Source organism: Nicotiana tabacum, chromosome 11 (genome assembly GCF_000715075.1).
Source record: "Nicotiana tabacum cultivar K326 chromosome 11, ASM71507v2, whole genome shotgun sequence".
In the NCBI taxonomy this organism is placed as follows: Eukaryota; Viridiplantae; Streptophyta; class Magnoliopsida; order Solanales; family Solanaceae; genus Nicotiana; species Nicotiana tabacum.
Window position 1 is genome coordinate 114,678,868 of NC_134090.1, and position 72,089 is coordinate 114,750,956.

The 72,089-nt window shown below is 40.8% G+C and overlaps 1 protein-coding gene across 2 annotated transcripts; it reads left to right on the plus strand.

Annotated features, from left to right (window-relative positions):
* Window positions 1-41,445: 41,445 nt before the first annotated feature.
* Window positions 41,446-45,271, plus strand: LOC107790235 (protein NDL1). 2 transcript variants are annotated; one of them, XM_075225410.1, is made up of 11 exons: window positions 41,446-41,768; window positions 42,742-42,841; window positions 43,027-43,167; window positions 43,256-43,355; window positions 43,583-43,643; window positions 43,729-43,815; window positions 43,898-43,975; window positions 44,077-44,133; window positions 44,252-44,307; window positions 44,405-44,540; window positions 44,774-45,271. In XM_075225410.1, the coding sequence occupies exons 1-11, from the start codon at window positions 41,706-41,708 to the stop codon at window positions 44,990-44,992; spliced, it is 1,098 nt and encodes a 365-aa protein (XP_075081511.1). In that variant the 5' UTR covers window positions 41,446-41,705; the 3' UTR covers window positions 44,993-45,271. The 2 variants fall into 2 exon arrangements, with proteins under 2 accessions (XP_075081511.1, XP_075081512.1); XM_075225411.1 differs by having other exon boundaries at window positions 41,451-41,768; window positions 43,027-43,124; window positions 43,267-43,355.
* The last annotated feature ends 26,818 nt before the right edge of the window (window positions 45,272-72,089 follow it).

The window sequence follows — 72,089 nt, forward strand, 5'->3', positions numbered from 1 at the left end:
AATCACCCTAATAAATGTGCAGAATGAGCACGAGTCCAAGTTTGCCGATAACAGTCATGAACAAGATCCCTTTGGAGTTGCATATGTGGTGGGAGGATCTGGGAAAATCGGAGCAAGATAAAGTCAATCTACATTTGGGAGGTCTCACCGGGTTGTTGAAAATCAGACCTAGAGGAGATGTCATAAAGGCTTTGGTTACGTTTTGGGACCCGGCCCATAACGTATTTCACTTTTCGGATTCTGAACTCACCCCAACCTTGGAAGAAATAGCAGGTTATATGGGAAGTACTGAAGGCTGAGGCATAAGTACCTGATCGCTCCAAGAGCCGTTAACTCTCACAAGTTCATGGATTTGCTAAAGATAAGCAAGGGAGTCCCGTATTCCGAGTTGGAGGATGGTTTTTCTACTCTACATTTTATATATCAGAGGTACGAGCATGTAGGAAGGTTCAACGATCCGGCAAGCGGGGTTTGTAGCAGAGGAAACCGAACAAAATGGGATGAGCATAGGCGTTTCGCCTTCATGGTAGCTTTCCTAGGCCTTGTAGTGTTTCCCTGAAAAGAGGGGAATATCGATTTGCGAGTGGCTGGAGTCGTCAAGGTCCTGATTACCAACGCCAAGAGCATTCTTGCCCCTATGATAGTGTCTGAGATATACCGAGCTCTCACAGCTTGTAAAGCTGGTGCAAATTTCTTCGAGAGATGCAATTTGCTATTACAGATGTAGATGGTCGAGCACCTGTGTCATCGCCCTCAGTATATAAGTTAAGAGTCCATAGAGAAAAGTTGCATTGAAGAGTTTGACACAAGGACTTCGGGGTTCAAGCTGCCAGAGGGGTTCGGAGATTGGGTATTCTGCCTTCGTTCCATTACTGCGGGACAAATAGAATGGACATTGGGTTGGCGTCCTATTGAAGAAATTGTGTATATGCCCACCACTGGTCCTTACTTCCTCCTAATGGGTCTGCGAGGTATCCATCCTTACGCTCCTTACCGGGTGATGAGACAGTTGGGAAGGTGTCAGGTGATGCACCCAGATGAAGATCTTAGCGTTTATGCGGTCGAGGTTAGTTCCGATGGCCAATTTCATGAAGAAACAGTTCGTTCTATTTGGAATGAATGCCAGTATTTGACGGTGAACACTCGAGTGCGTGATCTATCTAGAGGCGAAGTCTCACCCGCCTATCGTGCCTGGTATAGAAAGAAGAACACTGCAAGGGATAAAACAGAAAGACCAGCCAAAAAGCCTCACATTCAGGGATTCGTTGAGGCGTCGCAAGAATAGTGGGCTTGGTTGGCTAAGGAGAATGAGTACAGGGCCACAATAGAAAATTTGGAAAAACAAGTCAGAGAGCTTCAATTCGAGAGTGGCTTGCAAGTCGCGATGGACGAAGGAGAAAAGAATAGGCTAGCCAAAGAAAATGAGGTCCTTCGAGCCCAAATTCAGAAAATGAAAATAGCAGCAGAAACCCCGCCCGAAGTGCCAAAGATGAAAAGCTCATAAATAAACTGAGGCAGAAAGTGAATGACTATAGTTTCGATTTGAACAAAGCAGAAAGTGAACTAGCCAGGGCTCGAAAGCAATTGGTTAAAAACGTAGATGAACTAGCGCACCTGGTTAAGCAGTTGAAAGAAAAGTACGACAATGAGGTCGCAGGACTAAAGAAAAGGGTCATCACCACGGAGAATAAAACAATCAGACAGGCGAAAGACTTCAAGGCTGAAAGGGAACAGTGTTATACGACAATGGCACGACTAGAAAGAGACTTGCAACAACTCCAAGAGCAGAACCAGGTAGCCGAACAAACTTTGGAAGCTAGAACCGAACAGATTGGGCGTTTGTTACAAGAGAAGGGTTTCATAAGAGAGCGAGTCAAAAGGGTCGCCAACTACATCGCGATGAAGTGCAGTAGCTGTGAGGATATGACTAGATCTATGTTCTTCGCTACTGTGATGATTTGTGTTCGCCGGGTAATGGAATATCTCTACCACCTCCAAGGGGATTTAGCGAGTCAGGCCGCGGCGAGGCCGAATGATGCCTCGCGGGTCCTGGGGGAAATTGAGGCATTGATGTATTTGTGATTTCTTGAGTTTGTATTTTCTTTCTGTTAAAGGCTGCCAGTTTGTCTTGGAGTCTGTATTTCTTTTATTAGAGTATGTGGGTTGTTTGTTTTTCGAGTTTGTATTTCGTCTTTCATCAGAGTTTGTTAGTTTTTGTTTAAGTCTATTTCCGAGTCTTATTATGAAAAATTTGAAAATTCCAAAAAATGTTTTTTTATTTTTATCTTCAAGAACTACGTTTGGTTTGATTCATGCGGGGTCATGATACGTAGGCAATATCCATAGGATTCGACCGTAACCAAATGAAAAAGAGAGAAAGAAAATAAGAGGAAAAACAAGAGAGTAAAGAAAAGAAAAAGAGCGAAAAAAACAAGAAAGAAACGAGAGAAAATAAGAAATCAAGAGAGAATAAAAACAAAAAGAGAACAGAGGCAAGAGTGAAAGGAAGGAAAAGAAAAAGAAAGAAAAAGGGAGAAGTTTGCAATTGAAAGTAAGAAAAGGCCGGAATGACGCATGCAACCGATCAAATACATAATAGAGACGGTTAACTATTTAGGTGCATTCATGCCCAATGTGCGGTTACCAATCTGTTAAAGCCTAATCGCTAACAAGGTTGTTGTTTGATGTGTTGAGTCCAGGCAGGTGGTTAGTTGATTGGCATTCTGGCAACTCACTCATATAACACCCGATCAAAAGACAGGCTGAATATGGCCAACCAAAAACCGGAGACAAGTATTGTTGACCCGTCAAAAGAGGTGGAGGAACTGGATGTTAATGTAATGAAGGAAGAGATGTATAAGTTAAAGCAACAGATGGCTGAAATATACCAAGCCTGGGCAAAAGGGCATCTACCACCGGTTTATCCCGCCAACCCTGCTTATATCCCACCATCGGCCCAACCTTAGGAGCCTCCCACTGTGAACTCATCTCCAGCCTTTCCCCTCTACCAACAATGCTATGGCGCCACTTACCATACTTCTCAAGCTCCACCACCCAAACAAGTCCCATACCCTCCCCCACCAATTACACCTATTTTTGTGGCACCTCCACCTGCTACATTACACCGATCTTCCAGTGAACCTCTGTTCCAAACTCACGACAACCAGTACTATCCCCCTGAACACACCTTCAAAGTTTCAGAACCATATTCTTACACCCCTCATCTTGATCTCCCGGCAGAGACCGAGAAGCCACCCAAAAATCCCAAGCATGAAGAGATGATCAGAAAGATCAAAAACTTAGAACAATCATTCCGAGATATGAGGGGGTTGGGAGGTCAAGTAAGTGTGGCCTATAAGGATTTATGTCTGTTCCCAGATGTTTAGTTACCAGCAGGGTTCAAAATGCCCAAGTTTGATCGGTACGACGGGCATGGTGACCCAGTAGCACACTTAAGAGGATTTTGTAGCAAGATGAGAGGAGCAGGTGGAAGAGATGAATTGCTGATGGCATATTTCAGCCAAAGTTTGAGTGGATCAGCATTATAATGGTATACCAAACAAGATCACAGCAGGTAGTACACATGTGACGATTTGGCCCAAGCCTTCGCCTGCCATTTTCAGTAGAACCTCGAAATTATCCCAGACCGTCTGTCATCAACAAAGATTGAGAAGAAGCCCGGTGAGAGCTTTAGGGAATATGGATTCCGTTGGAGAGAGCAAGCATCGAGGGTTGACCCTCCGATGAAAGAAAGTGAGATGGTTGATTATTTCTTGCAGGCTTTGGAACCCACTTATTTTGGTCACTTGATGTCAGCAGTGGGCAAGTCCTTTAATGAAGTTGTAAAAATGGGAGGCATGGTTGAGGAGAGACTCAAGTCCAACAAGATCATGAGTTATTCAGCAATCAAAGTGACCACCCAGGCCATTCAAAATGGTACTGGGGGTGTACTCGGGAAGAAGAAGAAAGAGGATATTGCTACAATTGAGTCGGGAGCTTGGGTTGGATCCAGGAACCTTCCACGTTACTACAACCCGCCTCGACCCTACCACAAAACTTACCCCCACACTCCTAATAGTCCACCACAACACTACTACTCACCGCCCGATCCCCATTTTTCCGTCCATCACGCACAAACCTATACCCAACCTCCCGCTCACGCACAATGGCATGTGCCGACTCCAAAAAGTCCATACCTAGCTCCATTAAATGCCCATCCACCCCCAAGAGCCTACAGAAATCCCCTTGGAACAGGTTTCCAGCCAAATCAAGCCTTTAAGAATGAGAGGTTGCAGAAATAGAAGACCTTCACTCCTTTGGGAGAATCATATGCTAGTCTATTCCATCGACTGAGACAGTTGGGTATGTTGAATCTAATCAAGGCTAAACTGTCGAATCCCCCTCCCAGAAATCTTGACCGCTCGTTGAGTTGTGAGTATTGTTCAGGGACCCCGGTTCACGACATAGAGAAATGCTGGAAGTTGAAAACAGTTATTCAAGAGCTCATTGATACTAATCGGATTGAGGTCCAAGCCCCGGAGGCACCCAACATCAACCAGAACCCGTTGCCGGCCCATCATGAGACTAATATGATTGAGATAGTGCATAAGGGAGGGGAGCCTAAGAAGCCTTCACAAACCTTCATGATGATTCGGGCTAGTGAAGCCAAGCCGTTTGTAAAGTCAACAAATGAGAAGTCTGTGATCAAGTTGAACGGGGCAAATAATGAACCATCTGTGGAGGTCAAGAAGGGGTCCTCCAGTGACGTTGCAGGAAAACATGAAAGAGCAAAAGTGGTTCTGCCAGGAGTGACGAACAAGCCTGTAGTAATTGTGAAGGGTGCCCGCACAGATCCTGTCATTATCAAATCGGTAACTCAGTTACCCGTAGTCAACAGCAAGGCAGTCCCATGGAATTATAAATGAGTGACAATGACTTACAAGGGGAAAGAGGTTAAAGAAGAAGTGTGTGAAACCCATGGTTTGACTCGATCGGGGAGATGCTTTGCCCCCGAAGAGTTGAGAAAAGCTAAGACCTCAAAAGATAACCCAGTGTTGGTGAAGAAAGCTGTGACCGAGGAAGAAACAGAAGAGTTTCTGAGAAAGATGAAAGTACAGGACTATTCCATTGTGGATCAGTTAAGGAAGACACCAGCTCAGATCTCGCTCTTGTCATTATTGATCCATTCAGACGAACACCGTCGGGCTTTGATGAAGATCTTGAACGAAGCCCACGTTCCTGACAAAATCTCAGTAAACCACTTGGAAAAGATAGCTAACAAGATATTTAAGGTAAATCGAAGTCACTTTTTCTGATGATGAGTTGCCCATGGAGGGTACCGAGCACAATAGAGCCCTCTATCTGACGGTGAAATGTGAAGATTTCGTGGTTACTCGGGTATTAGTTGACAATGGTTCCAGTGCAAATATTTGCCCTCTTTCCACTCTGAACAAGTTGAAGGTGGATGATAAAAGAATTCACAAGAATAGTATCTGCGTTCGGGGATTCGACGGTGGAGGAAAAGATTCGGTCGGGGACGTAGTGGTCGAGCTTACAATAGGGCCAGTTGAATTTACTATGGAATTCCAAGTGCTAGATGTGGATGTTTCTTAAAATCTGCTGTTAGGACGACCCTGGATTCATGCTGCCAAAGTGGTCCCGTCTACTCTGTATCAAATGGTCAAGTTTGAATGGGATTGACAGGAAATTGTTGTGCATGTCGAAGATAATTTGTGTGTTCCTAGTGATGCCATTGTTCCGTTCAAAGAGTTTGAAGACGACAAGGGGCCATGGGTTTATCAGGTTGGTGACACGGTATCGGTAGAGAAAATTCCTGAAGGGAAGTGCATGCCAACTCCAAGGGTAGCTGCTGCATCAGTCATGGTAGCCGTTGAAATATTAAAAAATGGTTTTGTGCCGGGCAAGGGTTTGGGTGCATCTCTGCAATGTGTCGTACAACCGGTTTCTCTCACTAAGAACTTGGATACATTTGGTTTAGGGTTCAAGCCCACAGGCAAAGACGTGAGAAGAGCTAGAAAAATGAAATAGAGAGCATGGGCCCTTCCAAATCCAGTCCCGCGTCTTTCCCGATCATTTGTCAGGCCTGGTACCAGAAAGCGCCCAGTGACATCGGTTCCCATTTCGGTGGATGATGTGGATGGAGATTTGATGGAAAGGTTCGAGAGGATATTCACTGATGTGAACGTGCTGGAAGCTGGAGAGGGTTCTAGCAAGGCGGATGTGCAATTTATTGGGCCTAGTGCGAAGATTAACAATTGGGAAGATACACCTCTCCCCACCAGGAGGGAGTTTTGTTCTTTTTATGTTGGCCTTAATGATATGACATGCATGCGGAATCTCCGGCCCAGTCTTAAAAGCCAATCTAGTTCTGAAATAGTAATTCAAGAAATAGAATATGATGTTGAATCTGAATATGAAGAGAATGAAGCCTTTGAAGAGATTAGTAAAGAATTAAGCCATTTTGAAGAAAAACCCAAGCCTAACCTGAGTGATACAGAAGCAATCAATTTAAAGGACCAAGATAATGTCCGGGAAACTAAAATAAGTGTCCATCTTGAACCACAACTCAGAGAGGAGATAATTAAAACACTGTTCAAGTATAACGATGTTTTTGCATGGTCCTATGATGACATGCCAGGTCTAAGCACCAGCTTGGTGGTTCACAAATTGCCCACTGATCCGGCATTTCCCCCTGTCAAGCAGAAGCTGAGGAAATTTAAAACTGATATGAGTGTGAAAATTAAGGAAGAGGTCACCAAACATTTTGAGGCCAAGGTCATTCGGGTCACTCGGTATCTCACTTGGTTAGCCAATGTAGTGCCTGTGCCGAAGAAGGATGGCAAGACCAGGGTGTGTGTTGATTATCGAAACCTCAACAAGGCGAGTCCTAAGGATAACTTCCCACTGCCGAACATCCATATATTAATCGATAATTGTGCCAAACATGAGGTTGGTTCTTTTGTGGATTGTTATGCGAGCTACCACCAGATCTTAATGGATGAGGAGGACGTAGAAAAGACAGCATTCATCATGCCCTGGGGAACATACTGTTATCGGGTCATGCCGTTTGGTTTGAAAAATGCTGGGCCAACCTACATGAGGGCAATGACGACCATATTCCACTACATGATACACATGGAGATCGAGGTTTATGTGGATGCTGTGATTGTAAAGTCTAGAAAGCAATCTGACCATGTCAGAGATCTGAGAAAGTTCTTCCAAAGGCTTCGCAGGTACAATCTCAAGCTCAATCCTGCAAAATGCGCGTTCAGTGTTCCGTCTGGAAAGTTGTTGGGATTCATAGTCAGCCACCGAGGTATTGAATTAGATCCGTCAAAAATCAAAGCCATCCAGGAATTGCCACCTCCGAAGAACAAGACTGAGGTGATGAGTCTGTTGGGAAGATTGAATTACATCAGCAGGTTTATTGCTCAGCTCACGACAACTTGTGAGCCTATCTTCAAATTGTTAAAGAAAGATGATGCAGTCAAGTGGACATGTGAATGTCAGGAAGCATTTGATAAGATAAAGGGGTACTTGTCAAACCCACCTGTGTTGGTCCCGCCAGAACCAGGGAGACATTTAATTCTGTATTTGACAGTCTTGGACAATTCATTTGGATGTGTGTTGGGATAGCATGACATCACTGGCAGGAAGGAGTAGGCCATAGATTATCTCAGCAAGAAGTTCATGTCTTACGAGGTTAAGTACACTCAGCTTGAGAGGACGTGTTGCGCCCTAACTCCGGTAGCCCAGAAGCTGAAACATTATTTGTCCTCTTATACTACTTACCTCATCTCTCGCTTGAATCCGTTGAAGTATATCTTCTAGAAGCCTATGCCCACGGGAAGGCTCGAAAAGTGGTAGATCTTGCTCATAGAATTTGACATTATCTATGTGACTAGGACCGCAATGAAAGCACAAGCATTGACCGACCATTTGGCTGAGAATCCTGTGGATGAAGAATACAAACCTTTGAAGACTTACTTCCCTGATGAAGAGGTAATGTACATTGATGAGTCGGAACAGATTGAAAGGCCAGGATGGAAGCTTTTCTTTGATGGTGTTGCTAACATGAAAGGCGTTGGAATAGGAGCGGTACTGGTTTCTGAAACATGGCATCATTATCCTGTTATGGCACAGCTTCGGTTCTACTGTACTAACAACATGGCAGAATACGAGGCATGCATTTTGGGTTTGAGGATGGCTGTGGACATGGGTGTCTAGGAAGTCTTAGTCTTGGGTGACTCGGACCTTCTGGTACACCAGATTCAGGGAGAATGGGAAACACGAAATTTAAAACTCATACCATACTGGAAATGTTTGCATGATCTTTGTCAACAGTTTCAATCAATAGAGTTCAAGCATATTCCGAGGATCCACAATGAGGTCGCCTATGCGTTGGATACTCTGGCATCGATGTTACATCATCCAGATAAGGCTTATGTTGACCCGTTGCATATTCAGGTCCATGATCAGCATGCTTATTGTAACATGGTAGAGGAAGAGCTCGATGGGGAGCCTTGGTTTCACGACATCAAGGAATACATCCGAAGGGGAGTATATCCGGTACAAGCCATAGGTGATCAAAAGAGAACAATTCGTCACTTGACAAGTGGGTTTTTCTTCAGTGGAGGAGTTTTGTACAAAAAAACTCCAGATCTCGAGTTATTAAGATGTGTAGATGCCAGACAGGCCGCGATTATCATGACCAAAGTACATTCTGGAGTCTGTGGACCGCACATGAGTGGGTATGTGCTGGCAAAGAAGATTCTCCGGGCAAGTTATTATTGGCTCACTATGGAGCAATATTGTATCAGTTTCGTGTGTAAATGTCATCAGTGCCAAGTGCATGGAGATTTGATTCATTCTCCACCATCTGAATTACATACAATGTCTGCACCATGGCCTTTTGTTGTTTGGGGAAGGATGTCATTGGAACAATCGAGTCAACAACGTCCAACGGGCACAAGTTTATTCTGGTGGCCATTGATTATTTCACCAAGTGGGTAGAGGCTAAAACATTCAAGTCTGTAACTAAGAAGGCGGTGGTTGATTTTGTGCATTCAAATATCATTTGTCGGTTCGTGATACCGAAGGTGATCATTACAGACAATAGGGCTAATCTCAATAGTCATCTGATGAAAGAGATATGTCAGCAGTTCAAGATTACACATCGCAATTCTACCCCATACCGCCCTAAGGTAAACGGAGCAGTTGAGACGACCAACAAGAACATAAAGAAAATACTTCAGAAAATGGTGGAAGGTTCTAGGCAGTGGCATGAAAAACTGCTGTTTGCATTGCTGGGTTACCGCACTACTGTCCGTATATCAGTAGGAGCGACTCCTTATTTGTTGGTGTATGGCACTGAAGCAGTGATACCCGCAGAAGTGGAAATTCCATCCTTTCAAATTATCGCGAAAGTTGAGATCGATGATGAGGAGTGGGTCAAAACCCACTTGGAACAATTGAGTTTGATCGATGAGAAGAGACTGGCAGCAGTGTGTCATGGCCAGTTGTATCAACAGAGAATGGCAAGAGCATACAACAAGAAGGTGTGTCCACAGAAGTTTGAACTGGGGCAATTAGTATTGAAACGCATTCTTCCTCATCAGGTTGAAGCAAAAGGAAAATTCGCCCCAAATTGGCAGGGGCCGTTCGTTGTGACTAGAGTGTTGTCCAATGGTGCATTGTATTTTACAGATGTAGAAGGCCAATGTGTAGAAATGGCTATCAATTATGATGTAGTCAAGATATATTATGTATGATTTCTTTCTTTGATTGTATTTGTTCGTATTTGGCATGTTTTGAATATTGAAATGACGAAGGCATTTAGTTCTGCTATCTAAACACTTTATCCCTCGTTACCCCTTTGAGCCTCATTTATTTTCTTTCATACCCCTCTTTCGAAATTAATAGCAAATATCGGAAACACAAGCGTAAAGATAAGTAAAGAAAGGAAAAAGAAAAGAGAAAGAAAGAATGAAAAGAGAAAGAAAGAATGGAAAAACAAAAAAGAATGAAAAGAAAAAAGAAAAAAAAGAAAAAAAACAAAACAAAAGGAAAAACAAAAGAGGAAAAGAAGAGAAAGAAAAAGAGAAGAAAAATCACAACAAATAAAGTAATTCCTATGTCATGAACTACGTTCGACTTGATTCCTTTTAAGGATACGTAGGCAGCCTCACGGTTCGGTCCCAGCAAAGTAAAAATCCAAAAGTCCCCAAACAAGAAACTGGGGTAAAAGTTGTGGTTGTTATCAGAAATCTGATTCCGCAGGTTGTAAATTTGAACCCAATCAAATTGTTTTGAGCTTTTTATACCCTTTCTTTCTAAACCCATCTGAAAGCCACATTACGGTCCAAAGAAAGACCTTTCGATCAGTTTTCGGGAAATGCCAAGTCAAGCATGTAGCGGTGATTCACCTCAGGGGCAACACTCTGGTCCAAAGAGGGAAAAGAAGTCAAAAATGAGAGAGTCTTATTGGTGAAAACCCTCACGGGCACCGTAAGGCGACGAGAGCTGAGAGAAATCAAAATGAGAGAGTCTTATTGGGAAAAACCCTCACGGGCACCTTAAGGCGAAAGTGATTTGACAGATGAAGGAATGAGAGAGGTCTGCTGGTGAAAACCTTTCAAGGCACCGTAGGATTAACAAGGTCGGGATTTGAGGTGAAGAAATCAGGTTATGGAAATTCTGGGGCAACAAAGTATGGCAACTGAAAGTTTATTGGTTGGACAGATTGGGCCGATTAATCCAAATTGCATGTCATGATCATTGGTGCCAGCTGTTCCACTCAGATAAGTTTCTTTTCGTTTTCTCTTCAGATAGTCTTCCAGTTTTGGACTTCCTTATCCTTAACTCTGAAAGTCATTGCATTTCATTTCTTTGGGTTTATTTCTCTAAGATGTTCCCGATGTCAGTTCTATTTAAGCAAATAAGAAGGAATTTCAAAGCTCACTACCAGCTTCAAAATGGCAAAGCACAGTGCGGCCAGAGCATACCAAAGATGACATGATGTAAAGTGGGGTAAGTGCCAACACAAGTTTCATCGGCTAAATGAGTTAGTAATTTCAAGGGAGATGCAGAGTTTCAGTTAAAGGGGTCAGAGGTGTGAAACTACGGTGTGGGTATAGAACACTCAGGTCATCCAAAGTCATGGGGTTTTGAAAGTCAGTCAGAAAATCAAGCGGACCAGGGTCAGTGCGGGAAGCCAGTCAAAACAAAACAATGCATAAGAGAGACCTTCAGCAAAGAATGCCATCAACTAACCACTACATTTTAAACTGAAAAAAATTTCTTTGACTAAAACAGGGGCAGGAAATTTTGGTTGTTTTGAAGAAACCCTCCGCAGAGAAAGGCGGTCACCAAACAAGTTTGATTTTTGATTTTCAGGACCCTCCTGGAAAATGGGACCTAGTTTAAAGTTCAGAAATAGCATAATCTAGCATAAATATACCCCAAAAGGAATATAAGTTAGCTTATGAGTTTGCATGTCTGAGATAGGATTCAATTAGGAGTTTCCAGGACCCTCATGAATAATGGGACTTAGTTTTAAGATTTCTATTAGATCACAAGGTGTATCGTAAGCTCTACCGCAGGGTAATATAATTCAGTCGTAAAAGCGTTTTTTTAGGACAAGATTTGATTTTGAGTTTCAGGACCCTCCTAGATAATGAGATGTAGCTTTAAGGCCCCCTTAGATAACAAGATTTAGCGGAGGTCACACCTTTAGAAGATATAACTGTGAGCACGTGATTTTTGCCCTGTACGAATTACTCCCAAAGAATTCAAAATAAAATAATTTTTATTTTTGTATGCAATTTTGTGAATTTTCATGATATTTTCTGTTATTGTTTGCATTTCTTTGTGCATGTTTATTTGTAAAATTAATGAAAAATACAAAAAAAATATATTGTAGTTAATTTTAGGATTTACTTTGACATTTTGGAATTAATTAATAAATATATGAAAATTTTAAAAAATAGGTATTTTGCATTTTTAATGTTTAAGTTAAATTGTGTGATTTTCTTTTAATTCGATATTTAGTTATTTGTGATAATGACTACTTAGAGTCAATTAATATTTTTAGGATAATTTGGTCAAGGTTAAATTAGGTTTGTATTTATTTTAATTAGAAAGAAAATTGAAAAGAAAAGAAAATAAGAAGAGGAAAATTTGGTTTGGGCCAGTTTGGTCAAAATCCCAGGCCCCAAAGCAAAAACCTCACCCCAAACCCAATCCAAATCAGCCCCTACCCGGCCCAACACCGTTCCCACACCCGGTCCACCAAACCCATAACCAAAGGACCCCCCCTTTCCAATCTTCAATCCCTAGTTGCAATACACAAGGAGCAGTTGCTGCTGCTTCTTCTCAAAACGACCACCTTCTCCATAGCCCTCAGCCGCCGCCGTCCCCTCTCTAGCAGCCATATCAATGCCTACCCCACCTGGACAACACCATAGACCAGCTGCCGGACCACCTCAAAACCACCGTTGCTCAGCCTCGAAAACCAGCCGCTGCCCGTTTGTCAGCTCGCCGGAACCAGCCCGTCCCTCACCCTACAACCGCGACAAAACCTACCCCAAACGACCCCTGAGCTTCAACGAGCAGCCCCCCCACTCCCGCCTCTCAAGAGCCGCTGCAACCAAAGCTCGCCGGAACTAGTAGCAATGGCATGCAAGAACATCAGCAAACGGAAAACGGGGATGAAAAAATGAAAGATATTTTGTAGTTTGCAAATTCAGATTTTAGTTTACTTGAAATTACAGAAAATATATATAATAGAGCTTCTATTCCTTCATTTTTGATTTCGGTTTTGGTATTAAAAATCATGGTATTCGCTTGAGGTTCGGAAGATTGTTGATTTTGGTTGCCGGTTTAAGGGTCGTTGTGGTCGAATTTGAGTTCGTTGAGGTCGTCGTTCGGGTTTCCGTTGCCGCGCATGATTTCTGATCCGGTCAGTGGTTTAATCCTGGTTTCTTCTGATCGTGTTTGTATTCGATTCTTACTTGAATTTACTTTTTCACTTAGTAAGTATGTCTATCATATTACTGTTTGTGTTTGCTTCTACTATTAGAATTTGTGTCTCATAAGCATATGATTTTCAATTAAGTCTTATTGGGTTGGTTTAACAAAAGTAAAAATTGAACTCTTATAAGAACTTGAATTGAAACTGTGTTGATCGATTGTTTGGACTACACTTCCGTTAAAAATTCTTGGGACACAATAATATTAGTTAATAAATACTAAGTTAGTGGGATTGTAAAAAAGGAAAGACAACTAGTAGTGAAGAAAACACTTGCTGATTTTAAGGGTTAAAGATAGTATAGTTAATTGTCCACTAAGGCTTAAAATCAGGAGAAAAGAGATTTGAAAGCTTATAAGACACAGAGATATATATTGAAAGAAAAAAAAGAGTCAAAGGATACTGAGAGCAACAGGGAGGAAGTCTTAAGCAATCTAAAGCCGAAAGACACATTTTGGATAACGAGAGTATGAGAAATCAGATTTCTGAAATATAAAGGGCAAAAAAGAAAAACAATTATTGTTATTCTGATTGCATTTTTCTTGGCTTCTTCATTCTGAAAACAATTCTGAACCATCCTGGGAACCTGAAATGTGTTTATCTTGGGTTAGAGAAGGTTTTTAATTTGAGCTTTTAAAAGGTTTACTGCTCCATTGATTTGGAATTGAATTCCTTGGTTTTAATCACTGAATCTGGGCTGTTTGTTGCTGTGTGCTGCTGCTTTTATTGTTGATCTTCCTCTCCTTTTTCTTTTCCAATTCCAGGTATTCCTCTATCTACGAGCAACAATGTGAATGTGATTGTGTAATTCAAGTAGAAATCTTATGGAATGCAAGCTGTATTTGCCTTAGCTTTTCTTTGTCCGATTTCGTGAGAGGCCAAGATAAGGTCCTTCTATTACTTTATTCTCGATTAATATATAAGTCTGAATTCTTTATAAGGGGTATTTGTATAATTGTTTGGCTCATACGTACTGATTGGTTGAACAATTTTATTTTTCCGTTCATTTTTGGCATAAACTAGTTTGTCATCTTTTGTTGGTTTTTGTTGGTTTAAAGTTTCAGTAAGAAAATGTTTGTTCCCTTTTAATCCCTGAATGATAGTAGTTTTTTGATCTTGGCTAGTTTTCTCAAAATAATTTTGTTATCTTTAGTAGTTAACTTTATAGGAAGGTCGATTCTGTGAATAGTTAAGGTTTGAATTTTTGTTCATCTTCTAATCTTTTTTTTTGTCAATTTGGTTTAATATGTATACTACACTTTTCGTAGCAGTTTGTGCTACTGTTTTGTTGCTAAACGTAAATTAGCTTGCCATATCTGTCTCTCTATATAGAAAGTAATTGCCAATTATGTTATTTAGATTTTAATTTGTGCACATAAGACACTGACTGGTGAACTTGGATACTATATATATACACATTGATTTCTTTTAAAAAAAGAACATGTATATATGTTATAGTCACATTTGTGGTCTTTAAGCTTGGGACACTTTGTGCTTGGCTGGGAGGCAAGTTATAAGTAAAGAAGCTAGGTAATTTGGCTTTAAAGTTTTAATCATTCCAATATGTAGTATTGATGTTTACGATAGTTGATCCTTGGGTTGATTCGGGCTGTGTTATTGTGTATGATATTCTATACTATCACTTGTTATGAGAATGAAAAATGTTTGATAATATCTGTGATTACTTACTACAAAGGTTTGACATTGTCTTTTCCAGCAAAGTTATGCTATTAAAACATGATAGGATACTTCGTGTTGGCATATAAATTACATATTGATTTGAGTTGCATTTGTGTCTGTCACTTGATATACTGCCAAAGCTATGGGGGTTTCATTTATATCTTTAGAAAAACAAGTATTCCGGTAATGGATACGGTTCATAAATGTCATAGTTTTCTTTAGGCACGTAATTAATTTACTACAACTACGGGTATGGTTCCCATGGCATGGTTGTGATACTTAATCTTAAACTAGTTTTAAATATGAATATCCATAGTTCACCTAGTTGAGTGTTTTTCCTCTAATAAAATTGAGGTGTGCCATGTCAAATAAAATCTCAAATGCATGGCCCTCGGATAATTAACTTCGACTCTTTAGAAATCGAGGCGTGTCATTTAGCAAACTCCTTGGCCCTCGCAAAGTTGCAAACGCGAAAAGCTTTAAGCGCGTATTTTAATAATTTTACCTTCCTAAACTCGGGTGCGCATTTATGTGACCCAAATCCAAATTCCAACGATGTTAAAGTATGTCCAAAAAACACGGGGGTATTTATGTGACGTGGTTCAAGACTTGTTTTAATGACGTTGCAATTTGCGCATAGGTTCATAATTGTTAAAAATTAGATAATTTAAGCCAAATATAACAGTTGAGCGACCGTGCTAGAATCACGGAACTCGGGAATGCCTAACACCTTCCCCGGGTTAACAGAATTCCTTACTCAGATTTTTGGTTCGCGGACTGTAATACAGAGTCAATCTTTTCCTCAATTTGGGATTCAACCGGTGACTTGGGACACCATAAATTTCCCAAGTGGCGACTCTAAATCTTTAATAATAAATCTCGTTTCGATTGTCCTTTAATTGGAAAAACTCCCTTATGCCCTTGCGGGTGTAGGTAAAAAGGAGGTGTGACAGCTCTGGCGACTCTGCTGGGGACAAGAACCCAGAACTTCTGGTTCAGGGTTTCAGAATTCGAGCTTAGAATAATTGTTATAATTGGCTTTATTTATTATCTGATTTTATTACTTGTTTGGGCCTAATGTGCTAAATGTTGCTTTTACCGCTTTGATATTATTTGAACTGTATATATAAACTGCTACGTAACCCCTCTCTTCTCTTTCCTGAGGAGTGCACGCTGGTCGTGACTTCTTTCTGTTAGTGTCATATCCCAAAATAGAACGAGGATTCGGAGGAGTTGCAAAACCGGATGATCTTTTGGTTATCGGTACGCAGTTCCCATCCTCGGCTCGAGTGGTCCGCTCGGGCAAGCCAGGTCTAGAACAATACACCCAGGCATTAAACCTAGTATAACAAAACCTCATGCCGGATCCCTAGTAGGAACGTTTGTGTGCATCATATGCATTTTTTGACTTAGGGGACTCAACACAGGGGTTGGATCCGTCTAGGACAAGCAACCTAAAATGAAATGATCATCCTGCTGCATCCTATTTGTTTTACGCATTTATTTGCTTCAAATTTGCATGCTGACCGGCTTCTAAAGATATGGGAATATCGGAAAAAGTGGGAAAAAGAGAAAAAGAAAAATAGCAGTATAGAGAGATAATTACCTATTTTTAGAAAAAATCAGTGCCCAAATAGCGTTGAAACTCTGCCAAAATTTTGAGAAAATGAAAAAAAATGTTTTTAGTGTGATTTACTTGAAAAAAACAAAAGAAAGAAGTCTTGTTTTCCAAATTAGTTTATTTTCTTTGCCCGAATTATGCCAGTTTGATTCTCACAGGGTGTGAGATACGTAGGCAACCCTCATCGGGTCTAACTTCCTTTTCGCAAAAATATCCAAAAGAACAAAATTTTATTTTTATTTGAAAAATAGTTAAGAGTGATGCCATTCTTGTCAAAAATAGCCGAATGTCCTTAAAAAGGGCGCCGGAAGGCCGTTTTTGCAAGAACAGCCACCTGTGGTCATTTTTTTGCAAGGCTTTCACCAGTGAGCCAACACAGCCTTAAAATCTTCGTTCTCGAAGTGCTGAAAGACCGTATTTGCGAAATCGGGTTTTTATTTTATTTTTGGAAAAAATGTGTGTTAATTTTATTTTGAGTCAAATAAGTCTTAAATTTTAAACACCCCAATAAACATGCAGAATGAGCACGAGTCAGAATTTGCCGGTAACAGTTATGAACAAAATCCCTTTGGAGTTGCGTATGTGGTGGGAAGATCTGGGCAAGTTAGAGCAGGATAAGGTCAATCTACATTTGGGGGGTCTCACCGGGTTATTAAAGATCAGACCTAGAGGAGACATCATAAAGGCTTTGGTTACGTTCTGGGACCCGACCCATAACGTATTTCACTTCTCGGATTTTGAACTCACCCCGACCTTGGAAGAGATAGCAGGTTATATAAAAAGTACTGCAGGTTTGAGGCATAAGTATCTGATCGCTCCAAGGGCCGTTAAATCTCACAAATTCATGGATTTGCTAAAGATAAGCAAGGGAATCCCATATTCCAAGTTGGAAGGGGGTTTTTCCACTCTATGTTTTATATACCAGAAGTACGGGCATGTAGGAGGGTTCAATGATCCAGAAAGCGGGGTTTGCAGTAAAGGGAACCGAACAAAATGGGATGAGCATAGGCATTTCGCTTTCATGGTAGCATTCTTAGGCCTTGTGGTGTTTCCCCGAAAAGACGGGAATATCGATTTGCGGGTGGCTGGAGTCGTCAAGGTCCTGGTTACCAACGCCAAGAGCACTCTCGCCACTGTGATAGTGTCTGAGATATACCGAGCTCTCACAGCTTGTAAAGCTGGGGCAGACTTCTTCGAGGGATGCAATTTGCTATTACAAATGTGGATGATCGAGCACTTGTGCCACCACCCTCAGTATATGAGTTATGGATCCGCAGAGAAAAGCTGCATTGAAGAATTCAACACAAGGGTTTCAGGGTTCAAGTTACCGGAGGGGTTTGGAGAATAGATAGCCCGCCTTCGCGCCATCACTACGGGACAAATAGAATGGACACTAGGTTGGCTTCCTGTTGAAGAAATTATGTATATACCCGCCACAGGTCCTTACTTCCTCCTAATGGGTCTTCGAGGTATTCAGCCTTACGCTCCCTACCGAGTGATGAGACAATTAGGAAGGTGTCAGATGATGCATCCAGATGAAGATCTCAGTATCCACGCGGTTGAATTAGTTTTGACGACCAATTTCACGAAGAAACAGTTCGTTCTATTTGGAACGAGTGCCAGTATTTGACGGCAAGCACCCGAGTGCGGAACCTATCTAAAGGCGAGGTCTCACCCGCCTACCTTGCCTGGTATAGAAAGAAGAACGCTGCAAGGGCCGAATCAGAAAGACCGGTAAAAAAATCACACATTCAGGAATTTGTCGAGGCATCGCAAGAACCGTGGGCTTGGTTGGCCAAAGAAAACAAGTACAGGGCCGCAATAGGAAAGCTGGAAAAGCAAGTCAAAGACCTTCAATTCGAGAATGGCTTACAAGCAGCGGCGGATGAGGGTGAAAAGAAAAGGCTAGCCAAAGAAAATGAGGCCCTCCGAGCTCAAATTCAGAAACTGAAAGTAGCGGCAGAAAATCCAGTCCGAAGTAACAGTGATGAAAAGCTCGTAGCTAACCTAAGGCAGAAAGTGAGTAACTATAGTTTCTATTTGAACAAAGCAGAAAGTGAACTGGCCGGGGCTAAAAAACAATTGGCTAAAAATGTAGACGAACGGGTATGCCTGGTTAAGTAGTTGAGAGAAAGGTACGACGATGAGGTCGTGGGGTTGAAGAAAAGGGTTATCGCCATGAGAAACAAAAAGATCAAGCATGCAAAAGACTTCAAGGTTGAAAGGGAACACTGTTACACGACGTTGGCGCAGTTAGAAATAAACTTGCAACAACTTCAGGAACATAACTATGCAGCCAAGTAAACTTTGGAGGCCAGGGCCCAGCAGATTGGGCGTTTGTTACAAGAAAAGGGCGTCATAAGAGAGAGAATTAGAAAAATCGCTGACTACATCGTTATGAAGTACCACATTTGTGAGGATATGACTCGCACTACATTCTTTGCAACGGTGATGACCTTTGTTAAACAAATAATGAACAACTTGGACTGACTTCAAAGGGATCTTGCACATAGGCCCGTGGCGAGACCGAATGATGTCCCACGGACACCAGGAGCATTGATGTACTCATGATTTTCCGTTTGAATTTGTATTTCCTTTTCTGTTAGAGTCTGTGAGTCATGTTAGGTTTGTATTTTCTTTCTATTTTGAGTCTGTATTTCTTTAGAGTATGATAGCTTAATTTCGGAGTCTGTTTGTCGTCTTTGCGCTAGAGTCTGTTAGTCTTTTGAAATTTGTTGATATTGAGTCTTTGTAATCGAAACATCTGTTTTTATAAAAGCTAAAAAACCCAAAAATGTTTTATTTACTTGCACGCTTATCTGACAGAATTACGCATGGTCTGATTCATGCGGGGACGTGATACGTAGGCAATCTCTATAGGATTCGACCACCACTAAAAAAGAAAAAGGGGAAAATGAAAAATAAATAAAGAAGGATAGAAGAAGGGGCACAATTATGAGAGGCCGGAATGAAGCACACAACCGAAGCAAATGCATGATAGAAATGGTTAATTGCCTAGGTGCATTGCATCCCAACGTGTAATTACATATGTGTTAAACTCTAAAAACTAACAAGTTTGTTGTTTTTCCAGAGAATTCAAGCAGTTAGTTTATTTAGAAGATACTGGCACATTATCATTACCAAACCAGATCGAAGGGACCAATACCGGAAATCATGTCTATCCCGGATGTCGACACTAGTGTTGAGGTAGAGGAGTTGGACGTCAATAAAATGAAAGAGGAGATGCTCAAGCTTAAGCAACAGATGGCCGAAATGTATCATACCTGGTCCAAAGGGCAATCACCGCCATCTTACCCAGCCAACCCGGCTTTTACCCCACCATTAGCTCAGTCTCAGGATCATCCCACCACCGATCCAGGTTTTCCCATTTATCAACACTACCATGGCACTACTTCTTATACGCCACAAGGTCCACCACCAAAATCAATTCCATACCCTCCTCCGCCAATCACCCCTGTCTTTGTGGCATCTCCACCAGCTGCACTCCATAAATCCCCGAGTGAACCTATGTTCCAAGCGCAGGACAACCAGTATTATCCCTCGGAGATTACCTTCAAAGCGCCTGAAGCCTATCCACATGATCCACATTCTGACCTACCGGGGAAAGCAGAAAAACCGTCCAGAAATCCTGAACAGGAAGAGATGTTCAAAAAAATGAAAAGCATAGAACAATCCTTCAGGGATATGAGAGGGTTAGGATGTCAGGTGAGTGTAGCTTACAAAGACCTGTGTTTGTTCCCAAATGTACAACTACCGGCAGGGTTTAAAATGCCCAAATTCGACTTGTACAACGGACACGGTGATCTGGTGGCTCATCTGAGAGGTTTTTGTAGCAAGATGAGGGGAGCAGGCGGAAGAGATGAATTACAGATGGCGTATTTCAGCCAAAGTTTAAGTGGATCGGCGTTAGAATGGTACACCAGACAAGATCATAGCAGGTGGTACACATGGGACGATTTGGCCCAAGCATTCGCTTGTCACTTTCAATATAATCTTGAGATCATTCCAGACCGACTATCCCTGACCAAACTGGAAAAGAAGCACAGTGAAAGCTTTAGAGAATATGGTTTCCGGTGGAGGGAGCAAGCAGCAAGGGTAGATCCCCCAATGAAAGAGAGCGAGATGGTTGATTACTTTTTGCAGGCTTTGGAGCCGACGTACTTTGGTCATCTAGTGTCCGCAATTGGCAAATCTTTTAATGAGGTTGTAAAAATGAGAGGCATGGTCGAGGAGGGGCTTAAGTCCAACAAGATCATGAGTTATTCAGCGATCAAGGCAACCACCCAGGCCATTCAAAGCGGCACTGGGGGTGTACTTGGGAAAAAGAAGAAAGAAGATGTCACGAGTTGAGTCCGGAGCCTGGTTCGGATCTAGAGGCCCATCACCTACTATAGCCAATCACGACCCTACCACCAAAATTACCCCCACACTTTATATAGCCCTCCACAACATTACTACCCACCGCCGGATCCTCATTTTTCCGTCCATCATGCACAAACCTATACCAAAACTCCGGCACACGCACAATGGCGTGCGCCGGCTCCACAAAATCCATACCCAGCTCCACAAAACACATATCCACCCCCAAGGGCCTATAGAAATCCCCCCGGGACAGGTTTCTGACCAAACCAAGCCCTCAAGAATGAGAGGTCACAGAAGCAAAAGACTTTCACTCCACTAGGGGAATCATATACCAGTCTTTTCCACAGATTGAGACAGTTGGGCATGTTGAATCCAATTGAGCCTAAAATGCCAAATCCTCCCCCTAGAAATCTTGACAACTCGGTGAGTTGTGAGTACTGTTCAGGGGCCCCTGGGCATGATATAGAGAAGTGTTGGAAACTAAAAACAGTTGTGCAAGAGCTTATTGATACACATCAGATCGAGGTTCAAGCCCCAGAAGCACCAAATATCAATCAGAATCCACTGCCAACTCACCATGAAACACACATGATTGAGTTGCTACACAAAGAGGGGGAGCCCAGGAAGCCCTCACAGACGGTAATGATGATCCGTTCCAGCGAAACCAACTCAAAGGAAAAAGTAACCAGTGGGAAATTAGTGGTCCAGTTGAGAGGGGTAGATGATAAGCCAACTGTGGTAGCCGAGAGAGGGTCGTCAAGCATTATTGCAGTGAAACCGGAGAAAGTTAAAGTGGTAGTGCCAGGGGTCGCAAGTAAACCTGTTGTGGTCGTGAAGGGTGCTCACACAGAGCCAGTTATTATAAAACCAGTAACTCAGCTTCTAGTAATCAACAGCAAGGCTGTTCCTTGGAATTATGAACGGGTGACGGTAATTTACAAGGGGAAAGAAATCAAAGAAGAAGTTTGTGAAGCGCAAGGTTTGACTCACTCAGGAAGGTGTTTTACTCCCGAAGAGTTAAGAAGAGCTAAAGATAATTCAACGCCGGTAAAGAAAGCTATAACTAAAGAAGAGGCAGAGGAATTTTTGAGGAAAATGAAAGTGCATGACTATTCTGTTGTAGAACAGTTAAGGAAAACGCCCGCTCAGATCTCATTACTCTCGTTGCTAATCCATTCAGATGAACACCGCCAATCCCTGATAAAAATCTTGAATGAAGCCCATGTTCCCGACAAGATCTCGGTAAACCATCTGGAAAAGATAGCCAACAAGATTTTCGAAGTAAATAGAGTCACTTTTTTCGATGATGAATTGCTGGTAGAGGGTACTGAGCATAACAAAGCCCTTTACCTGACAGTGAAATGTGAGGATGCCGTGGTTACCCGGGTATTGGTTGACAATGGTTCAAGTGCGAATATCTGTCCTCTCTCCACTCTAATCAAGCTGAAAGTAGAAGATGAGAGGATCCATAAGAACAATATATGTGTGCGGGGATTTGACGGCGGAGGCAAAGACTCAGTCGGGGACATATTATTGGAGCTGACCATAGGTCCAGTAGAATTCACAATGGAATTCCAAGTGCTGGATATAGCTGTTTCCTACAATTTTCTATTAGGGCGATCGTGGATTCACGCCGCTAAAGCAGTACCATCAACACTCCATCAGATGGTCAAGTTTGAATGGGACAGACAAGAAATAGTGGTGCACGACGAAGATAATTTGTGCGCTCACAACAACACCATTGTGCCATTCATTGAAGTGGAAGATGACAAGGGACCATGGGTCTACCAAGTTTCTGACGCAATGTTAGTCGAGAAAGTTCCAGAAGGGAAGTGTATCCCGAATCCGAAGATAAACGCCGCATCAGTCATGGTAGCGTATGAAATGTTGAAGAATGGTTTTGTACTAGGAAAGAGTTTGGGATCAGCGTTGCAAGGCATCATACAACCCGTGTCTCTTCCTGAAAACTTGGGAACATTTGGTCTGGGATTCAAGCCCACAGCCGCAGACATAAAAAGAGCCAGGAAATTGAAACAGAGGACATGGGTCCTTCCAAAGCCGGTCCCACGTCTTTCCAGATCATTTGTCAAGTCCGGTACAAGGAGTCGCCCAGTGACAACAATTCCTAGTTCTGTGATTAATCCTGACAAGGAGTTGATTGAAAGATTTGAGAAGTTGTTCGACAATATGAACATGGTGGAGATTGGAGAAGGTTCTAGCAACGCAGAAGTGCAATTTGTTGGGCCAAAAACAAAGCTTAATAATTGGAAGGCTACTCCTCTCCCTACTCGGAAGGAGTCTTGTTCTTTTTACGCTGGTTCTAATGACATGGCGTGCATAAGGAATCCTCAGCCCAGTCTTAAAAATCAATCTGATTCTGAAATGTTAGTTCAAGGAGTAGATGTGATTACGAATCAGAATATGATGATGAGGATGAAGCCTTCGAAGAGATTAGTAAGGAGTTAATTCACTTCGAAGAAAAACCCAAACCCAATTTGAATGACACAGAAGCCGTCAATTTAGGGGACACAAACAATGTCCAAGAGACTAAAATAAGTGTCCACCTCGAGCCAAAAATCTTGGAGGAGTTAATCAAAGCACTCATCGAGTATAAAGATGTTTTTGCGTGGTCATATGACGACATGCCGGGTTTAAGCACTAATTTAGTGGTTCACAAACTGCCCACTGATCCGGTGTTCCCTCCCGTCAAGCAAAAGTTGAGGAAATTCAAAACTGATATGAGTGTGAAGATCAAAGAAGAAGTTACCAAACAGTTGGATGCAAAGGTTATTTTGGTCACCCGATATCCTGTTTGGTTGGCTAATGTCGTGCCCGTACCGAAGAAGGATGGCAAGATCAGAATGTGCGTCGATTACCGCAATCTCAACAAAGCAAGTCCGAAGGATAACTTCCCGTTACCCAATATCCACATTTTGATCGATAATTGTGCCAAGCGTGAGATTGGATCTTTTGTGGATTGCTATGCCGGGTATCATCAGATTCTAATGGATGAAGAAGATGCAGAAAAGACGACGTTCATCACGCCATGGGGAACTTATTGCTACCGGGTAATGCCATTTGGTTTGAATAATGTTGGGGGAACTTATATGAGGGCGATGACTACTGTATTTCATGATATGATACACAAGGAGATTGAGGTATACGTAGATGATGTGATCATAAAATCAAAGCATCAGGCCGACCACGTCGGGGATTTGAGGAAATTCTTCCAGAGGCTTCGCAGGTACAACCTCAAGCTTAACCCCGCCAAGTGTGCATTTGGTGTTCCATCCAGAAAACTGTTGGGATTCATAGTTAGCCGGCGAGGCATCGAGTTGGACCCGTCAAAGATCAAAGCCATACAAGAATTGCCACCTCCGAGGAATAAGACTGAAGTAATGAGTCTGTTAGGAAGGTTGAACTATATCAGCAGGTTTATCGCTCAGCTCACGACGACTTGCGAGCCTATTTTCAAGTTGCTGAAGAAGGACGCTGCGGTCAAGTGGACTAATGAGTGTCAGGAAGCATTCGACGAGATAAAGGGATACTTGTCTAACTCGCCTGTGCTAGTACCACCAGAACTAGGGAGACCTTTGATTATTTACTTGACTGTCCTGAAAAATTCATTTGGCTGTGTACTGGGGCAGCATGACGCCACCGGCAGAAAAGAACAGGCCATCTACTATCTTAGCAAGAAGTTCACAGCTTATGAGGTCAAGTACACTCACTTGGAAAAAACATGTTGCGCCCTAACTTGGGTGGCACAGAAGTTGAAACATTATTTGTCATCCTACACTACTTACCTCATTTCACGCTTGAATCCATTGAAATATATCTTTCAAAAGCCTATGCCGACAGGAAGACTTGCAAAATGGCAGATTTTGCTCACAGAGTTTGACATAATCTATGTGACTCGGACTGCGATGAAAGCCCAAGAATTGGCCGATCATTTGGCCGAGAACCCGGTCGATGAAGAGTATGAGCCACTGAGGACTTATTTTCCCGATGAAGAGGTGATGCATATTGATGAACTAGAACAAGCTGAAAAACCAAGTTGGAAACTTTTCTTTGATGGGGCTGCTAATATGAAAGGAGTCGGAATAGGAGCTGTGCTTATTTCTGAAACAGGATATAACTATCCTGTTACAGCTCAACTTCATTTTTATTGTACCAACAATATGGCTGAATACGAAGCATGCATTTTGGGTTTAAGGCTAGCTGCAGACATGGATGTCCAGGAAGTCTTGGTCTTGGGAGACTCGGACCTTCTGGTACATCAAATTCAAGGAGAATGGGAAACGCGAGATCTGAAGCTCATACCATACCGAAAATGGTTGCATGATCTTTGTCAACGGTTTAGATCAGTGGAGTTCAGGCATATTCCAAGGGTCCATAATGAGGTCGCCGATGCTTTGGCTACCCTAGCGTCAATGCTGCACCAACCGGACAAAGCCTATGTCGATCCTTTGCATATTCAAGTACGAGATCAGCATGCTTACTGCAACATGATTGAAGAAGAATTTGATGGCGAACCATGGTTCCATGATATCAAGGAATACATCAGAATAGGGATATACCCAGTACAAGCCACGGGGTATCAAAAGAGAATAATTTGACGGTTGGCAAGCGGATTTTTCTTGAGTGGGGGAGTTTTATATAAAAGAACACCAGACCTGGGATTGTTAAGATGCATAGATGCTAGACAAGCTACGTTTGTCATGTCCGAAGCACATTCAGAAGTCTGCGGACCACATATGAGTGGATATGTGCTGGCAAAGAATATTCTCCGAGCAGGTTATTATTGGCTCACCATGGAGCGAGATTGTATTAGTTTTGTGCGCAAATGTCATCAGTGCCAGATACACGGAGATTTGATTCATTCTCTGCCATTGGAATTGCACACAATGTCAGCGCCATGGCCCTTCGTCACTTGGGGCATAGATATCATTGGACCAATTGAGCCGGCAACATCCAACAGGCATAGGTTCATTCTGGTAGCCATTGATTATTTCACCAAATAGGTTGAGGCCAAAACTTTCAAGTCTGTGACCAAGAAAGCAGTGGTCGATTTTGTTCACTCAAATATCGTCTGTCGATTTGGAATCCCAAAGGTGATCATCACGGATAATGGTGCTAATCTTAACAGCAATTTGATGAAAGAGGTATGTCAACAGTTTAAGATTACACACCGCAATTCCACCCTATATCGTCCCAAGGCGAATGGAGCAGTTGAGGCAGCCAACAAAAACATAAAGAAAATACTTCGGAAAATGGTGGAAGGTTCTAGGCAATGGCACGAAAAATTACCATTTGCGTTGTTGGGTTATCGCACTACTGTCCGTACTTCGGTAGGTGCATCTCCTTATTTGTTGGTATATGGAACTGAAGCAGTAATACCGGCGGAAGTTGAAATCCCGTCCCTTCGGATTGTCGCTGAGGCTGAGATTGATGATGATGAGTGGGTCAAAACCCGTTTGGAGCAGTTGAACTTGATTGATGAAAAGAGATTGGCAGCTGTGTGCCATGGCCAGTTATATCAAAAGAGAATGGCAAGAGCATACAACAAAAAGGTGCGTCCCCGGAAATTTGAAGTGGGTCAGCAAGTGCTGAAACGCATCCTTCCACATCAGGTTGAAGCAAAAGGCAAGTTCGCCCCAAATTGGCAAGGGCCATTCATTGTAACCAGAGTATTGTCCAATGGTGCTTTATGTTTAACAGATATCGAAGGAAAATGCATAGACATGGCTATCAATTCTGATGCAGTAAAAAGATATTATGTATGATTTCTTTGGTATAATTGTTGATTGTTTGTATTTGACATTATTTTGAAGATTGAAATGACGAAGGCAATTTGTTCTACTATCTAAACACTTTACCCTTTGTTTCCCTTTTTGAGCCTTATTTATTTCTTTCATACCCCTTTTTTGGAATCAATAACGAAAAAGAGAGAAAAAGAAAGAAAAGAAAAAGAGAAAAGAAAAGAAGTGAAAAAAATATAACAACCAGGAAATTCAGGTGTGAGCTACGTTTGACCTGATCCCTGTTAAGGGTACGTAGGCAGCTTTATGGCTCGGTCAAAGTGATATAAAATATCCAAAGATCCTCAAACAAGAAACTGGGGCAGAAGTTGTATTTGTAATAAGAAATGTGATTCCAAAAGTTGTAATTTTAAACCCATGTCAAATTATTTTGAGCCTTTGATACCCTTTCTTTCTAATCCCATCCAAAAGCCCACATTACGGTCCAAATAAAGACCTTCTGATCAGTTTTTCGAGAGATGACAAGTCGAGCAAACAGAAGTGATTCATATCAGGGTAATACTCCGTTCTAAGCAAGGAAATTAATGAAGATGAGAGAGTCTTATCGGTGAAAACCTTCACAGGAACCATAAGGCGACGGGAGTTGAGAGAAACGAGAGAGTCTTATTAGTGAAAACCCCTCGAAGGGCATTATAATGCGACAAGGAATTAAAAGGGGGAAAACTAGATAAGCTTGATGGAAAGGATCCGTCGAGACATCAAGCAGAATAAAGATGTTGTTTCATCAAAAGAAGATGGGTTGCGGGACCTTTGAAATGCAAAGTAGGGACAACAGAAAGATTGATTGATGTAAATAGACTGGGTTGATTAATCCAAAAATGCACGACATGACCATTGGGATCGGTTATACCATTCAGATAAGTTATTTTCTCTTCAAACAATTGTTCAGAAAGATTTTTCTTGTTCTATCTTTCGAAAGTCATCATTTTCCATTTCTTTTTGATCAATAGTAGTTTGTTTTTAAGAAGGATTTTCAGAGCTAACTACCAGTTTCCAACATGGTGCAAGGTAAATGGGGATAAGACATGCGAGGATAATGTGATGGGATGGGAAAGACGTCATTGTAAGACCAAATGATGGATTGGTCTAAGATTTCGGGACAGTATGGAGCAAAGGTGGAAAACAACGGTGGAGAAGTTGGTGAATACAGAATCATCAAGAAGGTCGGAAGTTATCAGCCAAGTTTCAAGATGGTCGAACAACGCAGAACATGGAAAAGAGCGAAAGGGAAAACCGTCCCCAGCAGGAGCATCCCCACGTTTTAAACTAACAAATTCTCTTTGATTTTAAGCAGGGACAGGAAAAGTTATTGATGACAGAAAGACATGCCACAAGAAAGATTGTCAAACTGGGGCAGAAAATTTTCTTTCATTTTGAAAATTTTCTAGAAGTCAAGTACCCACTAGGAGAAGAAGGAAGATAACACAAGTTTGGAGAAAAGTGGTATCCCCAGTAGTTTTCGGAAGAAGGCAAAACAAGTTTTAAAGAAAGCAATTTCGGGAGGAAGATAACACAAGTCTTAAGGGAAGTAGTTCCAAAGGAAGGAAAACACCGGTTTTGAGGGAAGCAGTTCTGAAAGAAGATAATTCAAGCTAGAAGGAAAATGGTTCAGGAGGCAGGAAGGAACAACGGTAGTAGAGTGTATATTTTAAGAAGTTGTTGAAGTCAGGGGCCCGCCTGGACAATGGAGGTTGTTATATTTTTGAGTTGTAGCCGAAGTCAGGAGCCCGCCTGGAGAATGGAGGTGTTATATTTTTAAGAAATAGTTGAAGTCAGGAGCCCGCCTGGAGAATGGAGGTGTTATATTTTCAAGTTGTTGACGAAGTCAGGAGCCCGCCTGGAGAATGGAGGTGTTATATTTCTAAGAAGTTGTTGAAGTCAGGAGCCCGCCTGGAGAATGGAGGTTGTTATATTTTCAAGTTGTTGACGAAGTCAGAAGCCCGCCTGGAGAATGGAGGTATTATATTTAAATTGTTTATTGAAGTCAGGAGCCCGCTTGGAGAATGGAGGTTGTTATATTTTTAAGTCATTGATGAAGTCAGGAGCCCGCCTGGAGAATGGAGGTGTTATATTTTTAAGAAGTTGTTGAAGTCAGGAGCCCGCCTGGAGAATGGAGTCTTTACACTTCAAGTCTTGAAGTTGGGAGCCCGCCCATATAACAGAGGAATACATTGAAGTTTGAAGTCAGTAAAGCGGAGGGTTACAACAAATATCCCCAGCATAAATTCAAGTCAGAAGTCAGAAGGAAGGCAACGCTAGTCAGAAGGAAGGCAACACTAGTCAGAAGAAGGCAGTTCAAGCTTCGAAGGAAAAATAATTTGAAGCTCGCAAGAAGGGAATAAGCAGTTCGAGTTCGGCAATCAAGAGAAGACTACACGAGCAAGTCTTGAAGATCTGGATAAGATTTTGTAATTCATAGGCTATAGTTTAGTCTAGCTTCTTATTTTCATTTGTAGCATGGTGTAATAAGGAGGTCAGTAAGCAGTAGTAGCAGCAGTAACAACAAAATCACAGTTCCATGGTAGTCCTAGTTACCAAAACTTCCCGAACTACATTGACCTAATTCCCTTTTAGCCAGGGATATGTAGGAAACCTTTGAAGCAGAGGTTCGGTCAAAACTTTAAAAAAAAATGCTTCACACGGAGTATTCAAACGGGCGAAAATCGCTCGTATCCGCTCACTTTATCTTTGCACGAAAACTCTTCGTGTTTCCGGACAAAGAGGGGCAGCTGTGAGCACGTGATTTTTGCCCTGTACGAATTACACCCAAAGAATTCAAAATAAAATAATTTTTATTTTTGTGTGCAATTTTGTGAATTTTCATGATATTTTCTGTTATTGTTTGCATTTCTTTGTGCATGTTTATTTGTAAAGTTAATGAAAAATACAAAAAATATATTGTAGTTAATTTTAGGATTTACTTTGACATTTTGGAATTAATTAATAAATATATAAAATTTTAAAAAAAATAGGTATTTTGCATTTTTAATGTTTAAGTTAAATTGTGTGATTTTCTTTTAATTCGATATTTAGTTATTTGTGATAATGACTACTTAGAGTCAATTAATATTTTTAGGATAATTAGGTCAAGGTTAAATTTAGGTTTATATTTATTTTAATTAGAAAGAAAATTGAAAAGAACCCCCCCTTTCCAATCTCCAATCCCTAGTTGCAAATCAGCCCCTACCCGGCCCAACACCGTTCCCACACCCGGTCCACCAAACCCATAACCAAAGGACCCCCCCTTTCCAATCTCCAATCCCTAGTTGCAATACACAAGGAGCAGCTGCTGCTGCTTCTTCTCAAAACGACCACCTTCTCCACAGCCCTCAGTCGCCGCCGTCCCCTCTCTAGCAGCCATAACAACGCCTACCCCACCTGGACAACACCAACGACCAGCTGCCGGACCACCTCAAAACCACCGTTGCTCAGCCTCGAAAACCATCCGCTGCCCGTTTGTCAGCTCGCCGGAACCAGCCCGTCCCTCACCCTACAGCCGCGACAAAACCTACCCCAAACGACCCCTGAGCTTCAACGAGCAGCCCCCCCACTCCCGCCTCTCAAGAGCCGCTGCAACCAAAGCTCGCCGGAACTAGTAGCAATGGCATGCAAGAACATCAGCAAACGGAAAACGGGGATGAAAAAATGAAAGATATTTTGTAGTTTGCAAATTCAGATTTTAGTTTACTTGAAATTACAGAAAATATATATAATAGAGCTTCTATTCCTTCATTTTTGATTTCGGTTTTGGTATTAAAAATCATGGTATTCGCTTGAGGTTCGGAAGATTGTTGATTTTGGTTGCCGGTTTAAGGTTCGTTGTGGTCGAATTTGAGTTCGTTGAGGTCGTCGTTCGGGTTTCCATTGCCGCGCGTGATTTCTGATCCGGTCAGTGGTTTAATCCTGGTTTCTTCTGATCGTGTTTGTATTCGATTCTTACTTGAATTTACTTTTTCACTTAGTAAGTATGTCTATCATATTACTGTTTGTGTTTGCTTCTACTATTAGAATTTGTGTCTCATAAGCATATGATTTTCAATTAAGTCTTATTGGGTTGGTTTAACAAAAGTAAAAATTGAACTCTTATAAGAACTTGAATTGAAACTGTGTTGATCGATTGTTTGGACTACACTTCCGTTAAAAATGCTTGGGACACAATAATATTAGTTAATAAATACTAAGTTAGTGGGATTGTAAAAAAGGAAAGACAACTAGTAGTGAAGACAACACTTGCTGATTTTAAGGGTTAAAGATAGTATAGTTAATTGTCCACTAAGGCTTAAAATCAGGAGAAAAGAGATTTGAAAACTTATAAGACACAGAGATATATATTGAAAGAAAAAAAAGAGTCGAAGGATACTAAGAGCAACATGGAGGAAGTCTTAAGCAATCTAAAGCCGAAAGACACATTTTGGATAACGAGAGTATGAGAAATCAGATTTCTGAAATATAAAGGGCAAAAAAGAAAAACAATTATTGTTATTCCGATTGCATTTTTCTTGGCTTCTTCATTCTGAAAATAATTCTGAACCATCCTGGGAACCTGAAATGTGTTTATCTTGGGTTAGAGAAGGTTTTTAATCTGAGCTTTTAAAAGGTTTACTGCTCCATTGATTTGGAATTGAATTCTTTGGTTTTAATCACTGAATCTGGGCTGTTTGTTGCTGTGTGCTGCTGCTTTTATTGCTGATCTTCCTCTCCTTTTTCTTTTCCAATTCCAGGTATTCCTCTATCTACGAGCAACAATGTGAATGTGATTGTGTAATTCAAGTAGAAATCTTATGGAATGCAAGCTGTATTTGCCTTAGCTTTTCTTTGTCCGATTTCGTAAGAGGCCAAGATAAGGTCCTTCCATTACTTTATTCTCGATTAATATATAAGTTTGAATTCTTTATAAGGGGTATTTGTATAAATGTTTGGCTCATACGTACTGATTGGTTGAACATTTTTATTTTTCTGTTCATTTTTGGCATAAACTAGTTTGTCATCTTTTGTTGGTTTTTGTTGGTTTAAAGTTTCAGCAAGAAAATGTTTGTTCCCTTTTAATCCATGAATGATAGTAGTTTTTTTATCTTGGCTAGTTTTCTCAAAATAATTTTGTTATCTTTAGTAGTTAACTTTATAGGAAGGTCGATTCTGTGAATAGTTAAGGTTTGAATTTTTGTTCATCTTCTAATCTTTTTTTTTTTGTCAATTTGGTTTAATATGTATACTACACTTTTCGTAGCAGTTTGGGCTACTGTTTTGTTGCTAAACGTAAATTAGCTTGCCTTATTTGTCTCTCTATATAGAAAGTAATTGCCAATTATGCTAATTAAATTTTAATTTGTGCACATAAGGCACTGATTGGTGAACTTGGATACTATGTATATACACATTGATTTCTTTTTAAAAAGGAGCATGTATATATGTTATAGTCGCATTTGTGGTGTTTAAGCTTGTGACACTTTGTGCTTGGCTGGGAGGTAAGTTATAAGTAAAGAAGCTAGGTAATTTGGCTTTAAAGTTTTAATCATTCCAAGATGTAGTATTGATGTTTACGATAGTTGATCCGTGGGTTGATTCGGGTTGTGTTACTGTATATGATATTCTATACTATCACTTGTTATGAGAATGAAAAATGTTTGATAATATCTGTGATCACTTACTACAAAGGTTTGACATTGTCTTTTCCGGCAAAGTTATGCTATTAAAACATGACAGGATACTTCGTGTTGGAATATAAATTACATGTTGATTTGAATTGCATTTGTGTCTGTCACTTGATATACTGCCAAAGCTATGGGGGGTTTATTTATATCTTTAGAAAAACAAGTATTCCGGTAATGGATACGGTTCATAAATATCGTAGTTTGCTTTAGGCACGTAATTAATTTACTACAACTACGGGTATGGTTCCCATGGCATGGTTGTGGTACTTAATCTTAAACTAGTTTTAAATATGAATATCCATAGTTCACCTAGTTGAGTGTTTTTCCTCTAATAAAATTGAGGTGTTCCATGTCAAATAAAATCTCAAATGCATGGCCCTCGGATAATTAACTTCGACTTTTTAGAAATCGAGGCATGTCGTTTAGCAAATTCCTTAGCCCTCGCAAAGTTGCAAACGCGAAAAGCTTTAAGCACGTATTTTAATAATTTTACCTCCCTAAACTCGGGTGCGCATTTATGTGACCCAAATCCAAATCCCAACGATGTTAAAGCATGTCCAAAAACCACGGGGGCATTTATGTGACGTGGTTCAAGACTTGTTTTAATGACGTTGCAATTTTCTTTAAAAATGAATAAAAGCGGTTAAGGTTAAAATTTGCACATAGGTTCATAATTGTTAAAAATTAGATAATTTAAGCCAAATATAACAGTTGAGCGACCGTGCTAGAACCACGGAACTCGGGAATGTCTAACACCTTCTCCCGGGTTAACAGAATTCCTTAGATTTCTGGTTCGCGGACAGTAATACAAAGTCAATCTTTTCCTCGATTCGGGATTCAACTGGTGACTTGGGACACCATAAATCTCCCAAGTGGCGACTCTAAATCTTTAATAATAAATCCCGTTTCGATTGTCCTTTAATTGAAAAAACTCCCTTATGCCCTTGCGGGTGTAGGTAAAAAGGAGGTGTGACAATAACTTAGATCTAAAATTGTTGTTTAGGTAAGAATTGTCAGGACCCCCCCCCGGATAATGGGACCTAGCTTTCAAATTCTTAGTAATATTTGGTAATATGATTCAGTTTAACACTCACATCTGTGCCCACCCTCCAAATTGGGGCAGAATATTTTCTTTGTTTTATCTATTTTATTGAAGTCAGGAGCCCGCTTGGAGAGCAGGGAATACTTTCAAGCGTAGCAGTCAGGAGCCCGCCTGGAGAACAAGGGAGTATAATTTAAGTTTAGCCTTCAAGTCCTCTGTTTCGTCTATTTTGAAATCAAGAGCCCTCCTGGAGAGCAGGGAATGCATTCAAATTTAGCAATCAGGAGCCCGCCTGGAGAGCAGGGAACACGTTTCAAGTTGAAGTCAAAAGCCCGTATGGAGAACAAGGGAGTACAGTTTAAGTTTAACCTTCAAATCCTCTGTTTTGTCTATTTTAAAATCAGGAGCCCGCCTGGAGAGCAGGGAATACATTCAAGTTAGCAATCAGGAGCCTGCCTGGAGAGAAGGGAATACATTCAAGTTTAGCAACCAGGAGCCCGCCTGGAGAGCAGGGAATACGTTTCAAGTTGAAGTCAGGAGCCCGCCTCAAGAGCACGGAATACATTCAAGTTAGCAATCAGGAGCCCGCCTGGAGAGAAGGAAATACATTCAAGTTTAGCAATCAGGAGCCCTCCTGGAGAGCAGGGAATACGTTTCAAGTTGAAGTCAGGAGCTCGCCTGGACAACAGGGAATACGTTTCAAATTAAAGTCAGGAGCCCGCCTGGAGAGCAGGGAATACTTTCAAATTTAGCAGTTAAGAGCCCGCCTGAACAAGGGAGTATAATTCAAGTCTTGGTCTTCAAACTTCTTTGATATTCGGTAATGTGATTCGTTTTACACTTACACATGGGCCCACATACCCAAACTGGGGCAGAAAATTTTCTTTGTTTTTATCTATTTTGCTGAAGTCAGGAGCCCGCCTGGATAGCATGGGAATACATTCACGTTTTAAAGTCAGGAGCCCGCCTGGAGAGCATGGGAATACATATCAAGTTCAGCAGTCAGGCACCCACTTGAAGAAGGGGAAAACATCTCAGCTTACAATTCAAGGTGGCACAAATGAATGTCATCGAGAGAATAGAGGACAACAAGGCAACAAGAAACACAAAAGCAAGTTTGAAGATCCAAATAGGATTTTGTAAAGCGTAGATCATAGTCTAGTTTAGCTTCTTTTATTTTTGACATGGTGTAATAAGGGGTTCAGTAAGCAGTAGCAGCAGCAACAACAACAGTGAAATCACAACTTCATGGTAGTCTCAGCTACCAAACATTCCTGAACTACACTGACCTGATTCCTTTTTAGCCAAGGATATGTAGGCAACCTCGGAAGCAGGGTGCGGTCAATTCTTTCAAAAATGCTTCTCACGGAGTATTCAGACGGACAAAAATCGCTCGTATCCGCTCACTTTATCTTTGCACGAAAACTCTTCGTGTTTCCGGGCAAAGAGGGGCAGCTGTGAGCACATAATTTTTTCCCTATATGAATTACTCCCAGAAATTCAAAATAAAATAATTTCTTTCGGTGTTTTCAATTTTGTGGATTTTCGTGGCATTTTATTTTATTTAATTAATGGAAAATACAAAAATATATTCCATTTGCATTTAGAATTTAATTCTACATTTTAGTATTAATTAGCAAATTAGTTTGTTTTATAAAACTGGGAAAAATTACAAAAATATAGTTTATTTTGCACTTTTAATTTTTAATTTCGAATTTTGGTAGTTTTTCTTTGAATTTGGTTGTTAATTATTTGTGGTAAATGTTATTTAGAGTTAATTAATGTAATAGGATAATTTGATTAGTGATTAATTTAGGATTATTTTTAATTTTGATTTAAAAGGAAACTAAAAGAAAATTGAAAAAAAAGGAAAAAAAAAAGAAAGAAAAGAAAAGAAAAGAAAACAAATAAAGAGGCTGGCTTGTGCTGCAAACCCCAGGCCCAAACATTCTTGCCCTGAAACCCGCCCAATTTCTTGGCCCAGACCCGCCCCAATCCGGTCCGCCCCCGTCCAGAGACCAAACGACACCGTTTCATCCATTTTGATATGTACCATTGATCTCAGTTGATCAAACGGTCCGGAACTGACTCAATTGTAATATTTAAGTGTCGAAAACCTACCCCTATCTCATTCGTCTCTCTCAACCCTTTACCTCTCAGAAACTAAACGAAACCCTAAGTCACCGCCCTAAAATCCTCTCCCTTTCCGGTGGCGGCGCCACCACCAAACCACCCCAAATCAACACCCCAAACTCCCCTTCCTCCCATCATACCTAGTCCATCGTTGTTTTCCTTCGAATCTGCCCCGAGCTCCTCGAATCTTAAATCCGAGTTCAACCCCTAAAAGTTCAAAATCATTTTTATCGAACCTGGTAGCGTGCATGATCATGGAGGGACTATTCTTTCGAGCTTTGAAGTTTGGATTCAATAAAACTGAAATCGTTCAGTTGTTCTTGACAAAGAACAAGGGATCGACATTAGTTTTGTTAGGTCATTTGTCTTCAGTAGGTTTCGAGTCCTGATTTGGTAAGTTACCTTCCCCTCTTTTGTCTGTTCTTTCTTCTCCTTCCCTTTTCTTTGGTTTAATTTTCTTCTACTAGTCTGGTTGAAACTCGACCAATCCGCCAGGTTTAAACTATCTTCTGTTCGTTGTTTTTTTTGTTTTCCTTTGTGAAAGTTTGTTCTCTGTTTCCTTAGTTGTGTTATCAGCCCCGTTTAAAGTTCTGATTTCATATCTTGTTTAGTCACCTAGTTAATTTAATTAGGGTTATGTTAATAACTTGGTTAATTTCTTGCTTATTTGTAATCAGTTGATTAGTGTAGGTTTTAATTCTCGAAATCATTCAAGTGTTTGCCCTTTGTTTGTTGACTGATTTGATTTAGTTTATCTAGTTGTTTGGGATTTGAAGCCATTTCAGACCTCACCCCAAGGGGGTTGATTTAGGTCATTGGGTCAGAATTAAGCCCAAATTTTGGTTTAGTTATCGGGTCAATTTGACCCATTTGGGTTCCTAGAGTAAAAAACAGGGGTGTGAGGGGTAGTATAGGAAATTGGCCTAGGGAATCTTTTGTAACTGACTGAGGGAAGCTTCCTGGAAGCTGGGGTGGGGACTAATGTGAAAATCTGATTTTTGGCTAGGGGTTTTTAAGCTAAAACGAAAATTAGAAAGGGGCAAAGTGCAAGCTAAGTCTGCCCTAGTAGCTTGCCTATAAAGGCATTCTAAACTTGCCTTTCAAGGCAGACCCAAGAGAGAACAAAAAAGCTAAAAAATTCTGAAACTACACTAATTTCCACCAAATTTCTTTGATAAAACTGATCAAATTTTGTATTAGCTAGAGGTCTCTGATCTTCTTCATTAGTTAAAATCTCTGAAAATTTTCACATCTTGCACCTGGGTTGGGAAGTGGTTTGATTTTAGGTTTAAAGTCAGGGTTTCAAGCTGCTGCAAGGACACTGTTGCATTGATACTGCTGTGCTTTTGTTCTACTGTTTACTGCCTATCTTCACTTCTTTTTCCTTTGCAATTTCCAGGTATGCCTTTGAGACTGTCATGGAATTGAAGCCTGACTGAATTTGTGTAAAGATCTGGAAACTTGAGTTGGAATTTAAATGAAAACACCATCTCTTGTTGTAATTACTACTAGATTTGGTTATCTTATGTTAGTAAATTCCCCAGTTCTATAGTAACTTAATTTTCTTTGCATGTGTTGGTTTGCTTGTTCATGCTATTGGTTTAAGGCTGTGCTGGCTATTTAGAATAGAGGTTTAAATTCAGAATGTCGGCATTGTAATAAGGATTGAGATCTATCATATGAGTGGATTGTCAGACATGCTGTAATAGAAGGTTATTTGAGTGTGTTAAGTTAGTGTTCGTATAGTTTGAGGTCTTACTTTGCAATTTGAAAAGTTTTACAGTATTTCACATAGTTAAAACTGCCATTTAAATGGTCTGAGTGGGCTTAAATTTTCTATGTTTTGTTGTGAGAATAATTTAGAAATTAATTGCAAGTATGAGCCACTGTTGTTTGTTATCAATGCATGGGATGTTAGAAATGTTTGGAGAGCTGATAGCTTGTTGAGGCCTTGGTGTTGGATAGGACTTGATTTCGAGTCTTAATTTCCAATTTTGGGTTTTTGCAAGTCTTTGGTCCATGGAAACTTAGATTTCTGGGCCATTTTCAAGAGAGGATGGCACGTTGGATGCATTGGATTTGTCTGCTGAGCCCAATGGCTTGTATGGTTGTTGTTGGACATTTCACATAGCAGACTTGATTCAAACGCATGCTGGAAAAAATAAAATCGGAATTTTAGTTTAATTAATTTGTATCAGTTGTTTAAAATCATAATTCTAACTTGCTAATTCGATTTCACATTCCCTGCGGTATCAGTTAAGTGGCATTCTTGATTGGCATGATAATTTAGAGCTTAGAAGCTGGGCCTAATGCAGGTCCAGCTGAAGAATAATCACAATCAGACCCATGGACGCTTTTTTTTTCATCATAAATTGGGCTTGGTTAAGCCCAAAGCTTGAAGACATTTTAAAAATGGTCCGTTCAGTGGTGTTTGAAATAGCTTCCCTTTGGGCCTTTAATTTTCTAATGCACTGCATTTTAGTAAATTTGTAGGGTAGAACCCTTAGTTTAAACAAGTAGAAGTTCCGCAAATTTTCCTTAGTTAATTAATTGGGCTTTTCAAAAATAGATTGGAAGTGTGCTATATTAGGTAATACAAATAGCTTATGGCCCTCCAAAGTTTAGTTTGAATTCTATTTAAAAAATTGGAATTGGGGCGTGCCATGCAAAACAAAAATCTCAATTGCATGGCCCTCGTTTAATTGATCTTGTTTGTCCTTAGAAACCGAGGCGTGTCATTTATCGAATTTTCATGGCCCTCGCAAAGTTGCAAACACATAGTTGCTTTAGGCGCGTTATTCTAATAAATTACGTTCTTAAACTCGGGTGCGCATTTATGTGACCCAAATCCAAATCTCAACAATGTTAGATAGAATATGTCGAGAGCCGCGGGTGCATTTATGTGACGTGGTTCAAGACGTATTTTAAATGACGTTGCAATTTTTTCTTAAAATTAAATAAAAGCGGTTATAAAGTTAAAATTGAACCATAGGCTAAAATCTGCACATAGGTTCATAATTGTTTAAAATCAGATAATTAAGCCGAATATAACAGTTGAGCGATCGTGCTAGAACCACGAAACTCGGGACTACCTAACACCTTCTCCCGGGTTAACTGAATTCCTTACCCGGATTTCTGGTTCGCGGAATGTGATACAGAGTCATTCTTTCCTCGATTCGGGATTTGAACCGGTGACTTGGGACACCATAAATCTCCCAAGTGACGACTCTGAATCTTTTAACAAAATAATCCCGTTTCGATTGTCACTTTAAGTTGGAAAAAAACTCCCTTATACTCCCTTCCGAGGGTGTAGGTAAAAAAGGAGGTGTGACACTCTCCACTTTTAGCTTCTCAAGTTATCTTATAAGCTCCTTTTCAGGTTCACATAACTCATAGCTAATTTATTGGGCGTTAGACGCAATAACATTTACATTTAAATTATCCGCGAAGTCATGAATAGTACTGCCGAATACTATTGATCTCTTGTCCAAGCTCACCTCTTCCTTCTATTTAGTGTATCATCCCATTTATAATTTTTGTGTTGAGCCTCATATATTTCTTATTTTTGAGCATGTACCATTAGCCATGTTTGGCTCAAACCTCCACTTCTTCAAAAATTTTCTCTTGATGGAACTCGCTCACTTTAGTCATTCGTTCTCCTTGGCCTTCATTCTCGTGATTGCTACACTTATTTTTTTATAGCTTTATTAAGTTCATAATGTTGCTCTGATACTTGCCTCACTATATCCATTATGTGAGCATCACGTTCCATGGCTTCCAACATTGTTGTTGCTATCAAACTCACAAACATTATTAGAATCATCATAATAAGGGCTCATGGACGAATAAGAAGAATTAGGACAACCATTTATTTCTATGACCTCCTTGACCACCATATACATTACAAAAATTTCACTCATAGGAATGAGATTGTGCGCATAACTTGCTCCTAGGAATATTTTGACGATTTTTTTACCAGTGAGATCCTTTACAATATGGATAAGGATCATCATAATAAGAATAACCATCATCCGAACAATTTTCATTTCAAGATGCCATGTTCAGTTAAGCTACAAAATACTAACTAAACCAAATTTTTAAAAAAATCCCTAAGTAGATAAAAAGTAAACGTCTAACCTAGACAAATAGCTAATTCTAAGTCTCCAATAATAGCGCCAAAAATTTGTTGGGGCCAAATGCACATGCAAGTATACGTGATCGACAAGTAATAAAGTGATAAGTAGAATATCCTTCCCAGGAAAACTTGTTATCAACTATTGACTAAATTAGACTATTCTAATTATCTAAATAAGAATTAAACTTATAAGTCTTTGACTTTAAACTAATTAAAATAAAGAAAAAATAAATAGTGAACTCTGAACAAATGACGAACAATTTTTTATGTTATCGATATGATAAAAACAATCTTGGATTATAGGCTATCTAACAATCATGTTGTATTCTTTACAATTGACTAATTAATTTATCTGATTTATTAGTTGACAAGGTTAATATTGTTCATAAGAATCTATTGAGTTCGTACTCGTCTATTTAATCTGACCTAACACCTATATGTCTATGGAGTTAGAATCAACAAGAATTTATAATTCTTGTATAATAACCAATCAACACAATTATGTATATATCTATCCTAACTGTTAATTTGTTCCCTGATGCCCAGGGTCAAGAACTTGTTCTACTCAATGCTATGTACAATCTAGAATTTTCACTTTCGAGTTTAATTCCAGATACGTAGATAGTATTCAATTGGTGATCAAACAATCAAATAATCAAAATTGAATAAATAAATCAGTACGATAAATCAAAAAAATCAAAATAAATACTCGTATAACAATAGTCATGAAAGAACCAAAATCCTAGAACGTAAAGTTAGCTCCATATAGACGACATCGTAGTCAAACAACAAATCATCCAAAGAAATATAAAAACTAAGTTTTGCGGGAAAAAAATTGAAATCCAATAAACTCTAGCCTCCATGATAACTCCTCGCTCTTTCTTGGTCAAAAGTAATATAAAATCGTACTTTATAGGTATAAAAAAAACTAGACGAAACAACCTAGTCCAAACCCAAAAAAGAGATGGAATGGCCTTGGAACCAGATGCTGGTGCATAGCATTGCCTATCGCGATGGCCAACCTCAGCCTCGCGCTGCTGATCTTCTTTGCCTCAATTCGTTTGTTAATTCAATTGTCCCTGCCTAACTCTATTCTGGGTAGTGGTGGGCTGCCAAACTCTTCTTTTCAATTGATACTTCATTTGTAATGAACATTCATGCATGCCCACGTAATCCTTAAGATTTCCCCCTTTCTTTTTGTGTATTCGATTTTGTCTTCATGTAATTTGGGATCTGTCAATCAAATTACATTCTTTGCTTGTTCTTTGCCTGTCATGTGTCTTTAACGGCACGTCAGTAATCATTTAAAAATACAATTGAAAATATCTATTTTGTTCCATAATTCCATCTTTAAAGTATCAGCATTATCGATTAACACTCAAATGAGTGTAAAGTACAATAATATAATTAAGTTGGGCATATCTAGTACAAATACAGTAAAAAAACAGTAAAAATACGAGTAAGGTAATATAAAAACACATATACAAATATGTCCAACATCAATGATTTAAAAGGAAATAAACAAACAAAAAGCAAAGAAAGACACACCTGGACGTCGTTGAATGCAGGACCTAATTGGAATTGGAAGAGCATCATAAAAATTAGTTAGGACACATGGACACTTTCTTTCCTTACCTAACCGGTAATTTTAAGGGGAAAGGTTCTAAATTGTGTATGAACTGACGATGTAGCACACGATTACTATTTTAATTATATTTTCCCAACAAATAGACTCTCACTGTTAGAAAAATAGACCAATATTGTCTTTCAAAAGAAAGCCTTGTTGTCGTTCGGTTCCAGCTCAATAAAGTAAGCATGACAACTGCCAACAAGAATTTTCAATTGTTGAGTTAAATTAAAATATTTAAAGATATAATTAATGAGTTTTATGTTTGATCCAATAATTAAAGCTTCAGGGGAGGTTAGTTAAGTTAACCGCATAAAAAAAATCAGAGAAAAAAAAAAGAACCGTTGGGATAAATGTGGAGCGACAAGGAAGGAACTGAAATTAGAAATTACAAAACATTGGGAAAAGAAAAGGAGAGAGAGAGAATCGCTTGGAATAGAAGCCATTGAAGCTCAAGGGCCTCTCTTTTTCTTCCTCTTCTTCTTCATTTGTATGTATAGAAAGAGAAACATTTAGAGAGAGAGGCTTTTTGGTTAGCTGAATTGATAACCAAAAAGGCAGGCCATATGTCAGATTCAAGCAGCGATTCCGTTTCCGTCGATGTTGAGACCATCTATCTTGGCGGAAAGGTTCCATTTTTCCCTTTTACTTCATTTACATAAACATCTGCCTTATTTTTTGGATTATTTTAATATTTAACGAGAGAAACGCTTGAAATTATCCTTCTCTGCCCGCAATTTTCTTTTCATTAATCTTGATTTTTCTTGTTTAAGCCCTGTCATTCATTTCTTATAAGGCCAATAAACACAAAACTTCTTGATGTTTTTTTTAAATCCTTGTTTAATGGTGGCATTCATTTCTTTGAAGGCCCAAAAACACCCTAGTTCTTAATTGTTTTCCCCCATTTTTCAGTCTTTGGGGGTTAAGAGAAATTTAGTCCTGAATTTATCTATTTTGCTGTCATTTAGTCTGGTCTTTAGTGGAAAAAATTGGATCTTGAATTGTACTTTATTCTCATTTGTTGTCTTAAATTTGTTTAACTCTTCCAATACTTGCGAAATGGCATCTTAATTCGGATTGTTAAGCCAGTATATGGAGTAGTAGGGGTAAACATTCGTCATCCTCTCTAGGAGGTATAATAGGTGAATGACATTATTTTTGGTATTCTATTGAGTAAGGCATTGCATTTGAGAGAGAGAGGAAGCAGTCTCTAGAAACAACAGGTTGGAAAAGCACTTCTTCCCACTCCGACCTAATAATGATAACCCATTAATACCTTCCTCAATGACAAAACGCTAACAAGCCCACTGGTATCTTCTTCCATCCTCCCCAGCCTGGGCTTTGATTTTTTTACACACCCCGTATCTAATAATTTGGAAGATTTTCTTGTTTGGCATTTCATTGCTTGGAAATGGACTACTTTTCTGTCTACTTAATGGTTGTTAGTTGACTATCTGCATTAAGATTTTACTTAAATGGTCATTCTGTTTCACTTGTTATACTGGTTAGTACATTTTCCATTAATGATAAATTTTATATCTTTTACATAATGGAGCTTCTATCTTCTGATCAATTAACATGATGCAAATGAACTTTTTTCAGGAGCATATCATAAGGACTGACTGTGGTTCTGTGTCAGTTTTAGTTTATGGAGACCAAGAGAAGCCAGCACTGATCACTTATCCTGATCTAGCTCTAAATCGTAAGTGTTAAGTTTGTATCCTCTAGTTTCATATTTCCCTTTTTTAGGATTTTCTATTCATGTACTTGTTGTCGCCTATATATTTTTATGTTATATACAACAACAACTATGTCTCAGTCCCGATATCCTTTTGTTATATGTTACCTTATATTGTCAAGACTATATTTTCTCATTCGTTCTTGCAGATAATTCATGTTTCCAAGGACTGTTCTTCTGTCCGGAAGCAGCTTCTCTGCTGCTCCACAATTTTTGCATTTACCACATTAGTCCTCCTGGGCATGAGGTCTGTGAACTGGCAAGCTTATTTTGTTTCATCAAGTCATTAGGTTTTCTTCTATTTGTTGTCAAACTCTCTTTGAGCCGACTCATCTGAATCCCATTACTTACATAGTTCTCTTCTCGGAATTCCACAAGAGTTCTTGCAGTTGGGAGCTGCAGCAATTTGTTCAGAGAATCCTGTACCATCTGTGGATGATTTAACGGATCAGATAGTTGAGGTTCTTAACTACTTTGGGTAATCACTTAAGTCGGGTTTTACAACCCCCCCCCCCCCCCACACACACACACACACACCAAAAAAAAAAAAAACAAATATTTTCCTCATGCTTGTCTGCCAAATCCTTAACCCTTCTTTCTTCCTCTGATCCTTTTGACTTATTAGATATCTTTGTTAAGTTGTTTGGAGCTCCTTCTTGGAAACTTCTTAGTTCTTACTAATGATGAGATTCTTGCTGTTTCTAGGCTTGGAGCTGTGATGTGTATGGGAGTAATTGCTGGTGCTTACATACTCAGCTTATTTGCTGTAGGTCTTTTCTCCAATAATGTCATGCTGATACTTTTAATAGTGGTATGGCTTAAACTTTACTAACAACGCTCACATGTCACAGATAAAGCATAGGGAGCGTGTTCTTGGTTTGATTCTTGTTTCCCCTCTATGCAGAGCACCTTCTTGGACTGAATGGTTTTACAATAAGGTACTCTTTCATATCTTCCGTTTACCTTTATGCTGTGAGAAGAAAATCCATTGTATGAAACTGGAGATTATTGTTAATATAGGTCATGTCAAATTTACTATACTTCTACGGGATGTGTGGTGTTCTGAAAGAGTTTTTGCTGCACCGCTACTTCAGCAAGGTACCCTACATGCATTCCCTTTGTGTGTTCACTCATAGATTTTGGCATGTTTTTCTTTCTACTGATTGGATTGAATAAGGAGGTCATTTCAATTGTATCAGGAAGTTCGTGGATCTCCAGATGTTCCGGAATCAGATATAGTTCAAGCATGCAGAAGAGTAAGTGCCTCCACTGTGGTAGTCCATGATGAATTGTTCAATTTAATACTTCCATTGGATATTGTTTAAGGATCTTCTCTTCTGTATGTTTCTTCTTTCTGGTCCTTTAACTTTTCAGTTACTAGATGAGAGGCAGAGCATGAATATTTGGCGTTTTCTTCAAGCCATTGATGGGTGACAAACTAAACATCACTGCTTAAATATTTGTACTGATTTCTTTATTTACATCCTTGTAAATTTACCTCTCTAAGCTTGACTCTATGAATGATAGGAGACCTGATATCACGGATGGATTGAAAACAATAAAATGTCGAACCCTCATATTTGTCGGGGATGATTCTCCTTTCCATTCGGAGGCTCTCCACATAACTGCTAAATTAGATCGAAGATTCAGTGCCCTAGTTGAGGTATATCACGCATTTTATGTTTAATGACACACCATTTCAGTATATTGTCATGTGCTATGAATTCCTTGTGTAGCAAAATAATTTAGTGATATTTGGCTAGTTAGGCTAGATACTGTCTGTAAATCAATTATATGCTCTAACTAAATGCTGATGCCGCCGCTTGAGTTGTATGTATGACACTTTGAGTAAATGCAGCACAAAATATAGGGAATAAGGAAAGAGTGTGATTGCAGGTACAAGTGTGTGGATCAATGGTGACAGAAGAGCAGCCACATGCTATGTTAATACCAATGGAGTATTTCCTCATGGGGTATGGACTATACAGACCAAATCAGTTCAGTGGCAGTCCTAGAAGTCCTCTCACTCCATCTTGCATTGCTCCTGAGCTTCTCTCTCCAGAAAGCATGGGTTTAAAGCTGAAACCTATCAAGACTCAGATTGCACAAAAATAATACTACTTGATTCTGTGTAAACTATGTAAAATGTATTTCATTTCTGGTTAGTTTTTGGGGGATATTTAAGGGTGAAAAGGTTAGATATATGGGTTGTAGATAGGAAAGTGAAATTCTTTTAATGGACATAGGGGAGGGAGATATTGTGATTCATTCATTCATTCATTGTAGGCAGGAATGAAAAGGTCATAAAACATACTGCAATTCTGAGTTGTATTTGTAAAAAGAGATACTTGTCCATGATCATGATGAATGACTAATAAGACAGCAAATTAATTATTTTTTGGTGATGGATGACTACCCTCTTATCCCTCCCCACGCCTATACATTAAAAAAAAAAAGGGTGCTTGATGGGTGAAACCACAAGTTATTAGGCTTTATAGAAGTGATAGTGGCCTGCCACTGGAATTGCGTTGGCAATCGGTCGTCTTGCGAGAGATGACAAAACAACGTTTAGAATCCCTTATCCTGTTATGTCTCCCATCACTATCCCCTCAGTTTATTGAATTCTCCCCCTCCCCCCCCCCACCCCAACACCAACACCAACCTGAGTCCAGAACCAAAGTGTTTTCTTATGGACTCAGAGCACAAAAAAAGGTATAGTGCATGGGTTACATGCGCTAAATTTGAACTTTTTACTTTAGCGGGCAAAGTTTACTTATAGCGCACATGCAGGATGCGCTATACTAAAAGTTGAAAAGACAAGTAGTATACGCTATACCTATATAAAATATAGGGCCCGTCTTGTTCCCCAACCAGACAGAAGCAGCAACACAAAAAACAGTCCCCCCCCTCCATTTTTTAACCAAAAAACTCCATTGGAGTCCACCCCGTTCCCCAAAACTTGTGTCTTCTCCATATTTTAGCAAGCTAACACCGGATCCAAGGTATTGTTGTGTAGTGGATCTCGTCTATTTCTCGTTTCGGCTCCCAAATCATCAATTTTTCACATTTCAAAAATTTTTAAATCGAGGTATTCCAACTTACTTTTTAGTAAAACTCGTGTATATAAAATGCTTATTAGTTATTTTTTATTGTGGTCTATATTTTTCTGTGATCGTTTGTGATTTAGTTAATTTTTTGTTTTTTATCCCGATTATTAGTTTATTTATGTGCTAAAAAATTTGTAAAAATATATATTGTTATTTTATGAATAATTATTATTATATGTGATTTTATTGTTGTACGTATATTAATATGTGACTTTATTGTTGTTTAGTGCTCTTTAGTGTTATGGTGTGCCATTAGTTGTTATGTAGTGCCCTTTAGCGTAGTAAAACTGATAATAAATTTTAGCTTATGGTAGTTGACTTTGTTTATGGCCATTTAGAGTCGTGTTACTTTAGTGCTCTTTGAGATTCCATTGTGCAGAATTATGGATTTAATATATCAGTAGATAATTATCAAATATTAGATATGAATCATAAAATAATCAGTAGACGTTACAAAAAAGACGTTGCCAGGAAATTTGGACAAAATATGACAGTTAACAAACAAATCGTTATGAATGACATAAATTCAATATTATTTACTATTAAGTTTGTAGTATTTTTTATATGAGTAATTATTGAATATATCTTCATTACTTATGAAATTTTAATATATAATTCTGTTATAATTCAAAAATAACTTTAAAGAGATAATTGTTCAAACAAAATCATGTAGAATTTTAGTAGAAAAATGTAGGAAACTAACATATAAAATATTAATATAGGAATTTTATCAACTTAAGTATTTGTTATATGAATAATTACTAAAATATCTTTTTAGTTATTGAAATTAATTATTTTATTCTCTGTTAACCCCAAAAATATATGAAAAAAGATGATTGTTCAAACACAAACCCTTTCGAATTTTATTAAAAAATATAAGAAAATAACATATAAAACAATAATATAGAATATTTGTCAAACTAAGTATTTTTATATGAATACTTATTAATTATATCGTGTATAATTATTTAATTCTATTATACCCAAAAATAGCTGAGTAAGAAACTAACATATAAAATATATAATAAACTAACGTATAAAATAATAATATAGAAAATGTATCAATCTAAGTAATAATATAGAAAAGTTATCAATTAAATATTAATATAAAAGATATTGCAATATATTTAAAGATGTTAAACAATTAAACAGAAAAATACTTTAATTAATATTGTTCAATTTACAGACATCTTCATGGAGGTTCCCCTTGTGCATCCCGGACCTGCATCTCGAGAGATACTGTTGCTACTGGGCAACTCTGGGATGGGCAGCGTCTGTCCCAGACCTTTAGCCCCAATCGTATAGAAGATATGTGGGAGTTTATTAGGGACCACCCACTGCATCCCTGTATAGTTAGACGCCTTCAGGGGACGAGTTTTTACAGGATCATTGAGATCAGCCGGTTGAAGTTCAAATGGGCGCTGATCATAGCTATGATAGAGCAGTGGAGACCGGAGACGCACACGTTTCATCTACCCATTGGCGAGGCTACCATCATGCTAGAGGACATGGAGGTTCTTTTCGGGCTGCCCATTGATAGTATACATGTATCTTACCCGCATACTCTTAGAGATTGTACGGGAGAGGATTACCTTCATATGTTGCAGCGGCTCATAGGTTTCCAGACAACGAAGCCAACTGTATTGAGTGGGGCCAGTCGATTGCAGTTGACGCCCGTTCGACAGCATCTAGTGGCGATGGATGCGAAGATTACTGATGATTCACCGCCAGAGGATATCGACCAGCACCCGATATTGTTGCTGCTGATGATGTTTGGTGGTATACTGTTCCTGAACACTTCGGAAAACCTAGTTAGCTTGCAATTTCTACATCATCTCAAGTAGCTAGATGATTTATATGGTTATAGATGAGGTTCAGCTGTTCTAGTTTACCTATGTGCTAGGCGTACATAGGCACCCAAAGAGTCCTTCACCAGTTTGGTTGCCCACAGCTTGTACCTATTCCTCTCACTTGGCACATGACACATCACCAGCGGGATGATCGCTGCAGAGTCGACTAGACATACTTGACCTGACTAGAGGCCCATATTGAGGATTGGGACCAGAGGTATTTCCTGATTCCGCCAAACCCTCCACCTGACCGTATGGAGGGCGAGCATGAGTACATGGGCTGGTATCGCAGCATTACCCGACTTCTCGTCGGGAATCCCGTTCACCGCGCCGGTGGTCGGTACATTCCAAATGTCGGGAGGCATGAGGAACTAGTATGTTATTTGTATACATACTTACAATGTTACATTATCCTTCCATAATTAATATTTTATATGCTATGCAGGCTATTGGCTTACACCAATTCTACTAGCTGGGACTGGAGATGCTACAACATACAGGCGAGGGAGTGGCGGCTCTGCACGTGTTTGGCCGTCGGGTTATTGATCTTACTACTGACACATTGAGGCGTGCTCGAGAGGATGGGCGCTTATGATATGAGGCTACTTATGTGCCGCCTAAGGAGTACCATAATGGGCCACTAGTGGAGCCTGAACATGGTAGATGCCAGCATGGCCAGAGAGGAAGGGGTGGCGCACGTGGGCATGGTAGTCGGCGAGGATGAGGTCCCTAGCAAGGGGGAATTGAGGCACCCGTGGAGGATATTAGAGATGATCATCCGAGTGACCACCCTGAGCCACACGATGATCCTCATGATATGCCGTCATTTAGCCTTCAGTTGTCACCAGGGACTTCGCAGGTGACCTTGTCAGCTCCATTGTTGATTGCGGGCACGACCATTACGCAATAGGAGTGGGATCAGTATTTTCTTGATCGTCCATAGCCATCGACTGTTGTTGTTGATCGTCCGATACGAGAGGTGCATAGTGGGCGACATCTGAGTTATGGCCCATCACCGAGGGATGCTGAGGATATTTTACATACTTCATCTATTCCAGTGCACCTCGATGTTCCGATAGAGTATTGTGTCGCTACTCAGGCGCAGGTTTGTTTGTATTACTATTATTTCAATTTATTTTTATCTTATAGATTAGTCGGTAATATCTAAAGTGTTTTTATTTTTTAAAATATTCTGTCATCGCCCGTCACAGAGGCGACATTGTGCAATACTAATTTGCCGAGGACAGATGATCTTATGCATGAGCCCACTGAGACCATGGTATGACCATTAAATTTTTTTCATAACACATATGTTAGTATTCTATATTTCATATCTAAAATATCTTATTATTCTGTAGGTTACTGCTGGCCCAACGGCTGCTTCTACCGAGCCTGCAAGCCTTACTAATGATCATGTTGCAGCGCATCCTCCGATAAAGAGGCGACGTGATGAGGATGATCCTGATAGCGTAGCCGGGCGGGATGGAATACACTCAGGCCAGCCAATGCTTTAAAGTATACAGGTTGTGGGACTCATTGATATGTATTCTTAGTTGTATATATGACATTAAATATATAATAGCAAAATTATTTATGTTTTACATAATTTGCACATGTGTTTTTAATTTTTCGGGTTATTATTTGTTTAACACTAGAACAAAAAAAAGACAACTTAACATTAATTTAAATTCGTTAACAATTAAAGATAATACATGACACATACAACATAAAAATAAAAAACTACACTAAACGCATACATGAGTTTGTTTAGTCATCATCACCCATTATTCTATGCTTCAACCACTTAAATTTCTCTTCCAACCGATTATTTTCTTCTTCCACCTCTTTTAGTTTCTCCTTCACTGCCGCAAGTTGTTCCTGCAGCTTCAAGATCTGGAGTTAGTGCTCACCGGTTAGATTTCAAATGTTTAGCAAACATGATTTGTAGTATTCCTGGTTAATGGGTTCATCATACCATTCTTCAAAATTACATTGGTTTTCGTCCTACAAATGGGGATGATAACAAAAGATTATTAATTAACATGTTATATAAAAACTATTAAAAAATATTTTTTCTAATAATAATAACTTACAACTTGTTTACATATCCAACGTCCGCGCCCCAAATTGCAATTTGACCAACATGGCTTCAAAATCGCACGTTACACCTTGGTACGTCATTGCATACAGACATGGCTTAATGCTCAAAAATGAAAAATTAATGGGAAGTTGTTTTATTCGTTTCGTTACAACGCAAATAATAACTAAAATGCGCGAGGTATTTATAGGCATCTAGGAGTAATTTTACTTTACATAACGCATATTGGTGATGCGCTACGTGTCACGTGCTAATGATTCTTTAGGGTACAAGTGGGTACAGCTTTTCAGATCGATAACTTTTTCAAGTCGATGGCTTTTTCAGGTCGACAGCTTTTTCATCTCGACATGACAATACACATAACGCATATTAGTGATACGCTAAATTTCGCGTGCTAATGATTCTTTAGGGTACAAGTGGGTGCAGCTTTTTCAGATCGACAACTTTTTCAGGTCGACAACTTTTTCAGCTCGACATGACAATACACATAACGCATATTGGTGATGTGTTACGTTTCACGTGTTAATAATTCTTTAGGATACAAGTGGGTGCAGCATTTTCAGGTCGACAGCTTTTTTGGGTCAACAGCCTTTTCAGGTCGACATGACAATACACATAATGCATATTGGTGATGCGTTATGTTTAATATACAAGTTCGTGCAGTTTAGTTATTCTTAAGTTGAACCAAGAGATTTTAAAGACCATTTCAATACCCATTACAACATCCATTTCAGAAATGCTATTAACATTTAATAAGTGGTTTAAGAAGAGGCAAAAAGGTGAAGGTAGTTCAATAGATCCACATGGAACACGTCATAACACAATCAATCCCTATCTTGAAAAAAATATACTAGGTTGCTATACTGATTTGGTTGATGACAAGTGGTATGGTGTTCTACGTCCCTTGAAAAATAAGCATATCAATATACACACTGATCTCAAAGTTGCAGGGCACATTATTGAGGGCAAAGCTCATTCTACAAAGCCTGAAGGTAAGTAAATTTGGGGCGAAAAACTACAATGAACTCCCTTTTACTCAAAACAGTGTGATTATGAAGTACTATGCCACTGGCATGGGCTAGTTGTACCACAAGCATTGTCTGCAACCTTCCAAACAAACACATACAAAGATGAACCAGAAGTTATTCGGCATTTGATAAAGGAGATTTTAGAGATGGAAAAGGCACTAGCCGTTCATCATGCACTAGATGATCTTAACTACCTACAAGGAATGGAGGATCAGTGTTAGAATTTATTAGAAAATAAAAAATTGCATAAAGACAATGATTATCCAATTTTTCTAGCAGTTGTCGAGTGGGAGGGGCTACCTAAGTTTCTACCACAGACGTTGGACGTAGGAGTATCATATTATTGTAGAAATCAAGCAAGTAGTCTTATTGATGATAGCGATGAAATACAAAAAATGTGTATCAACTGGGGCGTAGATTATGATGCCATCGGTCCGGAAGGGTGCGTACAAGATATTGACGAAGAAGATGAAGACAATGACAATGAAATAGTGCCAGACAGTGACGATAATGGCAAATGAATTTTTTTATTTATTTCTTGGAAAATACTTTAAATTTTTGTATTGAATGAATCTTTAATGCTAAATATCAATTTGATTTAACTCTATTGGAAGCATAATTTTATTTCAATAATGATGCAAACTTAACCTTTACAGACATTTATTACAACAAGAATATGGCAACAAAACACTACGTTTATCCTTGATAATTTGGCACATTTGATGAACTGTCACCTGGAGCTGAATTACCACCACTTCCCAAACCAGCTGAAAGACATTTACGGCGATCGTATCCTATTTGGGAACACATGCCCCATTTACGTGCATAAACGGTATCACCAAAATCCATTTGGTTCTGTATCTGTATTCTTTATTGCACTTGTCGTTGACTCACATAATACTTATTACACACTATTTTAAATGATTCCGGTGGCCAATAATGCCCAGCACCCACTGTAAGCACGTGATTTTTTGCTCTGTATGAGAATTACTCCCAAAAATTCAAAATAAAACGATTTTCCTTGGGGTACAATTTTTGAGAATACGCGTGACATTTTGATAACCGTTCTGTCCGCAAACAAAAATACAAAAATACATGTTGCATGCATTTAGGAATTAATAGCACATTTAGAAATTAATTAACCATAACATTGGTTAAAAGAAAATCAAAAAATATATGCATGTGTGTTTCCGGACATTGAGCGATTTTTATTTAATGTTAAATTGTGTGTTAATTATTATGGGTGTTAAATAATATGTGTGTAATTTTATTGTTATTTTTTAGGGAATTTTGTTTAATTTGGTAATTAAGGAAAAAGAAAAGAGTTGTTAAAAATCGGAATGGGCCCCAAAATTAGGCCCAAAACCAAAACAGACCCAGTCCAACCCAGGCTGCCCAAGCACGTCCCCAAACGACGTCGTATCGACGTCCTTGTTTTGATCCGTTGATTTGATTCAAATGAACGGTCCCGATCAGGCCGCTCATTTAACCACAACGACGCCGTTTCAGGGCGTTTGATCAGAGCCGTCCAACCCCATTGATCCAACGGATCCAGGCCCTCCCCTAGACCCGTTAATCTGAACCGATCCATTCCCCTACCCGGTCTCACCCACCATCACACCCAAACAACGTCGTCCCTCCTGAATGAATAGATCCTGGCCATCGATCTCACTTGATCCAACGGCCAGGATCTAAGCCCCTAATTCGTATATAAACCTAACCCTTTTACCCCGCCCCCTATCCAAGCACCCCACCCTGTTCCTTCGTCTCCCCCAAAGGCAAACCCAAACACCCCAAACCCTGGCAGCCGCCATAGCTCCCCTTTCACCTGAACCCGGCGGCAACAACGCCGATGACCACCAGACTAACACCTTTAAGACACAAGACCACCCTCAACCCTGATCTGGTAATGGTTTGGCTCGAATCTTCCTGAAACATCTCGAATAATCATTCGAAGGTTCGAGCCAAAACCCTAAGTCACCGGATGAGTCCCAAATTCACCCTAGTCACTCCCCTGACATCCCTCATACCCTAATCAACTTTGGTTCCGGTCGAATATAAGTAGAACTCTTCGAACCCCGAATCTGAGCTCAAGAACCCTAAAAGCCAAGCCTGGTTCGTTTTGATGTAAGCTTCCGGTGTATTATTCTTTTCTTTCCTTCTGTTTATGTGCTATTCATATGTTCGTAGATTTGTTTCTGGATTTTTGATTGTTTTTCTTTCAATCCCCCCACCTTCAAAGACCCTTTTATTTGGTCGATTTCTTTTTTCAGTGTTAAGTGTATGTTATGACATGTCTATTCACTTCGATTGATATTGTCGACTAGTTAAGTTTCGTAGACTCCATGTTAAATGTCCCGAGTATTGAAATGATTTGGTGCCCTGTTAGTCTATGTTGTTTGTCGATTGATTATTACGTGTAATAGTTCGTATAGTCGACCTGAGTAACGTCGTCAAATGATTAAGTTTCGTAAGCTCCATTTTTGTCCGAAAAATGCCTGAATCACTCAGTTGTTCTGTTTTGATTTTAGTTGATTAGCGACTAATTAGTATACTCGCAAAGTCGACTCGACACATGTTGTCGTTTGTTTTTGCAGTATTAAATGGCAACAACTTAACTCTTACTGTCTGATTTTTGTTGAACGGTTGTGTTGAACTGATTATAGGTTATTGTTTGTTAGTTGTGGGGGTTCGAACTAGTTTTCAAATGGTTATAACTGGCAGATTCAATAGAATGAAAGGGTGGGGGCAGGGCAGTAATGATCAGGGGTTTTGTTGGATAATTTTGGTGTCAAAGACTGACAAATTTAGGATTAATGGGTTGTCAATTGTTTAATCAAAAATACTATTAATCTAGTATTATTGTGGACAAAACATAAGAGCATGGGAGTTTAAAATGAATACTTTATTGAACCCATGACTCTTGAATGAATCAATATGACAAGCATGCTATAGTGGGGAACTAAAATGACTTGCATTAAGAAGATGCTTAGGCATGGGGAATTAAGGGGTATGGGTAGGTTAAAGCCTGAAGGGATCCGGGCAGTTTGACTGACCTGGATTGGCTTATAAATAAGCTGTTTCAGAACAATTAAAGGGCTGGACATTTTTTAGTCTTCAGAGAAAAAGAAAAAGGGGCTGGTCTTTCAACATTAGGAGGACAGTCTAGTTTCGGAGTAAGATAGGGTTAGGATTGTGCTGGAATTGGAGCATAACAATCAGAGGATACTGTTTTCTAGCATCTGTTTCCCTCCCTGCTTTGCCTGCATTTGTTTGGTATCATTGGGTTGCAAACTGGATTTTCTTGCCTAGGTTATAAAGATCTATGGCTGGGTTTTGTTGCTGTTGTTTGCTGGTTTCTGTTTGCTGCTGCTGCTGTGTATGCTACTGCCTCCACTGATCATTCTTTTTCTTCTGTGCTTTTCTCATTACCAGGTACACCACTGATACATTGTCAATGTTAATTGAAAGTTGAGCATGAATACAAAAGAGAAGAGTTGAAGTTGTTTATTTTCATATGTAACCTGTATATTGAACATTAGGTGGTGTATAATAGTTTACATCTTCTGCTTGGATAGTAGAGGTAGCCCTCATGCATAGTGAACGTCAATGTATGGCAACTTGATATCATATTGTGTATATAGGCCGGTAGATAAAAAGGGTTGACAGTATAGTAAGTTATATCTTAGGCTTTAGCTATGTTTGTGGTTAGCATATCCTTTAATGCATGTTAAGTATGAGCTATCCATTGTTAGTTAATCTCATTACCTTTGATAAGCTGCCTCGTTATAACTTGCAAACCATACCTTTAGAGCAAATAGCACAAGTTTACATTTCAACCTTATGAATTTCGAACCCAAATCGAATGAACTAACCAGGTCTTCATCGGAAAGGCATTGGCCCGGGTCCAGCCAATACTGTGTGTGCTGGGCTTGGGCCCATAATATCCAAACGGTTGCCCATGTATGCGGTCAGGATTCGGATTTTGCGAAAGCATTCGGGACCCCACTATAAATAACTTGTAAGTATGTAATTAAGTAGGATCATTTTTTGCTTTCATTAGTAGAGACAAACGCAACAAGAAACATAGCCACTATAGGATATCCTTTTTAAATAAAAATGAGACGAGCCTCACCAAATAAAGCGCACAAGCTGCGAGGCCCTCATTAAATGTATATATTAAAATACTTAGTTTGCGTGACGGGCCATTTAGCGAATTTCATGGCCTTCCCAAAATAACAACGCGATAGTCTCTTTAGGCGCGTGTTTAATAGTTTACCTTATTAAGCTTGGGTGTGCATTTCATGCGACCCGAATCCAAATCCCAAAACATCAAATAAAATGTGTTCCGGATTGTGGGTGCATTTCATGTAACGCAGTCCAAAGACGTGTTTTAAGCGATGTTCACATTCTTTTAAAAATCATAATAATAAAGTGGTAAAAAGTTAAAATTGGCACATTGGTTCATAATTGTATTAAAATCAGATAAATAAGCCGAATATAACAGTTGAGCGACCGTGCTAGAACCACGGAACTCGGGAATGCCTAACACTTTCTCTCGGGTTAACAGAATTCCTTATCCAGATTTCTGGTACGCAGACTGTAATATGGAGTCATTCTTTTCCTCGATTCGGGATTAAAATTGGTGACTTGGGACACCCTAAATCTCCCAAGTGGCGACTCTAAAATAAATAAATAAATCCCGCTTCGATTGTCCTTTAATTGGAAAAAACTCCTTGTACCCTCTCGGGGGCGGAAAAAGGAGGTGTGACAGCTCTGGCGACTCCGCTGGGGAGCTACAACCCAGAACCACTGGTTCAGGGTTAGAAATCGAGCTTAGAATAAATTGTTGTGTTCAGATTTATCTGATTTTGTTACATGATCTGTGCTTAATGTGCTAAATAATTGCTTTTACCGCTTTGATATTTTGTGAACTGTACATAAACTGTGCCGAAACCCATATCCTCTCTGAGTCTTCTGAATCATGAAGAAGGGTGTACTTCGTACGACTTCTTTTCTGTATAGTGTCAAATCCCAATTTAGAACGAGGTTCGGACAAGTTGCTAAGCCGGTGAAGCTTCTGTATTCCCGGTACGCTGCCCCCCCTCGGCTCGAGCTGTCCGCTCGGGTAAGCCAGGTCTAGAACAAACACCCAGGTTCTGAACCTAGTATAACAAAGCCACATGCCGGATCCCTAGTAGGAACGTTTATTTGCATCATGTGCATTTGACTTAGGGGACTCAACACAGGGGTTGGGTCCGTCTAGGAATAGCAACCTGAAATGAAAAGACCATCCTGCTGCATCCTGTAGGCCTTATGCATTTACTTGTTCCAGACTCGCATAGCGACCGATTTTGAATATTGGAAAAATTTGCAGTATATAGGGTTAAATCTTCTGCTTCGAAAAATAACAATGTCCAAATAGTGTCGAAACTCTAAAAAACAAATATATATATATTTTATTTTTAATAGTTTGTTTTACTAAAAGCAAAAAAAAAGGAGTCTTTATTTTTGGGGATAGGTTGTTTTATTATTCGTTGAAAAGGAGAAAAATAGCAAGTGGATAGTTAGATGATAAAAAAAAATAAAAAAATAAAACCAGTGTCCTAGTACTGTCGGAACGCTATCGAAATTTTGAAAAAATATTTGTACTTCTAAAATTGTTTGTTTGCCTAGAAAAAGCAGAAAAAGTGTAGGAATGAGTCTTTTATTTTAACTTGCTTTATTTTCAAAAAAAAAAGAATAAAAAGAATTAAAAAAAAACGAAAAAGAGAATAGTTTTTTTTGCTACAAAAGAAAAGAAAAAATATGTTTGGTTTCGAAAAATTAGTCAGTTTATTGCATGAACTACGCCGGTTTGATTCTCACCGGGTGTGAGATACGTAGGCAACCCTCATCGGGTCCAACCCCACCTTTTGCTAAAATAGCCAAAAACAAAAAAAAAACCTGTCAAATTTTTAATTCTGTCATGAATAAGTCAGGTGATGCTGTTTTGTCAAAACATAGCCGAATGTTCCCGAAAGGGACGCCGGAAGGCTGCCTTTGCACAAAGAGCCACCTTTTGGGTCATGTTTAGGATTTTTGGTCCAGTTGACCCACACAGCCTTGAAAATCTTCGTCCCTAAAGTGCTAAAAGGCCGTATTTGAAAAACCAAATCCTTCATCTTCAAAAATCAAGTATAGATAGTTCTGTTTTGAGTGTAGTAAGAATTTTTCTTTAATTACCCTAATAAATGTGCAGGATGAGCACAAAGCAAAATGAATCATTCTCGGCCCTTAGAGAGGTCCCTCTACAACTCCACATGTGGTGGAATGATCTGGAAGCCAATAGCAAAGAGATAGTGGGAAAAGTATTGGGAGGTTTTGTCAATTTGCTGAGTATTAAGCCAAGGACAGATATTCTTGAAGCTCTAATACCGTTTTGGGACCCAACCCGCAATGTATTCCGTTTTGTTGACTTTGAACTTTCACCGACACTAGAGGAAGTCGCCGGATATGCGGGATTGAATGGGAGGTTAAGAGGACAATATTTACTTTCGCCAAGTCCAGTATCTCCGCACGCGTTTTTGGATTTGCTAAGCATTAGTCGGAAGGTACAAAATGATGATTTGTCGAGAGGATGTTGTGCTCTCCAATTCTTGTATCAACGGTACGGAACTCCTCAGGGTTTTAAGGAACCAAACCTCGGATTAACTCATGGCGGGAACAGAAACAAATGGGAAGCAAGACGTACTTTGGCTTTTATCACAGCATTCCTGGGAATCATGGTCTGCCCCCGCCAAGATAAGAAAGTAGAGATAGGTTTGGTAGGGATGGCCGATGTTGCAATCAAAAGAACTGACAGTACTGTGGTTCCTTTGATTTTGTCCGAAATCTACCGAGCTCTGACTATATGCCGAGAAGGAGGCAAGTTCTTCCAGGGGTATAACTTGTTACTTTAGCTATGGATGCAAGAACACCTCCATCACCGAGCAGGATACATGAACCACGGGTTGACGGAAAGAAATTGTATCAGCGGTTTTGAGAAACGCATGACAGGCGTCAAATTCCCTGAAGGTGTCGAGGCATGGTTCACACGATTAAGGTCAACAACAGCCGACCAGATTGAGTGGGCATTCGGTTGGCTGACTGATACTGAGGTGATATACATGGCAGCTGAAGAATGTCATGTTCTTCTAATGGGACTTCGCAGCATCCAGCCATATGCTCCTCATCGGGTATTGCGCCAGCTAGGCAGGTTTCAAGTAATTCCTACTGATGAAGATCTAAGCAAGCACGCCATTGAGCTAAGCCCGGGAGTCGTATTTCCCGAAGGGAAGAATAGAAAACTGTGGCATGAATGTAGATTCTTGGAACCCAAGACCATGGTGCGAGAATTGGCTAAAGGTAAGGTAGACCCAAAGTACGATGCTTGGTTCGAAAGAAGGTTTCAGATTCGTTAGAGACCTGCTAAAAGAGCCCACATCCAACAATTCACGGATGATTTGCAAGAGCAGTGGGGCTGGTTAAGGAGGGAGGAAGGCTACCGAGTTGAAATCGGGACGCTAAAGCGACAAGTCGAAAGGCTTGCATTTGAGAACAATGTGCAAGTCGCCTCTGAGCAGGCTAAAAAGAACAAATTAGCCAAAGAGAACCAGACACTGAAGGCCCGCATTCGCCAAATCAGTAAGAGTAACAGCGACCGGCAGAAACGTCGCTCCGACGAAAGATTGATAGCAGATTTGAGGAATCAGGTCAACAAAAGCCGGGAAGAATTAGAGAGATCGGAAGTTTGCATAGCCAGAATGAGGGTCAGATGGGCAAAAGGTACACTGGCCTGGAGGCAGCGTCTGCAACAAGTCATAAGGGATTATGAAATGAGCATCGGGATATTAAGGCAAACGAACTCCACTCTTCAGGAGCGGATCTTCAAACAAGCACGAGACGCCCAGGCCGACAGAAGACGCTGCTACGATGCAATGACCAGAATGGAAAGACAAATGGAGATGTTCCAGGATCGACTTGCCGACAATGCTCAAGCACTGGGATTAAAAAACCGGCGAATAGAGCAAATGTTCGTTGAAAGGGACAACATTCGAGGAAGGATTGATGAGATTGGGCACTACATCTACATGAGATGCCTAGCATGTGAGCAAATACCTCGGAAGACCCTCCTTGTTTCCATCATGGTCTGCGTCCACCGGATCATGAATGAGTTGAAGAGCTTGCAGAGAGACCTTACACCAAGGACCGCGGAAAGGCCGAAGGATGCCTCGCGGGCCCCTAAGTTGGAATTTTAGCCCTTTGTTCGAGTCTTGTTTAATTGGCTTTGTTGTCTTCCCATATGTTGTTTTCTTTTCTTCAATCAAATCAGATTAAGAACTTCAGAATCTGTACTACTGTTGTTCTTTGTTTGAAGTAATTTGTAATAGAAAATTTTTGTGATGAATTGATGGCTTCCGAAAGAATTTTTGTGTGTCTTTACTTTGTGGCAGAACTACGCCCGGTCTGATTCGCGCAGGGACGTGATACGTAGGCAATCCACATAAGATTCGACTGCCATTAATAAAGAAAAAGAAGAAGAAAATACAAAAATATAATAAAATACAGGGGTTCCCAGAGTACTTTAAAGGGACAAATAAGCAAGCCGGGATGACGCATGTTGTTTGAAGCAAAGCATGTTAGAAACGGTTAACTGCCTAGGAGCATTGCATCCCCAATGTGTTGTTATCAAATCTATTGAACTCTAACGCTAACAAGTTTGTTGTTTTCCACCGAGATCTCAGACAGTTAGTTGTTAAAGCATTCTGGCAACACACCCTTACCAAACCAGATCCAAAGGACCGGTAGCAACGAGCATGACTACTTCAGAGAATAGTACCGAGGAAGAAAGACCGCTGAGCCAGTTGTTAAAAGAAGCGATGGAAAAGATAGAAAGGATGGGACTAGAGATGAATGCAATGCAGTTAGCTCTAGCCAAAGCACAAAAGACCCCGGAGCCACTAGGGCACATGCCGGAATACCCTCACTCCGGCCCTTCAACAAGCCTCCCGAATCACCGTTATCATTAGGAGAGAAGCCCCCATGATTCCCAAGCTCAACCACCCCATCAACCTCTCCCAACACCAAATGTTCCCACTTTTGTGGGACCCACATAAGCCACCTTGCAAAGATCAACCAGCGAGCCATTGTTTCAGGCTCATGATACGCAATACTATCCCCCTGAGCCCACATTTCATGCACCAGAACCCCATACCTACAACCCGCACTTAGAGGTACCGGCAGAGATTGAAAGGCCGGTTAAAGTCCCAGAACAAGATGAGGTGATGAGGAAGTTCAAAAGCCTGGAGCAGTCCTTCAGGAACCTGCACGGATTGGGCAACCAGGTCAGTGTGGCCTACAAGGATCTATGCCCTTTCCTGGACGTCCAACTCCCGGTTGGGTTCAAGATGCCTAAGTTCGATTTATATGAAGGTCACGGTGATCCCATGGCACATTTGCGGGGTTTTTGTAGCAAAATGAGAGGGGCAGGCGGTAAAGATGAGCTACTGATAGCTTATTTCGGCCAAAGCCTGAGTGGATCGGCACTGGAATGGTATACCAGGCAGGATTCCAGCAGATGGTACACTTGGGATGATCTGGTGCAGGCTTTCGCAGGTCATTTTCAATACAATCTCGAGATAGTCCCTGACCATCTCACGTTGCTGAGGACCGAAAAAAAGCCTGGGGAAAATTTTCGTGAGTTTGGTTTCCGCTGGAGAGAACAAGCGGCCAGAGTTGATCCTCCCATGAGAGAGGGAGAAATGGTGGACTACTTCTTGCAAACACTGGATCCAACTTACTTTGGTCACTTGGTGACGACGGTTGGAAAATCCTTCAATGAAGTAGTGAAGATAGGGGTCATGATAGAAGAGGGTCTGAAGTCTGACAAAATCCTGAATTACTCGGCACTCAAAGCAACGACCCAGGCTATTCAGAGCGGCACGGGAGGTGCGCTGGGAAGAAGGAAGAAAGAAGAAATCGCCACGATTGAGGCAAGCAGTTGGTCCAGGTCTGGCAAGCCACACTACAACCAACCAAGACCCCACAGGCCAAACTACCCATACAGCCCACCACAGCACTACTATCCACCTCAAGAACCATATTTCTCCGTACACCAAGCCCAGACATACACTCAGCCTCCGGTTCGCCCGCAATGGCGCGCGCCGGCTCCCCAGAACACATATGCACCACCACAAAACACCTATCCTCCACCAAGGGCATATAGAAACCCTCCAGGGGCAGGCTTTCGGGGAAATCAAGCTGCTAGGAATGACAGGCTACAGAAACATAGAACTTTTACTAAGTTGGGAGAAACCTACATCGCTTTCCACAAATTGAGGCAATTGGGTTTGGTTAGTCCTGTCGAGACTCGAGGACCAAATCCCCCACCCCAAGATTTGGACCGATCAATAAGCTGTGAGTACTGTTCAGGGATGCTGGGGCATGATACCGAAAAGTGTTGGAAGTTAAGGCATGCAATACAAGATCTTATTGATGCCAATAAGATCGAGGTCCAGACGCCGGAGGCACCTAACATCAACCAGAACCCATTGCCAACACACCACGAGGCTCACATGATCGAGTTGGTGTATGAAGGAGGAGAGACGAGGAAGCCCTCGCAGACAGTGATGATGATCCAGGCCGCTCCGAAAGAAGGATCGACTAATGGAAGACCGGGGGTACAGTCGCAGGGAGAAGGCATCAAGCCAGTAGTGATACTGGGAAAAAGTCCATCCACCATAACAAAGAAATCCGAGCCAGCCAAGTTGGTAATATCAGGGACTCCACCCACACCCGCAGTTGTGTTGAAAGGGGTGTACAGGGAACTGGTCACCATAAAGCCTGTATTCCAACTGCCGATGATTGATGGCAAGACCGTGCCTTGGAAGTATGAGAAGGCAGTGGTGATATACAAAGGAAAACAAGTGGAGGAAGATAGTTGTGAAGCGCAAGGGCTAACTCGATCAGGACGGTGTTTTACTCCGGTGGAGTTGAGAAAACCCAACCCAGCTGCAACAAAGAAACCTGTGTCCGAAGAAGAAGCTAAGGAATTCATGAGGAAGATGAAAGTGCAAGATTATTCCGTGGTTGAACAGTTGAAGAAAACACCGGCCCAGATCTCGCTGCTATCATTACTAATCCATTCTGATGAACATCGTCGGGCCCTGATGAAGATACTGAATGAGGCTCATGTGCCCAACGAGATTTCTGTAAATCACCTGGAAACAATTGCCAACAAAATTTTTGAGGTGAACAGGGTAACATTCTCAGATGATGATCTGCCGGTAGAAGGCACGGAGCATAACAAAGCTTTCTACCTAATTGTCAAATGTGAAAATTCGGTAGTTACTCGGGCATTGGTGGATAACGGCTCAAGTGCCAATATTTGTCCGTTATCCACCCCGAACCAGTTAAAGATCGACCACGGAAGAATCTACAAGAATAGCATTTGCGTCCGAGGATTTGACGGAAATGGAACAGCCATTGTGGGGGATATTGTACTTGAATTAACCATCGGTCCAGTCCAGTTTACCATGGAGTTCTAGGTATTAGATGCCACGGTATCTTATAACCTTCTGTTAGGACGACTGTGGATCCACGCAGCCAAAGCAGTGCCTTCCACCTTGCATAAAATGGTCAAGTTCGAGTCGGATAGACAGGAGGTCGTACTGCACAGCGAGGACACTGCATGCCCCATGGGTGGCGCCATTGTGCCCTTCATAGAGACCAATGATGACAAGGGTCCTTGGGTCTACCAGATTTTCGATGCAATGTCGGCAAACAAGATTTCTGAGGGTGAGATCATTCAACACCCTAGGGTAGCTTCCGCAACGGTCATGATGGTTTCAGAAATGCTGGGCAATGGGTTTGTGCCAGGAAAAGGCCTGGGGGTTAAGCTTCAGGGGATTGTCCAACCTGTCTCCCTGCCCAAAAATTTGGAAACCTTTGGGTTGGGGTTCAAACCAACTGCGGCAGATGTAAAGCGAGCGCGAAAAATGAAGAAGAAAGTCTGGTTTCTTCCCAAACCTGTGCCCCGTCTCTCAAGATCTTTTGTCAGAGTAAGTACCAAGGGGCCACCGGTCCCAAAAGTTCTCGGACCATTGATTGGGATGGACGGGGACCTGAATCAGAGTTTCGAGAGGCTATTCGCGGATGTCAATATGGTAGAAGTTGGAGAGAGTTCCAGCAGAGTGGACATACAATTCGTGGGGCCTGAGGACAAAACCAACAATTGGACGATTACTCCTCTTCCTATTCGGGAGAGTCTTGGTAGTAGGCTTTGATTTATGTTTTTTTGTTCGGATTATTCCAGGGTGTAATCCAAATTTTATTTTTGTTTTGTAAAAGTGTGAACCCTGTTATCCCGCAAGTTTAATAAAGTTCTCTTCTTTTATCTCATTTTAATTTTGTTTTGTTCTTTTTCTTTCTGAACAGTTCTCTTTTTACTGGTTCTAATGACATGGCATGCACAGCGTATCTTCGACCTAGTCTAATAAATCAATCCGAGTCCGACTTAATGATACAAAAGGTCGTTTGTGACAATGAGTCTGAATATGATGAGGATGAAGCCTTCGAAAAGATAAACCGAAAACTGTGCCAATTTGAAGAGAAACCCAAGCCTAACCTAAATGACACTGAGGTTGTGAATCTAGGGGACGCGGATAATGTCAGAGAAACCAAAATCAGCATCCACATTGAGCCAAACGTCAGGGAAGAATTGATCAAAACCCTCGTGGAATTAAAAGATGTTTTTGCATGGTCATATGATGATATGCCGGGATTAAGCACCAATCTAGTGGTTCACAAATTGTCCACTAACCCGCCATACCCTCCGGTCAAGCAGAAGCTAAGGAAATTTAAAACAGAAATGAGTGTAAAGATCAAAGAAGAGGTGATTAAGCAGCTGCAGGCGAAGGTCATTCGGGTCACTCGATATCCCGAGTGGTTGGCCAATGTGGTGCCAGTTCCGAAGAAGGACGGGAAAATCAGGGTGTGCGTCGACTACCGCAATCTCAACAAAGCAAGTCCCAAGGATAACTTTCCATTGCCCAACATCCATATCCTGATCGATAAATGCGCCGGGCGCGAGATCGGATCCTTTGTGGATTGCTATGCAGGATATCATCAGATCCTAATGGACGAAAAAGATGCGTAAAGACAGCTTTTATTACGCCATGGGGAACTTACTGCTATCGGGTAATGCCGTTCAGATTAAAGAATGTCGGGGCAACGTACATGCGAGCGATGACTACTGTGTTTCACAACATGATACACAAAGAAATTGAAGTGTACGTAGATGATGTGATCATAAAGTCTTGGCATCAGGGAGACCATGTAGCAGACCTAAGGAGATTTTTTCAAAGACTCCGAAGGTATGATATCAAGCTCAACCCGGCCAAATGCGCATTCGGGCTTCCATCAGGAAAGCTGTTAGGATTCATCGTCAGTCGACGGGGTATTGAGTTAGACCCATCCAAGATCAAATCCATCCGAGATTTGCCGCCGCCAAAAAACAAAACAGAGGTAATGAGTCTGTTAGGGAGACTCAATTACATCAGCAGGTTCATTTCCCAACTCACGGCGACTTGTGAACCCATATTTCGGCTGCTGAAAAAAGATGTTGCGGTAAACTGGACGGCAGAGTGTCAAGAGGCTTTCGACCAAATCAAAGGGTATCTGTCCAATCCACCCGTGTTGGTTCCGCCTAAGCCAGGGAAGCCCTTAATTGTTTATCTGACGGTCCTGAAAAATTCGTTTGGTTGTGTACTGGGGCAACACGATGTCACAGGAAGGAAGGAGCAGGCCATTTATTATCTTAGCAAGAAGTTTACAGTATATGAGGCCAAGTACACTCAACTCGAGAAAACATGTTGCGCCCTAACTTGGTTGGCTCAGAAGTTAAAGCACTACCTGTCCTCGTATACTACTTATCTCATATCCCGTTTGGACCCATTGAAGTACATTTTTCAGAAACCTATGCCCACAGGGAGGTTAGCAAAATGGCAAATTCTGCTCACAGAGTTTGATATCGTCTATGTGACGAGGACGGCCATGAAAGCCCAAGCGCTGGCCGACCATTTGGCAGAGAATCCCGTTGATGAAAAATACGAGCCTTTGAGAACGTATTTTCCCGACGAAGAAGTGATGCATACGAGTGAGCTGGAATTACCCGAGGAACCAGGTTGGAAGCTTTTCTTCGATGGAGCCGCGAACGCGAAAGGGGTTGGAATAGAAGCAGTACTCATTTCTGAAACAGGACGTCACTATCCTGTTACAGCTCAACTACGCTTCTATTGCACCAATAATATGGCCGAGTATGAAGCTTGCATTTTGGGTCTGTGATTAGCTGCGGACATGGATGTCCAAGACGTTTTGGTCTTGGGAGACTCGGACCTCTTGGTACATCAGATTCAGGGTGAATGGGAAACACGGGATTTGAAACTCATACCATATCGTCAATGTTTGCACGATCTGAGCAAGCGATTTCGATTAGTGGAATTCAAACATATTCCGAGAGTTCATAACGAGGTTGCGGATGCATTGGCCACCTTAGCGTCAATGTTACACCACCCTGACAAAATGTATGTTGACCCTTTGCACATCCAGGTTCGTGATCAGCACGGTTATTGCAACGCGGTAGAAGAGGAAGTAGATGGCGAGCCTTGGTTTCATGATATAAAAGAGTACCTCAAAATGGGGATATATCCGGAACAGGCCACTGGAGACCAAAAAAGAGCCCTTCGGCTTTTGTCGAATGGTTTCTTCCTCAGCGGGGGAGTGTTGTACAGAAGAACCCCGGACTTGGGATTGTTAAGATGTATAGATGCCGGTCAAGCCACGACAGTTATGGTAGAGGTACATGCTGGAGTTTGCGGGCCACATATGAGCGGATATGTATTGGTAAAGAAGATCCTTCAAGTAGGGTATTATTGGCTCACCATGGAGCATGACTGTATCGATTTCGTGAGGAAATGCCATCAGTGTCCGATACATGGAGATCTGATTCATTCTCCGCCAACAGAGTTACATACGATGTCAGCACCCTGGCCGTTTGTTGCATGGGGCATGGATGTCATTGGGCCTATCGAGCCGCCAGCATCCAACGTCCATAGGTTCATTTTGGTGACCATCGACTACTTCACCAAATGGGTCGAGGCTAAAACCTTCAAATCGGTAACTAAAAAGGCAGTGGTGGATTTTGTTCACTCCCATATCATCTGCAGGTTTGGGATACCAAAAGTGATCATCACGGATAATGGCGCAAATCTTAACAGCAGCCTGAAGAGAGAGGTATGCCAACAATTCAAGATTACACACCGCAATTCCACCCCATCTCGTCCCAAGGCGAATGGAGCGGTCGAAGCAGCCAATAAGAACATCAAGAAGATACTGCGGAAGATGGTGGAAGGATCCAGACAATGGCACGAGAAATTACCCTTTGCCTTGTTGGGTTATCGCACCACAGTCCGGACATCCATAGGTGCAACTCCTTATTTGTTGGTATACGGAACTGAGGCAGTAATACTAGCGGAGGTCAAAATTCCGTCCCTCCGGATTGTCGCTGAAGCCGAGATTGATGATGATGAATGGGTCAAAGCTCGTTTAGAGCAGCTGAGCTTAATAGATGAAAAAAGATTGGCAGCAGTATGTCATGGCCAGTTGTATCAGAAAAGAATGGCAAGAGCGTACAATAAAAGGGTACGCCCCAGAAGATTTGAAGTAGGGCGGCAGGTATTGAAACGGATCCTCCTGCATCAGGCCGAAGCAAAAGGCAAGTTCGCCCCAAATTGGCAAGGGCCTTATATCGTGACCAGAGTGTTGTCCAACGGTGCTTTGTGCCTAACAGATATCGAGGGAAGATGTGTCGACATGGCTATAAATTCTGATGCGGTCAAAAGATATTATGCGTAATTTCTTCGATTATGATAGTTATTGGTTCGTTTGTTTGTATTTGGTACTTATTGGATAATGAAATGACGGAGGCAATTCTTTCTTCTATCCAAACACTTTTAACCCTTGCTCCCCCTTTTGAGCCTTAAGTTATTCTTTCATACCCCTCTTTTGGAATCACTAATGGGAAAAAGTATGAAAAGGAAGATGAAAAAAAAAGAGAAATTAAAAGAAAATGAAAAAAAAAAGATAAAAATCGCAAGAAAAACAAAACCGTGGGAACTACGTTTGACCTGATTCCTCAAAGAGGATACGTAGGCGCCTCACGGCTCGATCATAGTGTGCGTAATGCGCATAGCTCAACAAAGTGTAAATATAAAATTCCCCAAGCCAGAAAACTGGGGCAGGAATTATGTTTTGAATATCCAAAAGGGTTTGATTCCAAGAGTTGTAACACTTCACCCATCGAAGTTACGTTTTTGACACACAACCCAACACTGATATCCAAAAAAGACCTCTCGATCAATATCCGAGGAGTGCCAAGTTAGGACAATGGAAGCCGAGGATAATACGCTGATCTCCAGCAAAGAAGGGGATCATAAATGAGAAATGAATTGATAGCCAGAAAGAATCTCTGAAAGAGAGAGTCATGTCGGCAGCACCCCAATTCCCCGTTGAATGGGCAAAATGAGAGAGTCTTATCGGTGAAAACCTTCGCAGGCACCATAAGGCGACGAAAGATGAAAGATATAAAATGAGAAAGTCTTATCGGTGAAAACCTTCACAGGCACCATAAGGCGCCGGGAGTTGAGAGAAATGAGAGAGTCTTATTAGTGAAAACCCCTCGAAGGGCACTGTAAGGCGACAAGACAGTTTGGCAAAAAGATCCGCATTCGCGAAGAAGTGGACACCTATTTATCCCCAGCAAGTAAGGACATCAGGCAGGTTGATTGGTACAAATAGACTGGGTCGGGATCCCTGGTGCACGACATGATCATAAGGACCAGTTATGCCATCCAGATAAGTTCATTTCTTTTCCTCTTTCCCTCCCAGCATTTGTTCAGAGAGACTTTTCTTTTTTCTATCCTTTCATTTCTTTCCAGAAATTTGTTTTAAAAAGGATTTTTCAGAGTCTACTACCAGGGGCCAAATCGGTACGAAGGAAGGACGAAGGGGACGAGCCAAAAGCCGAGGAAATAAGACAAAAGGCGTTTGTTGCAAAACTAAAGGACAAATTGTTTAGAAAGTTAAGGGTGACGTGAAGAAAGCGGAAAACGACGAGTGAGGGACTTGTGGACCAAGTTCCAAGAAGGTTTCCCCGCAGAATGTTGATAAATCACGGACCCAGGTCCAAGGTGGTCAGACACCACAGGAAGGGAAAATTAATCCGCTGCAAGATAACCCTAACAGTCCTAAAGGTTATCCCCAGGTTATAACATTTTGTGCCTTGCAGTTCTGGTAGGAAATAAACTGCTAAGGGAGCAGTTTTGGGATTAAGGAGGACTCCCACAACTTGTTCTGAAACGAGAAAGTAAGGAAGGGATAAATGGAAAACCATCCCCAGCAGGCATGTCACCCCAGCAAGCAACTTTATTCCCCAACCAGTTTTTAGGAGCGCAGAGCAAGGAAAAGGAAAGGAACAATCATACCCCAACAGGAGTGACACGATCACTCACCATGTTAAAACTAACAATATTCTCTTTGATTTCTACAGGAAAATAAAGATTGATGATGGCGGAAAAACAAGCCGTAAGAAAGGTCACCAGAACCGAGGCAGCAAATTTTCTGCCGTTGTTCGAAAAACTTTTCGGAGGAGCGAGGAAACAAATTCAAATACATTTCTGTTCTAGGTCGCCCACCAGTATAATGCGGGAATACATTTCTGTTCTAGGTCGCCCACCAGTATAATGCGGGAATACATTTCTGTTCTAGGTCGCCCACCAGTATAATGCGGGAATACATTTCTGTTCTAGGTCGCCCACCAGTATAATGCGGGAATACATTTCTGTTCTAGGTCGCCCACCAGTATAATGCGGGAATACATTTCTGTTCTAGGTCGCCCACCAGTATAATGCGGGAATACATTTCTGTTCTAGGTCGCCCACCAGTATAATGCGGGAATACATTTTTGTTCTAGGTCGCCCACCAGTATAATGCGGGAATACATTTTTGTTCTAGGTCGCCCACCAGTATAATGCGGGAATACATTTTTGTTCTAGGTCGCCCACCAGTATAATGCGGGAATATATTTTTGTTCTAGGTCACCCACCAGTATAATGCGGGAATACATTTCTGTTCTAGGTCGCCCACCAGTATAATGCGGGAATACATTTCTGTTCTAGGTCGCCCACCAGTATAATGCGGGAATACATTTCTGTTCTAGGTCGCCCACCAGTATAATGCGGGAATACATTTCTGTTCTAGGTCGCCCACCAGTATAATGCGGGAATACATTTCTGTTCTAGGTCGCCCACCAGTATAATGCGGGAATACATTTCTGTTCTAGGTCGCCCACCAGTATAATGCGGGAATACATTTCTGTTCTAGGTCGCCCACCAGTATAATGCGGGAATACATTTCTGTTCTAGGTCGCCCACCAGTATAATGCGGGAATACATTTCTGTTCTAGGTCGCCCACCAGTATAATGCGGGAATACATTTTTGTTCTAGGTCGCCCACCAGTATAATGCGGGAATACATTTTTGTTCTAGGTCGCCCACCAGTATAATGCGGGAATACATTTTGTTCTAGGTCGCCCACCAGTATAATGCAGGAATACATTTATGTTCTAGGTCGCCCACCAGTATAATGCGGGAATACATTTTTGTTCTAGGTCGCCCACCAGTATAATGCGGGAATACATTTCTGTTCTAGGTCGCCCACCAGTATAATGCGGGAATATATTTCTGTTCTAGGTCGCCCACCAGTATAATGCGGGAATACATTTTTGTTCTAGGTCGCCCACCAGTATAATGCGGGAATACATTTTGTTCTAGGTCGCCCACCAGTATAATGCGGGAATACATTTCTGTTCTTGGTCGCCCACCAGTATAATGCGGGAATACATTTCTGTTCTAGGTCGCCCACCAGTATAATGCGGGAATACATTTCTGTCTTTTCATTTTGTTTTAGGCGCCCGCCTGCATAACAAAGGAATACATTTCATGAATTGCATTCAGGCACCAACCTGCATAACGAGAGAAATACTTTTGAGTTTTATACTGCAGATATTGGAATCAGCAGCCCACCGGAAGGAAGAAGGCTACATCAGAAATCCCCAGCAGGTAACGATAAAAGACCCCAGCCCCGGGAAACGGAAGGTTGCGACAAAAGGTCCCAGCACAAATCCAGGCGCATGAGTCAAAAAGGAAGAAAAGACGCGCCTTGAAAGAAGCGGTTTGTTGAACATTAAATGTGCCCAGCATAGCAAATCTGATGAAGAAAGTCGTATCCCCAGAGGAACCGCTGGAAAGCTCAAATGAGGAAAACCATATCCCTGGCAGGCCGAGCGAAATGGTGAAACGGGTATTCAGAAAGGCAAAAGGCCAGTATCATCCCCAAATTCACGGAACAGAAGCATCGGAGGAAAACACAAGCCGACAAGAAAGCAAGGCAACAAGGACAAGCTGAAGTCTAGTCTAGCTTCTTATTTTCTTTTTAAGCACGATGTAATAAGGGGACTGGTAGAGCATCAATGCCAACATAGAGCAACAATAACATCATACAACAACAGCGAACATTACAGTCACATGGTAGTCCCAGCTACCGAAACTTCCCGAACTACATTGACCTGATTCCTGTTTAGCCCAGGATATGTAGGAAACCTCTGAAGAAAAGGTTCGGTCAAATCTTTTTCAAAAAAGATGCTTCGCACGGAGTACTCGGATGAGCAAAAATCGCTCGCTTTATCTTTGCACGAAAACCCTTCGTGTCTTCGGGCAAAGAGGGGCAGCTGTAAGCACGTGATTTTTTGCTCTGTATGAGAATTACTCCCAAAAATTCAAAATAAAACGGTTTTCCTTGGTGTACAATTTTTGAGAATACGCGTGACATTTTGATAACCGTTCTGTCCGCAAACAAAAATACAAAAATACATGTTGCATGCATTTAGGAATTAATCGGCCATTTAGAAATTAATTAACCATAACATTGGTTAAAAGAAAATCAAAAAATATATGCATGTGTGTTTCCGGACGTTGAGCGATTTTTATTTAATGTTAAATTGTGTGTTAATTATTATGGGTGTTAAATAATATATGTGTAATTTTATTGTTATTTTTTAGGGAATTTTGTTTAATTTTGGTAATTAAGGAAAAAGAAAAGAGTTGTTAAAAATCGGATTGGGCCCCAAAATTAGGCCCAAAACCAAAACAGACCCAGTCCAACCCAGGCTGCCCAAGCACGGCCCCAAACGATGCCGTATCGGCGTCCTTGTTTTGATCCGTTGATTTGATTCAAATGAATGGTCCCGATCATGCCGCTCATTTAACCACAATGACGCTGTTTCAGGGCGTTTGATCTGAGCCGTCCAACCCCATTGATCCAACGGATCCAGGCCCTCCCCTAGACCCGTTAATCTGACCCGATCCATTCCCCTACCCGGTCTCACCCACCATCACACCCAAACGACGTCGTCCCTCTTGAATGAATAGATCCTGGCCATCGATCTCACTTGATCCAACGGCCAGGAACTAAGCCCCTAATTCGTATATAAACCTAACCCTTTTATCCCGCCCCCTATCCAAGAACCCCACCCTGTTCCTTCGTCTCCCCCAAAGGCAAACCCAAACACCCCAAACCCTGGCAGCCGCCATAGCTCCCCTTTCACCTAAACCCGGCGGCAACAACGCCGATGACCACCAGACTAACACCTTTAAGACACAAGACCACCCTCAACCCCGATCTGGTAATGGTTTGGCTCGAATCTTCCTGGAACGTCTCGAATAATCATTCGAAGGTTCGAGCCAAAACCCTAAGTCACCGGATGAGTCCCAAATTCACCCTAGTCACTCCCTTGACATCCCTCATACCCTAATCAACTTTGGTTCCGGTCGAATATAAGTAGAACTCTTCGAACCCCAAATCTGAGCTCAAGAACCCTGAAAGCCAAGCCTGGTTCGTTTTGATGTAAGCTTCCAGTGTATTCTTCTTTTCTTTCCTTCTGTTTATGTGCTATTCATATGTTCGTAGATTTGTTTCTGGATTTTTGATTATTTT

Excerpts from the sequence above, each read along its gene's own strand:
- LOC107790235 (XM_075225410.1), top strand. The coding sequence starts at position 41,706 with ATGTCAGATTCAAGCAGCGATTCCGTTTCCGTCGATGTTGAGACCATC. Across the intron at positions 41,769-42,741 it reads CCATCTATCTTGGCGGAAAG|GAGCATATCATAAGGACTGA; the intron begins GTTCCATTTTTC and ends AACTTTTTTCAG. Across the intron at positions 44,541-44,773 it reads GATTCAGTGCCCTAGTTGAG|GTACAAGTGTGTGGATCAAT; the intron begins GTATATCACGCA and ends GTGTGATTGCAG.